The sequence below is a fragment of the Saimiri boliviensis genome, chromosome 1, assembly GCF_048565385.1.
Source record: "Saimiri boliviensis isolate mSaiBol1 chromosome 1, mSaiBol1.pri, whole genome shotgun sequence".
NCBI classification, from domain to species: Eukaryota; Metazoa; Chordata; class Mammalia; order Primates; family Cebidae; genus Saimiri; species Saimiri boliviensis.
This window is the reverse complement of record NC_133449.1, coordinates 150,529,544-150,590,491: the sequence shown is the minus strand read 5'-3', so window position 1 is coordinate 150,590,491 and position 60,948 is coordinate 150,529,544. Positions and strand designations below refer to the sequence as shown.

Here is a 60,948-nt window from a genome sequence, read left to right as displayed (position 1 = left end):
CGTTTGGGCCACTGGCTCCCAGGGAAGCCAGCCACCATGCTGTGAGGACAGTCGAGCAGCTGCAGGGTGAGAAAGCGACACCTTCTGATGACCACGTCCCGGCCCACAGGATCCCAGGGAAGCTGTTTCTGAATTCCTGACCTACAGACACCACGAAGTCACAAATGTGTTTTGTTTTGATTTTGAGACAGGGTCTTGCTCTGTGGCCCAGGCTGGAGTCCAATGGTACAATCACCGCTCACTGCAGCCTCAGCCTCCCGGGCCCAAGCACCCTTCACACCTCAGCCTCCCAAGTAGCTGAGACTATAGGCACGCACTACCACGCCTGGCTAACTTGTTGATTTTTTGTAGAATTGAGGTCTCTGTGTGTTGCCCAAGCCGGACTCAACCTCCTGGGCTTAAGTGATCTCCTGCCTCGTCCTCCCAAAGTGCTGGGATTACAGGCGTGAGCCACGGTGACCGCCATGAATCTTTTGGCACCATTTGGGTTGAGCCTCTCCGTTTGGAGGTAGCTTAATAGGCAGCAGTAGAGAACCATGGCGGCCAATGTTACCACTTCCAGGACACTGAGGACAAGGGTGGATGCACAGCTCATCCAGGAACAGGCTGGAAGGAGACTCCGCACCGGGGGCATCAGTGCTGAATGCCCCTCATCCGTGGGACCTCATGGCCTCTCTGGAATTCTGGGTCCTCGGTTGGAGGCTCTGGATGACACCCTGTGGTTCCTGGAGGCCCCTCCAGCCTGGTTTCACACAGAACCTCGCTGATGGGCCAGAAGGCCATGATGGCTTTGAAAAGCGGGAGAAGACAGCGCTGCCTCCTGGGAGCTCTCCAGGGACGGGGCGGGCCAGCTTGGGCTCAGGCCAGACCTAGTCCCTGAGGTTTGCTAATGGAAAGTGGGTCTGGGCTCTGTCCCCATCAGCTCTTCCAAGAGCCTGGGTGTTGGGGGCGACAGAATTATTTATAACCTGTGATCTGCCAGGGAAGTGTTCTGTCACTCGGGCGTGGTGGGGGGGGGGGCCAGACTCGGCAAGGGCGGTGCCTTCAGGAGCCAAGCCCTTTACCTCTCCTGCTGGGGGTGTGTGGGTGTGTGTGGGGGGCTTGGGGGGTGGGCTCCTTTTAGCATCTTAAGGTGGATTTCCCCATTCCCTGGGCTTTTTGGGTAAGCATGGAGCAGAGCCGTGGCCTGGCTGGCTTAAGTTTCAAAATTAAGGCTCACTCTAAGACTGTAGGGAGCAAGGGAGAAGGCTGACGAGAGGCCACAGACAGCTATCCCCAGAGAAGAGGTGGGACTGGACAGAGGCTCTACCTGGTCAGGTTTGGGAGAGGCTCAAAGGTTGAGTGAACAGGGCTTCCCCAGACCAGAGGCGCTGGGTGAGGGAGAGAGTGCAGGCTGGCTGCCCCTTGCTGGCTTGGGTGGCTGGGAGGTGGTATCGTTGCCTGGAGGACGAGGCTGGGGCTGGGGCTCTGGGGCTGGGGCTCTGTTCGGGTCACATTGAAGTCAGCTCACCCATGCAGAGGTGTTGAGCAGAGCTGGACCTGAGTCCAATTGTCAAGACAGAGGTGGCTTTACCCCTTCGAGAAGACAGCTAAGAGTGAGCCCTGGACTCTCCAGTGGGGAGAGGAGGAGCCGGGCCAGGCTCGGTGGCTCACGCCTGTCATCTCAGCACTTCGGGAGGCCTAGGCAGGAGGATCACTTGAGCCCAGGAATTCGAGACCAGCTTGGGGAACACAGTGAGACCCGAACTCTACAAAACATTCACAAATTAGCCAGGCGCGGTGGCGTGCACCTGTAGTCCCACTACTTGGGGGGCTGAGGTGGGAGCATCACCTAGCCTGGGCAACAGAGCAAGACCCTTTCTCACAAGATAAAAAGAGAAAAATAGAGAAAAGAGGAGGAGACCAGGAAGGGAAGGAGTGGCCGAGGTTGACTCCAGAAAACAGGGCCAGGGGTCCTCGAACAGGAGAAGAAGGCACATCAGGAGCAGGTGTGAAATGCAGTGACATCAAGTCAGATGAGGGAAGAGAACCGACAAGAGGGGTCAGCGCCGGGGAGGCTGTGGGGCTCTTCACCACGCGGGGTTGGTGGGTTGGATGGCAGTTCAGGAGTGGTCATCTCAGCCCCCTGGCCAAGGGCTGCATTCTGAGAAAGAGCTTTGTCTATCTTACCAGTAAGCAAAGGGAGCTGCTTCTCGCTTTCTTTTCTTTTCTTTTTTTTGTTTGAGATGAAGTCTTGCCCTGTCGCCCAGGCTGGAGTGCAATGGCGTGATCTCAGCTCACTACAGCTTCCGTCTCCTGGGTTCAAGTCATTCTCCTGCCTCAGTCTCCCGAGTAGCTAGGATTATAAGTGTGTGCCACCATGCCTGGCTAATTTTTGTATTTTTAGTAGAGACAGGGTTATACCATGTTGATCAGTCTGGTCTCGAATTCCTGACCTTGTGATCCATCCACCTTGGCCTCACAAAGTGCTGGGATTACAGGCATGAGCCACCGTGCCCGGCCTGGTTCTCACTCTTTCTTGCTGACATGAACCAGGGCTCTCCAGCTGCTCCTGGCAGCCATCTGGTCACCATGAGGGAACCCAAGAGGAGCACGGAGATGTGGAACTGGACCCTTGATCAGACCTCTCCTGAATCCCACATCTGGGCTTCTCAGTAAGATCCCCGTGTTTAGGCTGAGTTTCTATTTCCTGGAGCTGAAACGCATTGGCTGAGATAGGCAGATTATCCAACCGGCAGTTTAAGCTCCTGGTTCATGTGTTTGTCACCCATCACCACCTTCTAGATGGCCAGTCTCGTGAGGGTGGGACATGTCCCTGCTGTGTCCCCTGACTAGAAGAGGGTACACACATAGTATATGGTAGGTGCAAAATAAATACTGTGGACTGTAGCTGGGTGCAGTGGCTCACCCCTGTAATCCCAGCACTTTGGGAAGCTGAGGTGGGAGGATCGCTTGAGGTCAAAAATTCAAGACCAGTCTGGGCAACTTAGCAAGATCCTGTTGCTAAAAAACTTAAAAAGAAAATACTATCGAATGGAAGCATCTTAAGTCACATCAAAGCAAGGGGAGAGACAGAGCAGTCAGGCCATCGGCTTCCAACGCAGAGCTTCGGGAGCAAGGACGCCGGAGTTCCCCCATCTGGCCTCTTCCCTGAGCTCCCAGGCCAGGTTGCCAGGGGCACGGACATTGAGGGGTCTCCTCACCTGCTCCCTGCTGCAGACTGGAGTTTGACCTTGCACCCGCAGGGCTGACTGGGGAGTCCTGTATGGTTTAGAACCCCTGTGCACGTCAGGTCCTATTTGGGAGTTAGAGAGATGGTGTCTCCATGTCCCAGTGGTTGGCACTGTGCCATACGCAGTCCCATCTGCTGCAGTGACCTGAACGTGGTCCTGACGGGCACTGGGGAGGAGGACCGGCTCCCCGCTGCTCCCTGCATGGACTGAGGGAAAAGACCAGGCCGCCACGGAGCTGGCACAGGGATGGGGGCTCCCTCCCTGACTCACCCTGCCCCCCCATCTCTCTCACCTCCTCTGTCTCTCACCTCTTCCTCTCTCTCTCACCTCCTGTCTCTCTTACCTCTTTCTCTGTGTCTCTCACCTCCTTTCTCATCTCTCTCTCACCTCCTCTCTCTCTCACCTCCTCTCTGTCATTCTCACCTCTCCCCTACCTCTCTCATCTCCTCTTTCTCACCTCCTCTCTCTCTCACCTCTTTCGCTGTCTCTTACCTCCTCTCTTTCTCACCTCTCTCTCACCTCTCCCCTACCTTTCTCATCTCCTCTCCTCTCTCACTTCTTTCTGTCTCTCTTACCTCCTCTCTCTCTCACCTCCTCTTTCTCACCTCCTCTCTCTTACGTCTTTCTCTGTCTCTCTCACCTCCTCTTTCTCACCTCCTCTCTCTCTTACGTCTTTCTCTCTCTTACCTCCTCTTTCTCACCTCCTCTCTCTCACCTCCTCTCTCTCTCTCACCTCTCCCCTACCTCTCTCATCTCCTCTCTCACCTCTTTCTCTGTGTCTCTTACCTCCTCTCTCTCTCACCTCCTCTTTCTCACCTCCTCTCTCTCTCACCTCTTTCTCTGTGTCTCTTACCTCCTCTCTCTCTCACCTCCTCTCTCTCTCACCTCTCCCTTACCTCTCTCATCTCCTTTCTCTCTCACCTCTTTCTCTGTCTCTCTCACCTCTTCTTTCTCACCTCCTCTCTGTCTCACGTCTTTCTCTGTCTCTCTTACCTCTTCTTTCTCACCTCTTCTCTCTCTCTCTCTCACCTCTCCCCTACCTCTCTCATCTCCTCTCTCTCTCACCTCTTTCTCTGTCTCTCTCACCTCCTCTCTGTCTCTCTTTCACCCCATCTTCTCTCTCAGTTTCACCCCACCCCGGGCTCACTCCTCCCTCACCTCCTCTCTATTTTACCCCTTGCCTCGGGCTCACCTCCCCACTCACCTCCTTTTCCTTCTCTTTCCTTGTCTCCTTCATTTTGCTGTCTCCCTTCCACCTCTCCACTACTTTTTCCTCAGCATGGTTTGGTGCCCACCCCCCGGTGTTCGGAGTCTGTTTCACAAGAAAGCCATTTGCTCCCATACCTCACTTGGCCCCCAAGGAAGCAGTCTCTCTCAGCCCGGAAGAGGAGTCACCCAGACCCTCCGGCCTCCCCTAGAGGCTGGCCCACCTAGCTATGGCACCATCACAGGACAGCCACGCCCCGATCTACCGACGCCCCGAGCCCCGCCTGCCCCTGCAGGGCCCTGCTCCCAGAGCTGGGGGAACATGGACCAGGCTGGTGGCAAGTCTGCAGGGGCCTGGGATTCTTCAGCACCATTTATGATTTCCCCATCACAGCAGCACTGGAATGGAAGTCATCACATCCCAGACGGGGAAACTGAGGCTCAGGGCCGCAGCGTGAGTTGCTTGAGGGCACGCAGTCAGCACGAGGTGAACTCCGAAGCCCAGCTCTGCCGGCCCAGAAGTGGTGGTGGGGGCAGCGTTCAGAGGGCACCCAGAGTCCTGAGCTGGGCAGGACCTGCCGGGTAGGCAGCCCGCCAGAGCCACGGTTTCTCACACTCCAGCGCCTCTTATAAAGCAGAAGCAATGGTGTTTATTAGAGAAGTAACAGGAACACATCACGGAGCATCCGGACACTGGGTGCAGAGGAAACGTGAGAATCAGCCCTGTGCTCTGACGCCTCGGTGGGCAACATCGTGTCCTGCACAGAGGACAGGGGAGCGCCAGGCGAGGGAGTGGAGAACAGCACGTGGAAGCTATGAGCCCCGCGCTAGGAGGCTGTCTTTCTGTCCACCCATGAATGGAGCCCTGATTTCCAACAGTAGGAGAAGGGGTAAGAAAACAAGGGCCATTTGTGCTTGAGATCTTACTTTATTTTACGTATTTTTTGGCATCTTGATCTGGGAGCACCTGGGATCTTAGGTTGTTTCCAGTTGTTGCATTTTAAATCTTGCTGCTCTGAGCTCTTGGAGCAAATTCATCGTTTTCTTAGGCTGGGTGCCCGGATGTGGGATGACAGGGTCAGGGGCCGTGGCCACACTGATGGCTCCTGGTGCCAAATTGCCACCAGGCTGGCCTGCAACTGACAGAAGCTCAGAAAGCAGCGTGTGCTCCAGGCCTCCCCCAAGGGGAGCCCGTGGTTGGTGGTGAAGGCAAACGTCCTCCGGTGTTTCTTCCCAGCTGTGATTCTCTCGTGTATTGTCAGCGGTTTTCTGTGCATGAGCAGAGACCCCGATAGATAAATGTGCTTTAAAAATTTGGCAAATCTATCATTCTATATATACAGATGAGAACACAGGGACACTGGAAATTAAATGTAACACAAAACTGGAGGATTCCATTTGTTGAGGTTTGAAAATTGTTACTAGGTCTTTTGATTGTGTATACTGTGGGCTTTTCTTTTTAACTGAAAATATTAAACGTAACACTCCTTCTAGTCTTGTATTTGGGATTTGCTCTATGCCTTCTAAGTTCCAAAAGTTCTTTTCATTTTAGAAGTTTGATAAACTATGTGAAAACTAGGAAATAGGAATTAGTGCTTTTTTAAAAACCACTTTTTATTTTGAAAACGTCAATTTTACAGAAAAGTCATAGGAATAGTATAACGAACAGCTGTATACCCTTCACCTCATTCACCAGGTGTCCCCATTTTATCTCTCATTTCTATCCATGTCCATCTCTATATTCATCTACCTACATCTATCACTCTACCATCTATCCATCCACCCACCCATCTGTCAACTATCCATCCATCCACTCATCCATCCATCCATCCACCCATCTATCGTATATTCATCCATCCATCCATTCATCTATCCATCCATCCATCCATCCATCTTCTATCCATTCATCTATCCATATCTATCCATCCCTCCCTCACCCATCCATTCATCCATTCATCCATAATTCGATCCATCACCTATTGATCCCTCCATCCATCATGTATCCATCCATCCACCCATCTATCATCTGTCCATCCATCGATCCATCAATACACTCATTCATCCATCCATCTTCTATCCATTTACCCATCATCTGTCCATCCCTCGATCCATCATGTATCCATCCCTCCATCATCCATCCATCCATCCATCCATCATCTATCCCAGATGGGGAAACTGAGGCTCAGGGCTGCAGCATGAGTTGCTTGAGGGCATGCAGTCAGCAGTGGATTCATTAATCATCCATCCATCCATCAATCATCTATTCATACATCATCTATCCATCTATCAGCCATGCATCATCCATTATTATCTATCCATCCATCCCGCCAGCCACATACCCATCTATCATCTACTCATCTATACATCCACTCATCCATCCATCCATCCATCCACCCATCTATCAAATATTCATCCATTCATGCATCCATCTATCTTCTATCCATTCATCTACCTATTTATCCATCATCTATCCATCCCTCCATCCATCACCTATCCATCCCTCCATCATGCATCTATCCATTCATCCATCAGGCATCTGTTCATCCATCCATCACCTATCCATCCATCCATCATCTATCTATTCATTATCATTTGTCCGTCCATCCATCATGGGTGTATTCATCCATTATCATCTGTCCATCCATGCATCATTTATCCATCAATCCATCTTCTATCCATTCAGCTACCTATTTACCCATCATCTATCCATCCCTCCATCAGCCATCCATCCATTCATCCATCACGCATCTGTCCATCCATCCATCACCTATCCATTCATCATCTATTCATCCATTATCATCTGTCCATCCATCCATCATCTATCCATCCCTCCATCATCTATCCATTCATTCTTCTGTCATGTATCTGTCCATCCATCCATTGTCCATCCATCCATTCATTCATCATCTATCAATCCCTCCATCTGTCATGTATTCATCCATCACCCATCCATCTGTCTATGCATTCATCCATCCATCATCTATTAATCCCTCCATCCATCATGTATCCATCTATCCTCCCATCTATCATCTATCCATCCATCCATCCATTCATCCATCATCTACCTATTTATCCATTATCATCTGTCCATCCATCATCCATCATCTATATCAGGCGTCCCCAGACTACGGCCCGCGGGCTGCATGCGGCCTCCTGAGGCCATTTATCCGGCCCCCCGCCGCACTTCAGGACGGGGCACCTCTTTCACTCGTGGTCAGTGAGAGGAGCACAGTATGTGGCGGCCCTCCAACGGTCTGAGGGACAGTGAACTGGCCCCCTGTGTAAAAAGTTTGGGGACGCCTAATCTATACATTCATCCATCCATCCATTCATCATCTACCCATTTATCCATCATTTATTCCTTCATCACTTATCCATCTATCCATCCATAATCTATCCCTCCATACATTCATTATCTATGCATCCATTCATCTTCTATCTAGCCATTTATCATCCATCATCTATCTATCCATTATCCATCCATCCATTTATCATCTTTCTATCCATCCATCATCTGTTGATTCCTCCATCCATCATCCATCCATCTATCCTTCATCCATCCACCCATCATCTATCTATACATCCATCATCTATCCATCCTCCATCATCTTTAGGTCCCTCCATTCATCATCCATCCATCCATCATCATTTTTAAAAAATTATTAAATGGAGTCTCACTACATCATTCAGGCTGGAGTGCAGTGGTGCAATCTTGGCTCACTGCAACCTCTGCTTCCAGGTTCAAGCAATTGTCCTGCCTCAGCCTCTCAAGTAGGCTGATTACAGGCATGTGCCACCACACCCACCTAATTTTCGTATTTTTAGTAGAGTTGGGGTTTTGCCATGTTGACCAGGCTGGTCTCGAACTTCTGGCCTCAAGTGATCCACCCCCCTTGGCCTCCCAAAGTGGTGGGGTTTCAGGCATGAGTCACCATGCCCGGCCCATCCATCATCTGTTCATCCATTCATTAATCATCCATCCATCCATCAATCATCTATTAATCCATCATCTATCCATATATCATCCATGTCTCATCTATCCATTCATCATCCATCCATCCATCATCATCCATCCATTCACCTTTCTATGCATTCATCAGCTATACTTCCATCATATTTTCATTCAGCATCTATCCATCCCTCCACCCATCATCCATCTATTCATCGTTTATCTATCCATCATCTGTGCTCCCCTTCCAACCATGTGAAAATAAGCTGCAAGCATCATGACACTTTACCCAACTGCCACGGCATCACCCAGGAACAAAGAGGTCCCCCTGCACCACCATGACACCATCAGCACGCCCAAAGGACTCAACAACGATACGATAAAGTATCTGGTATTTCCCCAGTGGTCCCAGTCAGACTTTGAGCTGTCTGCTGGTTTGAATGTGGGAGTCTATCAAGAATGGAACGTGGCATTGAGTTGTCAGATCTTTTAAGTCCCCGTTGCCCTAGAACAGTCGCCCTCTGGTGTTTTTCTCAAGGCAATGATGCTTTTGCCATTCAGGCCAGGTGTTAAGTGGAAGGTCTCTCAGTCTGGGTTGTCTGCCTGTTTCCTTGAGGTCAGATCAGGGCTAAACATCCTTGGCAGGATCGCAGCAGGGGATGTGTGCCTATCCTTGCTTCACGTGGTCCAAGTTTATGGACCACGTGAAGTTTATGGTCCAAGTTTATTATTTTTTGTAACAACTTAATTTTTTAATTCATCTGAACTGTATTTACTGTGGGGTAAAGTAAGGATTTCACCAGATTGTTCTTGTTTTTCTTTTTTTTAGAACAGTTTCAGCTGCATTTAATATACAATCCTTTCAGTATCTTTTAAAATTCTTCATCTACAACAGAGCCTTTTCTGGGGTCTCTGGTCACATCGATGCCACACTATTCTGATTATTGTGGCTCTAAAATACGGTCCGTCTCGTGATAGCTCACGTCTGTAATCCCAGCACTTTAGGAGGTGGAGACAGGCAGATCACTTGAGGCCAGTAGTTCAAGACCAGCCCGGCCAACATGGCAAAACCCTGTTTCTACTAAAAATATAAAAATTAGCTGTGCGTGGTGGCATATGCCTGTAATCCCAGCTACTCAGAAGGCTGAAGTGGGAGAATTGCTTGAACCTGGGAGGTTCGATTGCAGCGAGCTGAGATCGTGTCCCTGTACTCCAGCCTGGGTGACAGAGAGATACCCTGTCTCAAATAAGTAAACAAAAATACCATTTGCTTAACCTTCCTCCTCCTCCTCCCCCATACTTTTTTTGTTCTAGAAGTTTCTGTGCTTTCTATGCACGCATGCATGTATATGGCTTTCTGGTTTCCTCTCTGGCCTTCACAGGCTACTTTTTTTTTTTTTTGCTCCGTGAGCTGGGGTCCCCTCTGCCTCGCCCCGCTGGTGAAGGTCAGATTTGTTCTTCTGCTCAAAGGAGGTGCTGGTCGCCCTGGTGTGGAGACTTTTCCATGGGTCGGCCACTCATCCTCTTCCCTCAGTCGAGGCCGAGGAAGGTCATGGGCACAGGGGCTTGTCCTGGCTCCTTCGCCTCTCCTCACGTCTCACCTGCACCTTTTGACGGGGGTGAGGCCCTCAAAACCGGATGGAATGAGGGACCACAGGCCGCTCCCAACCCGTCCATGGTCACAAGAGGGACAGAGGCTGTGGGCAGAGCCCAGGGGAAGAACTCTGGGGTTGGCTTGAGCTTTAACCGGGTGACCCCAGTGACCACGGTGAACTGCTGGATGATTCAGGCCCATGCCTGCCCCACCTTGGAACCTGGAATTCACATCCAATATGCAGGAACTTAGGCCTGGAGTCTGAAGCCCTTGGGGGTGGGAGGGGTTTGTGGCTTTGGCCTGGGAGGGGCTGTGGTCACTAAGTTTCAGGCTCTCTAACCCCCTCACTTTCTAGCCCCAGTCTGCCACAGCTGCTTCTCAAAGATCAGTCTGCCCAGCCAAAAACGTCTACCGGAGAAAACATCGCTTTCCACCCAGGCCTCAAATCAAAGCTTCCAGAAGCAGGATCGGCAAAGGGACGGCAGGGGTTAGAGAGAGGAAGGGAGAGGATGGGGTGGGGGGAGGGGTGGGGAGAGTGGAGGTCCCTGAAGACCGGTCCTCACCCACTCCCTTCCAGCTGCCCTGGGGGAGGGGGGTGGGTAACTGTTTCCGAGGGAGCCATCTGGGTCTGTATTTCTGTGTCTCCCTGCAGAGCCCCACAGCTCTCAGGCAAGCGGCAGTTCCCAGAGAACAGGGATCCGGGTTCAAATCTCACCACCACTGATACTTGCAATGTCAGCCTCCACACCTGTAAAATGCAGGTGTCAGATGTGATGACCTCAATTTCTAGGTGAGATCAAGGTGTGCTTCCTTGGTTTTCTCTCACTGCACAGGACTGGGGACGCCCCCTGTGAACCCCAGGTGGCTGCTGACGGGAACTCTGGAACAGGAAAGGACCCATGGAGACGACCGGGAGACGGGGCTGACTCAGCTTCCGAGTTGCTTTCTTGCTGTTTTTAAGGGCCAGACCCAGTGGAGGCAAGGAGCATAGCTTAAAATAGCGACGGTGGGAGTGTTTACACCCCAGCAATTGGCAAGTGCTAAGAATCCAGTGTCTGCAGCTGCCAGGAACCTGCTGGGCCTTTTAGAAGCCTTACCTCGTGCACTCCCCTTACAGTCTCCACTGCAGCCTGCTGGAAGCCCGCCACCCTCATTTCTCATCCACACGACTGCACACCTCCCTGTCCTCCTCCAGCTGCTTCTCCATGAGGGATCGCTGTGTAACCATGAAGCAGTGTTAGAACCTGCCTGTGCACACCCTGGCACTCCCTCTGTCCAGGATGGAGTTTCTGTGTCCCCTCCTCCAGTGTCCAGGAAGGCTGGGGACAGCTTAGAATGAGAACATACAGAGGCGTGGCGCTGCAGACTTATACTGCTGGATCGGGAGAGTGTATTGCACGCACATGAAGCCCTCTGCTGTCCCAGAGGCAGCCTGTCCTTGGAGCCAGACTCCCATGCTGTGTGGAAGCTCAAGCTGGCCCCAGATAGGCCATGGGACAGAGCCCTGAGCCCACCTGAACATGGGGGATTCTGGCCAGCCCCAACCCCACCGCTTCCCATGATAGCTCCAGCCACCAACCCTGACTGCAGGACAGATCCTGAGCCGGAACCTACTGGCTGAGCCCATCTTGAATTCCGGATGTGAGAAATAGAGAATAACATGATCGTCGTTCCTTTATTTATTTAGTTTTTAGAGACAGGGTCCCTCTGTCATCCAGGCTGGCGTGCAGTGGTGCCATAGTTCACTGCAGCCTCAAACTCTGGCTTTAAGCAATCCCTCCTGCCTTAGTCTCCTCAGACCTGAGACCTTACGCTCATGCCACCATGGCTGATTTGTATTGTTTTAGTAGAGACGGGGTCTTGCTATGTTGCCCAAGCACGTCTTAAACTCCTTGGCTGAAGTGATTCTCCTGCCTTGGCCTCCTTCCCAAAGTGCTGGGATTACAGGGTGGGCCACCGTGCCTGGTCCCTTCTTCCTTTATGCCACGACACCTCGTGTTCCTGCCTGAGGCCCTCCAGTGGCTTCCATTGCTCCTAGAATAAAACCCAGGGCCCTTCTTTCGTCCCAAGGCCAAGCGATCTGCTTCCTTGATCTGTGAACAAGCCAAGCTGTTTACATCCTGGGGCCTTGGCACCTGCCTTGTCACATCTGCCTGGAATGCCTGACTTAGATGTTCTAGATGTTCTCAGTGGCTTCTTCTCAGACACCTCAGATGAGGTCTCCCTGACCTCGGCCTGAAGTCCCTTACCTGTACTGGATGTCTGTCTCTCACTTATGGTTTCCCCGTAGAGACTGAGCGCTCCCTGAGGGCCTGGTCTCAGCACTGTGTCCTCAGCACTTGGCACAGTGCCTGGCACATACATGTGTGCTGAAAGAACATGTGGGTATTTCCTAGAGCAAGCCTCTGTGGTCCACAGGAGCAAGAGGAGCCTCTGGGAGGCTAACAGCGAAATTAATTGTAATCATGTTTGTTTAACTCCTTATATCCAAAATGCTATTTCAACTTGCAATTCATACAGTAATTCCCAATGAGAAATTGTGCATGCTTTACTCAGCCTTCTAAAGCTGGCGAGTGTCCGTGCAGTTTGTACAGCCACTGTGCAGCTGGACCTGCCACGTCTCACACGTGGCCGTCCCTCCTGGACAGGATGGCCCTGGTTTAGCTAGACTCTGCACTTTCATTTCTTAAAGCCACCAAGTGTCCTTTCATACATGCCTTCATTCACAGAATGTTCACAAAATGATCGTGGGCTCGTGTGCTATTTTCAATGTCAGTTCTGTTTGTGTATTTAAAAGGAAATAAAATGATTTAATAGGGAGTTAAAACGACACGGAGAGAGAGTCTTCTCACCCTGCTGGTGGGAGGGTGGGGTGGGTTATCTCCCTTTCTGGGGAGTGTGAACTGGAAAGGCCTGATCCCTAGTCGCTGGGGGGCTTGAGATAATGACTTAATTAACGCCTGCACTGGACAGTTTTGATCTTCAAGGAGTCCAGCCCACGGCTGGGGTTGCTTTTGGATTAATTGCCTAGAAGGAAGAAAGCCTTGCCCAGAGATAAAGGGGAACATGGGGTTTCATCATTACAAATTGTTCTGAAATCTGCTCTGGCACGGGGGACAGAGGCCGGGATTCGGGCGCCCAGCTGGCCCTCCCACCCCCACCCCAGGGGCAGGCAGGTGGCCAGGAGTGTCCTTACCCAGGGCACCTCAGTGCAGCTTTTCCTGGGTGGGTGGGTGGGACGGAGGAAGGCTTCCTGACGGAGGACATAGCTGTGCGTGGTGATGGCTGTTGGCCTCCCATGTTTCAGAGGAGGGAACGGACACCCAGGGCAGTCTAGGGACAGATCTCGTGAAGGCCAAGGTCAAGTGGCAGAGAGCAGAGGGAACTGGGATGGGGGGCAGTGTTGGCTGCTACGTGGTTCCCGAGTGTCCACAGCGTCATTCCTGTTCCTGCCTGTCCACTTCAGGTACAAATGCCCCTGAGAATTGAGGATCCTATCTATTCATCGAGGTTGCAGAGGTGCCCTGGGGTGCTGAGCCCCGCTGCTCGGGACTCGGTAACATGAGAGGCAGCAAGTCTGCCCTTATCGTTGATATGTGAGTGTCCATGAAATTATACAAGGAAAGAGCTTAGCACCTGGTGCAATCGAAGTCGCAGTAAATGTCAGCCATTACTACTACTACTAAATTACAACGACGGCAATAGCTGCGCACCCACTGGTGCCAAGCCTGGGACGGCCTCTGACGCGCAGCCTCAGTGGGTACAAGGGAGAAGGGTTGGGCTGGGCTACAATCTCTTACCTCTGCAACCTCCTACCCTGTGAAATGGCCAAGGCTCTTTCCGCCCTCCCTGGGTGCCGGGGTCGGTCCCGGGGAGTCACGGGCAGACGTCCGGCCACCTGCCTCGGCTGCGCGACAGGCCCCCTCGCTCGGCCTATTTGGGTCACCTGACTCACGGTAATTATGGACCCGCGGGCACGTCGGGGCGCGCCGGGAGAGGCAGGAAGCACCGGCTCCGGGGGCGGCCGGACATCTCAGGCCGCCAGGTGCACCGCGCCTCCCACCGGTAGCTCCCCGCACCCCTTCCGGGAGCTCCCCGCAGCGCCGCCACTTCCATCAGGGGCCCTGGGCACACCTTGGGGCGCCCACGGCCTCCCAGACGCGCGCCGCAGCCCGGGATGGGAGTGTTTCGGGGGAGGCGCTCGGGGCGCGTCTATATCCCGCACAAAGCCAGCTACCCCGGGTCCGCGCCTCTGTCTCCCGGGCTTGGGCGGGGACGCTCCGCGGAGCCCTCAGCGCAGTGCCCACGCGCTCGGGCCACGGCCGCCCACGCCTCCTCCGACGCGGGAGTATATTTAGCCTCATTATCAAATGTTTGCAGTGAACTGTGTGAACCGACTAATAGCGGCTGGAAGTGAAACTCGATTCCCAGCCACAAAGAAGCATGTGACCGCCCCCATCTGCAAGGATCGCGCAGGGCGGGCGGGGCAGGTGCTGCAACCTCGGCGCGCAAAACTGGTCGGCGGGGCTCGGATCGCACCGTGCCCTCCCGGGCCGGGCGCCCGAAACCCACCTCCTCCCTCCGCCCCCCTCTCCCGGGGCTGAAATGAGGACGCTGGGAGTGTGAATGGAAACGAAGGCCGGGGAGGGGGTTCCACGTGGGCGCGGGTTTCATCCAAGCCAGTGACCTCTTGGTTAAGTCAGTCCTGCGATTTCAACGCCCAGCCCCGGAAAAAAACCTGTGGGGATCCATGTCTCCTTGTTTTTTTCTGGGGACCTGGCGGAGAACGGGGCGGGACTGATAGGGGGTCCCTGTCCCAGGCTGTGTGGGCTGCGGGGCTCTGGGGCGCGCGGTGCCCCAAGTCTCCCCCGAAGGCGGCTGTCGCGCGGCTGCACAAGTTTTCGCCTCCCTCGCACGGCCGCTGTTGTTGTGGTCACCATGGCGACGGGTCGCGGTTTTATTTTTAATAGCGGCCGGCGATTAGAGAGATGCCTGCACCGCTTTCGCCTAAGCTCTGCGTCCCGCGGGTGATGCACCCACGCCCCACCCCAGCCCCCGCCTCGCTCCAGCGCCCCTTCCACGTCCTCAGGTGGCCCTAAACTCAAGCTGTGCACACCCGTAGCTCCAGGCCGGGCAGGGGAGCCGAGGGAAGCACCCATCTAGGCCCCCAAGAGGCGGCGAGAACCACCAGGACCCCGCCAGCAGGGACGGGTCCTCCATCCCCAATACAACGCGACCTTCCTCCTTGCTTTCCACACCGTCACCCGAGTCTTCTAACCCCAAAAAGGTGTTCTCGATCCCCCTCTGTCTGCGAGAGGTCCGAGACCTAGCAGGACGGGGTGCGTGCGACTCCGGAATAACTGACGGAGGAATGAGGCCGGGTCTGGCTCCTCCCAGAAGCCATCCAGTGGGTGTCCCTTCTCGAGCCGCACAAGTTCCCCCTGGAGGGACGAGACCTGGCTTTCAGGTGCTTCTCAACGTGTCCAAGGTTCCCTTTTTTCTGTCCGGGGCCCGCTTGGTCCTGACCACTCAGAGGGGGTCGCGGGCTGGGGCTGCGGCCAGAGGGAGGGAGAAACCTGGGGAGGGAGCCTGCAGGTGTGTGGAAGGGGCAAGTAGACGCGACTCACTGGGAGCAGTGGGAGAAGCCCCGCCTGCCACATATTTGGGGGAAGGCGAGCGCCCCCGAAGCGCCCTCCGGACTCGGCCTTTGAAATGCTAGAACCGGCGGAGCTGGGGATGAAAGACCGCCCGCGGGGCTGCGCCTTAACCGCCTTTGTCTGCAGGAAGGGCCGCGGCGGGGGCGGGGGCTTAATCCACGGGATTGGGGGTGACGGCTGGGGCGGGCGTAGTTCTCCTCGGCTGCCCACCCACGGGAGCTTCTCCTAGTCTCCAGAGGCCTAGGCCGTCTAGCTTGAGGGTCTGCACTACGCGCTTCCCACCCCCACCCTCCCCCGCCTCCGCGCTGAACCCGGTACCAGGGCGCGTAGACTCCCCCGGCAGGGCACTGACGGGCATCTAGACCCGGAGTTCGGGTCCAATCCCACCTGGTCTAGGGAGGTGAAATCAACCCGCCCGGGCGCACCCGCCCTTTTTTGGCGTGGGAGCCGTCTAGCCACGCTCAGACCTCGGCCTCGGCGCGCGTTCCTCCCCCGCATAGCGCTCGGAGCTGCGCCTCGGCCGGAGGTGGCGCTCTGCGCGTCCCGCGGATCCCGACGCGGGAGGCTCAGAACCCGGGGACCCTCACCGGTGGCTCCTTTTTATTCCACCCCCTCGACTTCCCAGCTCAGAGCGTGGCCCTGCCTTCGGCGCGGGAGTAGGGGTCTGTGGGGCGCGGGGTCCCACGGTGGGGACGAGACGGGCTGCAGCCCCTTCCCCCGACCTGGGCTCGTTCCCAAGTGGAAATGTGGGTGGAGGGTCCTCATTCAGATGCCCCGGGCTTCGGATCCTGGGCGGGGGCGCGTGGCGGCCGCCAGGTGAGTGCCCCAAACCCGTCCCCCGCCTTCCCCAACGACTGACTCCCCCTCCTTTTATGGAGAGGGGAAGGCTGGGGCCCTGGATCCCAACCGTGGAGAGCGGCCGGAGCGCCGGGGCGGGGGCGGGGGCCGGCTCTCTCGCCCTTTTTGGCGCAGCAGCTCTGGGCGCTGCCCGCTGCCGCCGCTGGGGCCCGAGAGAGGCGAGCCGGCGACGGCGGCGCTTCTGCGGCGGCCTCCTCCCTCCCCACCCGGTGCCGCAGGATTGCAGCTGGCACTGGAGGGTGGGCAAGCTCGAGGGAGGGGCACGGAGCCCCGGCGCGGAGCCGGGCGCGGGGCTTTGATGGATTTAGCTGCCTGCGCGAGCGCGTGTGTGCTCCCTGCCGCGGCGGCGGCACCCGGGCCCTGCCGGGTCCGCACGAACCCCGCGTGCTTCCGAGGTGCGGGTCCGGGGCCCGGAATCTGGGGGAGGCGGAGGGGGGGGCGGGGGCGGGGGAGGGGCGCGGCGGCGGCGCTATAACCCTCTCCTCGCCGCCGGCCGGCTCCACACGCGCGCCTTGCGGAGCCCGCCCAACTCCGGCGAGCCGGGCCTGCCTGCGCCTCCTCCTCCTCCTCCTCTCCCGGCGGCTGCAGCGGCGGAGGCGCCGACTGGGCCCTGCGCCCGCCCTCAGGCCCGCGCGGGCGGCGCAGCGAGGCCCCGGACGAGTGGCGGCTGCCAGGCAGCTCGGCCGCGGGCGCTGCCCGGCCCCGGCGGGCGGAGGGCGGAGCGCGGCGCCGGAGCCGAGGGCGCGCCGCGGAGGGGCGTACGCAGGCCGCCGGGCCGCGCCGTGCTGGGCCGCGCTGTGCCCGGTCGGGCGGCGGTTGCGAGAAGAGGCCGGAGGCGAGCGCGGGGCCGGCGGTGGGCGCGCAGGGCCGCTGGCAGCCCGCGGGGAGAGCGCGAGCCCGCAGCCGGGGCCGGGCCGGGCGTCCAGACAGGTGATAGGTGGCGCGGCGGCGGCCCCAGCCTCCCTCCGGAGTTCTTCTCGGGGGCCGATGCCCGCAAATATGCAGAATTACCGGCCGGGTCGCTCCTGAAGCCAGCGCCGGAGAGCGAGCGCGGCGGCGGCCAGCACCGGGAACGCACCAAGGAAGAAGCCCAGCCCCCGCCCTCCGCCCCTTCCGTCCCCACCCCCTACCCGGCGGCCCAGGAGGCTCCCCGCGCGGCGGGCGCGCACTCCGTTCCTCCTCCTCCTCCTGGCTGGCGCTGCCTGCCTCTCGGCACTCGCTGCTCGCGCCGGGCGCGCTCTGCCAGCTCCGTGCTCCCCGCGCCACCCTCCTCTGGGCCGCGCTCCCTAAGGGATGGTACTGAATTTCGCCGCCACAGGAGCCCGGCTGGAGCGCCCGCCCCGCGGCCTCGCCTCTCCGCCGAGCCGCCAGCGCCTCGGGACGCGATGAGGACCTGGGCTTGCCTGCTGCTCCTCGGCTGCGGATACCTCGCCCATGCTCTGGCCGAGGTGGGTGCCGCCCCCGCGCCCAGTCTCTGCGCCGGCTCTCCGGCGCACACCCCCCGCGCCCGCCCGCTCGCCGGCTGGGACGCCACGGGCTCTGCAGAGAGCATTTTGGTTTCTGCTAGGGTGGTCGGTGTTTAAATTTTCCCAACTGGGTTCTATTTTCTGCCATGCCTAAGTGTGTGTGTGGGGAGTTTCCAGCGTGTTGCGTCGCTCTGCCTCGGGGGGAACCGGGGATCAGCGAGGTGGACGAGTGGGGAGAAACTTCGGGGGGCGCCGGGGCCTCTCCGGCGAAGGGGAGCTGGGGCTCTGCGGGCGCTGCAGCAGCGGGGTGCGGGGAGCGGGGAAGGGGGTGTGTGTGTGTCTGTGTGTGAGCCGGCGGAGCCTGGGGAGGAGGGAAGGGCGCCCGATAAACAGGTAGGGGCGGCTGCTGCGGAAGCCCCTGGCCAGGAAAGGTGGACAGCGCCGAGCCGCAGCCCCCAGTTCCTGGTGCCCAAGCCCAGCGGGGCGCAGGGCCGGCGCAGTCCCGCCCGCCCGGGCCTGCTTACAGGTGGCTGAGCGAGGAGAGCTGGGGCCGGGCCAGGCGCCCGCACCCTCCCACCGCGGCGTCCCCGCCCCCCCATCTCCATCGCCATCCCCCGGAGCTTTGCTGTGATGAATGACTTTCCACAGCCCCCGGCGTGGGAACTTAGTGCTTCAGGCTCCCCAGCGACCCCCGACTCTCCTTAAAAATCAGGAAGGGGACTGAGGGAGGCCAGAGGTGAGGGTGGTCTCAGCGGGGCCCGGAGAGCTGCGCGAGGTGGAAGTTTAACCCTCGCTCTCCCTGAAGTGTTCTCCCAGCTGCCCGCAGGCTGGATTTGGGCGTCTCGGTCGGCGCTAGGGCCGCGGCTGGGCCGGAGCCCGGGGTGGGGCGAGTGTGTGAGTGAATGTGTGTGCGCGCGTGTGTGTGCGTGTGTGTGTCTGCGCGCGCGCGTGTGTTTGTGAGACGGAGAGACCTCTCCGCGGCTTCGGCCCGGGATTCCGGGCGTGAAATTTAAGCCCTGCCTGGATTAAAGTGTGAGGGCTGCCGTGACTCTCGCCGATCCGTGACGCATTTTAACTTGATCTTTCTAGATGTTGATCTCACTCTTAAATCAGAAACTCCCGGCCCCCTAGCTGCCCCTAGATCTTCTGTAACTGACACCCGGTCGGAGGGGCCGGAGTGCGGGGGCTTTTGTCTGAAAATGTAAAGGGGGGGGGGTCTTTGATTTTACCAAGGGCAGACCATGGATGGGGGTGGAGAATTCGTGGTCTTCTTCCAGCCCCACCCCCGGCTTCTGGTTCCAGGGCTGGGGCGAGGGCTCCGTGGGGTCTGGGGCCGGGGCTGCGGCCGGCGCTCGCGGGGTCTCCTCGGGCCCTGGGCCGCGGGCGCTGACCTTGTGCTTTCTGCTTGCAGGAAGCCGAGATCCCCCGCGAGGTGATCGAGAGGCTGGCGCACAGTCAGATCCACAGCATCCGGGACCTCCAGCGACTCCTGGAGATAGACTCCGTAGGTAAATCGCGCCCCTTCCCTCGGCTCGCGGGGAGGTGCGGGGCGGGCGGCCTGTGCGCCCCGTGCGCCCCGAGCTGGGGCCGGGCGGGGCGCCGCGCAGCGCACCGAAAGGTCAGAATCCAATCCCCGGCCCTAAGCGCCCAGGCGGATGAGTCAGGAGTTTCTCTTTCAGTCGCCACTTTCTCTCCCAGTCGCGGCCGAGGGCTGCTCGCTCGCCCGGGGATTGTTTTCGCCTTGAAGGAAAACGCCGCGTGTGTCACACAAAGTTCAGTTGCGGCGCCCTCGCCAGGTGTGCCGGCCCTGCGCCTGCCCTGGGGCCGGAGGAGCGTCGGGAGCCCGCCCAGGCCCTGGGCGCAGAGCCCTGGCTAGTGCGCCGGGCGGGCAGCCCGCGGAGCGAGGCCCCAAGGGCAGGCGCGGCTCCCGGACCCACGGGCTGGCGGAGTCGGCCCCCGGATCAGGGCCCGGCCCCTTTGTAATCCCTGGGAGCTGGTGCTGCGTTCTTGCCGCAGGGCTAGGCCTTTGTGGCTGCGGGAGGCCGGTGTCTTTCTATGTTCACTGCCTAATAAAAAGCCGGGTCTTGGACGCATCTGTTGCCTGGGGGCAATTTTTGCGTCTCACTCTCAGGCCCTGAGGCCGAGCCTCTAAAGAAAACAGTTTATTTGCAAGCACAGAGTTTTGGAGCGAATGTCAGCTGCAGAGCTGGACTAGACACGGGTTGGCAAGGGTTAAAGGGGCTTCTCACACCAGGGGGACCCCGGTGGACCACGTTGGGTGGGAGGGGCGAGGGTGTAGGGTGGCCGCCCGCCCCCTCAGGGCTAGATAGCCCCTTCTCAGAAGGCGAGGTCTTTCTTCCAGGTCCTTGTGGCGCCCTTTTCAAAATGTGCACTTGGCCGGGGAACTCCAATCTGAGCTTTAACCAGGGAAATCCTCGTGTGGCAGAACTCGTTAGCGGGTTTCAAAAGGGGGCCTGCGATAAACTTGTTAAAAAGAGCAGCTGAAGGCAGCAGAACTGGAAGAAGTTACGTGAAATGAAGACTTTTCTCTCCCTGCAGAGGACTCTGGAAAAGGGGGGGTTGTGGGGGGATTAAGTGAAATCACATGGTCTAGTCATTTGGAAATTTGTACCTAATTATGGTGGTGGAGAGGCCTGAACTATTTTCGTTTCATGCCAAAACCATTTTCTAACAAGGCCGATGGTTTCTGTAGTTTCTTGACCCAGGAAATCCCTGGGCTGATCCTTATCGGGGGCGGTAGTGTTTCACTCCAGAGCACAGTTGGGCGGGGGGATTTTGATCGGGTCCCTCCATGGATAACTCTGGGGAGAAGGATTTGGCTCTGGTTTGTGTGTGTGTTGGGGGCCACTTGTCTGAATCTCGATGGTCTTGGATGGGTTTGGAAAAGTGGGGAGACTGCTTCCCGGAGAAGGTTTCAGGCCTATTTTGGGGGGGGGGGTGCTCGCAGATGAGCCTCCTCCTGGGACTGTCTTTGGAAGCCGCAGGGAAATGGGCCATTCACTTTCTGTTGGGACTATTCTTATTCTGGTCTTGGCAGCCCCGCCTCCTCCACCCCCACCCATTATCGCCTTCAGCTTTGCGGCTCCGTGGGGTTATGCTGATGGCATTCCTGACCGGGGGCTTCTAGGTCGTGGGGTCCAAACTGAAAACAACTAGGATGCCCTAAGCTAGTCCTCCTGGCAGGTTTCAAATTCCCCTGCAGCCACGTCCCGGGAGCTCTTTCCTCCTGCCCCTGGGAATGAAGGGAGCAGATCTCATCAGCCTTCCGGTCTCCGTGAGATGTTTTGGGGTCTGAATGGGATTCTCCTTGTGTCTGGGAGGCTGAACATGGGGGTGGCATCTGCCTCCTCTCTCGCCCCCAGCCTTGCTGTGGGAGATCTTTTGTGACTCAGGGGGGTCGCCTTCCTCCTTGTCCAGTCCCCTCCCCAGGTCTGGGGGGAAACGGAACCAGAGGAACCCACAATCTCTGGCCTGAGGAATGGAGAGGCCCGGCTGCTTCTCCAGCTTGTAGGGGGTGTCTTTTCCTCACCTCCTGCTCTCTCATAGGGAGGGTTGTCAACTGCTTGTGGTCAGTTCTCGTGGGGTAAGCGTCCCTCCGGTTCCTGGACTCCCTTTTTGATCTAGAGGTGCTTCTGGTCTGTCACTGGCAGGGGACAGTGCAGGGCTCATGAGGAAGGGGCTGGGTGCTGGGAGAAACCCAATGTGACAGCTTTCCCTTGGAATTCCCATAGAACCCTTCCAGGCTGACATTCTTGGCTTTGGGTGCCCCTGAGGCCTATGCTGTAGGAAACAGAAAAGAGGCTTTTAGGAACCCCAGGTGTGTGCCGCAGCTATGCTGACTCCTCCCCCAAGTGGGTGGGGCTTTGTGACTGGCATTCGGCTCCTGCCAGCTTGCAGGCTGTGTCCCATTATACAGTTGGGGACACTGAGCAAGGCACTGGCTGGGGTCTGGGCCACTCCTTGGCTGTGGCTGGAGGAGCAGGGACCCTGGGATTCCTCACCATCCTGCCAGAGCCGGAGCATTTTATTCAGAGTGTGTGCCGGAGTGAAGAGTGAAGGTTTTTCACCTGTGGCTTGTAGATCAGAAGCGAGCATGTCGTCTTTCAATGATAGGCAGCCGGCATTTAGGGCTTGTTTGTCCTGTGTGCAGGGGCAGCTGGGGAGCTTTGTTCCCCTAAGCCAGGCATGCCCAAACTACGGCCCGTGCGGCCCCCTGAGGCCATTTATCCGGCCCCCCGCCACACTTCAGGAAGGGGCACCTCTTTCATTGGTGGTCAGTGAGAGGAGCACAGTATGTGGTGGCCCTCCAATGGTCTGAGGGACAGTGAACTGGCCCCCTGTGTAAAAAGTTTGGGGACGCCTGCCCTAAGCAGTCTGGCCTGGTGCCCGTGGGTCATTGAGGGACAGATAACATAAATATCCCCCTCTTGGGCCAGTGGTGTCAGACCAGGACTGATGATTGGAAGAGTCTCCCCGTCCTGGAGTTGACATTGGGACATCCGTGCCTAACACACAAAAGGCAAAGCCTCCTCCTGATTAACTGTTCCGGGAGCAGTTTTAGGAGTGATTCTTGCTGGCCAGGGCCATGTTTGGTGAGCTGTGAGTGGCTGCTACAATCAGTGAGTGATGTCTCAGCCAGCGTAGCTCGGAAGGGCGGCTTTGGAAAGCATGGCCCACTCTTGGCATCTTGAGCCAGGGGCAAAGGGGCGGGAGCTATTCCTCCTCTGTCTCTCATCTCAAGAAATTTGCCAACTCAGGCTTTCAAGGGGTCAGTGAACTAGTAGGGGTCCTGTCTTCTCTGTTTATTAAGCCAGGGCTAGAGGCCGGTGGGCCACAGGGCCTGTGCACTGTGAACGCAGACCACGAAGGCTCCTGCGAGACTCTCCTCCTTGTCCCGTTATATTTCTCTGGGCCTCAGTTTCCTCAGATGGAAAGAAGTGATAACAGCCACCGCACAGACAGACACTAACTCATCGGTAAAGTCGCTAATGCAGAGGTGTTACTACTGAATTTTCTGCTTCGACTGGAGAGCGGACCAGTCGCTCTTTGGTTTGGCCATGGCAAGATGGCCACCACCAGGATGTGACTCATAAGTGTCACTTTTTTATGAAAAACAAAACAAAACAAAAAAACGCTGCTGGTAACGGTTGATGAGAAATTCTTATTGCGTGAGTAGTTCTGATCTTATTTTGGGTCTCAAAAAAAAATTAGTGGCATTGGAACATTGAGTCATTTTCAGTAAAAAGGCTCTGGGCAGGCTTTTCTTTGCCATTCACACCTTATATGAGGTTTGCAGGTCTCGGGCGTCTTGGGGGCGTGGAGGAAGCTGAGATTTCTCCGGTTGATTTTTGGACAGTCATGGGTGCCTCGGTGGGCTGGGGAGAGAGGCCTTGGGCTGCTCGTCCCAGACCCAGGACGTGCAGAGCCCATTAGCCGTCTGTGCTAGTGACTGGGACGTCCGGAGCTTTCTAGAAGGGGTGGGGGAGATCTCTGTACCTCTGGAACATCCTGGCTGTGAGGCTCACCGTCTCAGTGCCTGTTTGCCCTTGGTTATATACCGGGGAGGCAGGATGGAGGGAGATGGGAAGAAACCCCTGAGCTGGTGTCAGGGGCCCAAGGCAAGGGGGCCCCGAGCCACCCGCGGTGCCCAGGTTTGCGCAGTGTCCATGGACAGGACTGTGGGTCCTCTTCCTGCTCCTGGAATCAGAGAGAGCTGAGACTCCCCCAGCCTGTCTGTCGGAGCCCTCAGTGCCTGTGACGGGGCCGGGGGGCGTGTGCACTGGTAGGGGTGGGGAATAGGGTTCTTGGTGCTGCTCCAGGGTCAGTGCTGCTCTTGGCTCTGGGCCTGTGCCCCACCCACACCTGTCTGCCTCGCTGTAAACACGCCTGGCAGATTCGGCCTTCTCTGCCCCCTTTCGCAGGCTGCCTCCTTCTGTCAGGCCCGGGGCACTCCTCGGTGTAGGCTCCACGAGAGGCCACATGCCCTTCTGCCTTTCCTTATGGCCACTGGCCCAGGAGTAGACTCATTTCAGAGAGGAGTGGGGTCTGGCCCACAGCCCAGTCTGGCTGCTTCCAGTGCCCCTTAAAGGTTAAGCCACTTTGAGGAGCGCTTCAGTGACGGGGAGGCGGGGAGACGTTCAGGCACCTGCAGAAACCTAAACTGCCTCTGCTACTCCCTTGGTCCAGACCCCAGATGGGTGGGGCCTGGCTTAGCCCTGCGCCCCTCAGGGAGGTGGGGTGAGCCAGGCAGCCTCTCCTGACAGGGTGCAGCCCTCACCTGCGCTACCCGGGAGGGGGCGCCGTAGAGGAGACCACCTGCAGTCCCTTCCCTGAAGGGCCCTCAGCTTTGTCACAGGTCCCTGCATTTGGGGACCTCTGTGCTAATGGGGTGTTTTCTGTAGCTTCATATCCTGCATATCTGAAGAGCCCTGGTGGGAATACAGGTTCTCCCAGGGGATCCCCTGCCCCTCATAGTGGGGAAGTGGGTCTGTACTGCCCCATCCCTGTTCCCCAGTGGCTCCGAAAGCTGGTCTGTGTGACATACGGCTGGACAGGCCCCGGGCTCAGCACACAGGCCTGGAGCAGTCACGGCGCTCTCCTTCTGCCTGCAGGGAGCGAGGATGCTTTGGACACCAGCTTGAGAGCTCACGGGGTCCACGCCACCAAGCACGCACCTGAGAAGCGGCCCCTGCCTATTCGAAGGAAGAGAAGTATCGGTGAGTCCAGGAGGCCGATGTGGGCAGGGCAGGGCTGGGTGGGGAGGGGCTGCCCACTGTCCGAACTCCACGGCCTTAGGCGAGCCACCCGTTTCCTCCTCCTTAAAATAGGCCTGGCCCTGGTGCCTCTGGCTGTGGCCTCTCTGGAGGCCTCCCTCCTTCGGGAGTGTCTCCTGCTCCAGCCTGCCTGCTCCTCCTGGAGTCCTAGTGTGGGCCAAGAGAGCTTCCAGGGGAGACGAGCCATCATAAATTCCTTAAGTGCCCCATCTTGTTGGGGCCTGTCCCCAGGAGCCTTGCTGGAAATGTGGCTGTGCTTAATTTCGTTTGCGGTGTAGGCACTGTGCTCCTGTGTGCCCAGGGGCTGCCCCCTCCACCCAGCCCCAGAGCCCTCACTGCACCCCGAGTGCCCTGCCCCATTCATGGCTGGCTCCGGGGCTCCTCCCAGGCATCCATTTGGGGGATATTTTCTCCCTTCTTACAGAGCAGCCCCATGTCCCTCCAGCCCCCTGAGAAGGAACTAGCAGGTTTGGGAGGCTCCGGGCCAGTCCCTGATTACTTGTCTGGGACAAGGTGAGGTCTGACACCCCAGTCCTGTGTCCTCTGGGCTCCCGCCTGTTGGGGTTGAGCCCTGGTGCTGTTCATGGCTGTGTGGTCCCGAGCAAGTGAACCCCCTTCTGTGAGCTGTGGTTTCCTCCAGGAAGATGGATTTTGTATCCTCCACCTTAAAGTGTGATGTGTGGGTGACTGGTCCCAGCTGATACCAAGCAGGCCCTCCCAGGTGACGTTTGCTGTGGGGGTTTTGCATTTTGCCCCCTTTAGACAAGTCTTGAAGGCCAGAGCGCCCCAGAAACTGCTGTAAGATGTGCTGCTAAGTTCCCCTGTGCCCCCTCAGCCACTGGCCCCACCTGGCCTCAGTCCCCCTCTCCACCTCTCCCCGCTAGGCACTGGCGCCACCTGGCCAGGTTCCTCCAGCCTGCAGGTACAGGGCCGGGCTCCTCTGGATGCATGGTGCTCCTGCCCACCCAGCCCCTGGGCCTCTGCACCTCTGCTCCCAACTCGGCCTCTGCTGCCTGGGGAGAATCCTGGCCTGTGGCTCACCCTGGTTGCCCCCCAGGCCCAGCTGGAGCTGCCGCAGCCATGGGGTAGGGCAGGGGTCGCAGAGGCCGGTGCCCATGCTGGGCCACACTGTGCTGGGTCACTGCTCACTGCGCCCCCGCCTTTGCAGAGGAAGCCGTCCCCGCTGTCTGCAAGACCAGGACGGTCATTTATGAGATTCCTCGGAGCCAGGTTGACCCCACGTCCGCCAACTTCCTGATCTGGCCCCCGTGTGTGGAGGTGAAGCGTTGCACCGGCTGCTGCAACACCAGCAGCGTCAAGTGTCAGCCCTCCCGCGTCCACCACCGCAGCGTTAAGGTGAGCCCTGCTCCCCAGGCCCGAGGGCCGCCCCTACCAGGCAGCCGTGGTCCCTCCTGGGAGGCCACAAGGTGCTCTTGGCATGGTTGGTGGGGGTGCACAGCTGTGCTCCCATCTCTCTGGCAGGTACACTGAGGCCCAGGGAGGAGAGGAGTGCCTGGGGGTGCAGGGAAAGGCTGGAGCTTCCATGCTGCTCTCTGGTGATGAGTCAGGCTTGCTTTCCATGCTCCAGACCACAGTCCAGGGGCTGTTTTCGGCCTTGCAGGGTGTCTAGCTGCTTAGCCAGAAGGTGTCTGGCATCTCTGGGCCCTGGGAGTCCTCTGCAGGCTCTTCAGTGGGGGACCGTGGTGCATGGCAGGAGGGGTGGGGGGCATGCAGAGGCTGCATTGCCTCTGGAAGTGCCTGACCTGTGGGTGGGGTCCCCCCAGTTGCCCTGCTAAAGCAACCCAGTAGAAGGAGAGAGAGTGCTTGGAGTGGGCCTGAGTCCAGACTTCCCTCCGAAGAATCCCAGGATGAGCCCGTCTTTCTTTAAGTAGCGGTGGTACCAGGGTCTGTTCAAGCTGCTGGAGCAGAATTCCATCCACTAGGAGCTGATTACCAACCAATGGATTTCTCAGCGTTCTGGAGGCTAAAAGTCCAAGATCAAGGCGCTGGCAGACTCTGTCTCTGCTCCGGCCCTGTTTTCTGGGTTCATAGATGATGCCTTCGTGCTCTGCCCTCAGAGTGAGGGATGGGGTGAACACGCTCCCTAGGTTGCTTTCTAAGGGCACTAATTCCATTCATGAAGGCTCCACTTCTGGGACCTGATCAGGCCAGGCGAGATGGCTCACATCTGCAGCCCCAGCCACCATGGAAGGCTGAGGCTGGAGGATCGCTGAGTTCAAGACCAGCCTGGGTAACATGGCAAGACCCCATCTCTACAAAAAAATACAAAAATTAGCTGGGCATGGTGGCGCATGCCTGTAGTCCCAGCTACTCTGGAGGCTGAAGTGGGAGGATCACTTGAGTCTGGGAGGCTGAGGCTGCAGTGATCTGTGATTCCAGCCTGAACAATAGAGCAAGTCTCTTCCTTAAAAAGACAAAAGAAAAAAAAAAAAAAAAAAAGGCCGGGGGTGGGGCGCTTAATGGCTTCCCTGAGACACCCCACCTCCTAATGCTATCCCCTAAAGCTGGGATTTCAGCGGAAGAATCCTGGGGGCACTGGCGTTCCGCCACAGCCTGACCTTCCTCCCCAGGTTGTGCTGGGGGAGGAACGGCAGCCGGGTGAGCTTGCTGTAGGGTCCTGAGTTGTTGAGGTCCTGGGCCAGGGCTGTCTGGCTGGGCCCCTTCTCCCTGCATTCAGGGAAGTGTGCCCAGAGACCCAGGGGTGCAGCATCTTGGCGGGGCTGGCTCTGACCTGTGTTCGCTCCTCTCTGGCCTCATTTTCCTCACCTGTGCAGTGGGTCTGAGGCAGGGACTCGCCCTTCTGAGAGAGCTGAGGCTGCTGCCATCCTGTTCGCAAGGAAGGTTCCCTGCATCTGGGGTCAGTCCCTATGGGGACATCAGTCTCTTGTTTTTAGGATGGGGTCTTGCTCTGTTGCCCAGGCTGGAGTGTGGTGGTGCGATCATGGCTCACTGCAGCTTCGGACTCCCAAGCTGAGACGATCCTCCCCACTAAGCCTCCCAAGTAGCTGGGACTACAGGTGCATGCCACCATGCCTGGCTAATTTTTAAATTCTTTGTAGAGTCTGGGATCTCACAGTGTTGCCCAGCCTGGTCTGCCTGGTCTGGACCCCCTGGGCTCAAGTCAACTGAGGGTTTGGTGACGACTGAGCCTGCTCTTCCTGGAATATGCGGTCACTGAAATGATGTTTGAGGATTTCAGTTTGGGGGCTACATTAGTAACCATTCTTTGACTTTAGAAAAAGAGTTATTTCATGTCCTCCCTGCCTCACTGTTGTGACTCCAGGCTCCGGAGGGAGATGGGGGGAGAGGGTTCTTTGTGAAGGACTTTGCAGCCAACTCTGGGCCGATTTCTTGTCACATGACCAGGCACTTTAGACCCATAACTGGGACTTATCTTGGCCTCTGGGGACTTGGTCCTGCATGGTGCCCTGGGTATTGAGTAAGCAGATTCCACATCTTACTGCCCGGGATCTCCAAGGCCAAACACTCCCCTTACAAAGCCCTGCGTGTTTGTCTGGGGAACCCTTCTCTCCTCAGAGGATATTTACCGCTGGGGGTCAGGGAAGGGAGGGGAGGGCAAGGGAGGGTCTAACTCGGGCCCCCAGGTCTAGGTGGCCCAGGCCCCCTGGACAGGAGCCTAGCACTGTACCCCCATCCTGTGTGCCTCTCTGGGGTGCAGACTCTGCCTTTCTGTGGGTCTCGGCGGCGTCCCTGGTTGTATGTTGGAGGCCCTTCTGAACTCTGAGTCTGGAATACTTGTGGTCTTATTCTCATGAGGGATTCTCATGTTAGTTCTGGGTGTGGGGGAAGCCTTGGATGTGTGGGGAGAGGGTCTCAGCCCATGGGCTCAGCCTTGGGCAGCCCCCGCCTTTCCCACCTTGCCTGTTGTGGGGTGAGGATAGGTGGGCCTGGCCCCACTGGGCAGTGCTGCCTCCCTCCCCCGGCCCCCTGAGCAGGCTGGGTGGGGTGGAGAGCCCTCCAGCACCCTCCAGCCAGTGCGGCATCAGGAGTGAGAGCCAAATTCCACCCCCTGCCCCTGGCCCAGCAGTGGCTCCTGCTTTGCTCTGTGTGGTGCTGGAGCTGCCACCAGGGCTCTGCCTCTGGGTCTCATCTGCCGGAACAGGGTCCTGGTCAGCCCAAGAGGGGACAGGGTGTCCTAAGGCCTCGGGGCTGTGTCCTGCAGCAGAGCTGGGTGGCCTGGTTTCCACCTCCTCAGACCCAGCCCCCCCAACATTCCGGCTTCTGGGAGGCGTCTTCTCCCTGCCCACCCATCCGAGGGTAGGAGGAAAACATCCAGCTTCAGACACGGGAGGCTCTGGCAGAGGGGACAAAGGTCAGAGGGAACAGGAGGCCCATTGTGGAGGCCGAGCCAGGAGGCTGGTCCTGCCGCATTGGGGATGGGGGTGGCTGTCAACCTGGCGAGAAGGAGATGGGCCCCAGGGCCTGGGACTTGGCGCCCGTGTGTGGGCATGGGGTCAGCTGAGGTCATCAGAGTTGGGGCTGGCCGGGAGGGGCTCTGGCAGTCTGTGTACCCAGGCTGGGTATGGCACCTCCTGCTTTCAGTTTTATGCCCTTCCGGTCAACATTCAGAGGTCTCTTGTTAGAAGATAGTAGTGAAGCCGAGAGTGGTCACTGCCCAGCGCAGGCCCTGCTGGGATCCCCAGATGAAACTGACCGATAGCCTGGGGGAGACATGGCCAGGGTTCCCAGCTGGGTGGGTGTCTCTTCACACTCTGCCTGGTGTGGTCAGCGCTTGGTCCCTGGACACCTGACTCTTCTCCAGACCCAAGCCTTGGGGGTAGGACAGGAGTGTGGGCCTGGACATGGACCATGGGGATGAGATACCGGCTGAGGACGGTGGGGGTCTGGCCTGGATGGAGCTGAGGCTGTGTGCCGTATGCGGAGCGAAGGCTGTGACTCCAGGGGTGTCCACTGTGACTCATGACCTACCTGCCCTGGAGCTGCTGTGGTGTTGGGGATGGAGCTGGCTCTGAGCCCACCTTGCTGGGCCGGCAGCTTCCAGAAGATGTGTGCTCACCTGGGGTGTGGGATGGGCCTCGGCACCCTGGAACAGAGCGGTTGGGGTGTTCTGGGTGAGACGCTCCCAGCCACGTCTCTGTTCACTCTCTGGGTCTGGTGCAGTAGTCTCTAGGTGGGCAGAGTGGGGGTACTCTGGAGCCAGGCTGGACAGGGGCCTCTTAACTGAGCTTGAGGCCTGGGCATTGCTTCCATTCTTAGCAGATGTCGGGGTGGTGCTGAAGGAGGTAGGATCTTCTTTTTTTTTTGAGACAGAATCTCTCACTGTCACTCAGGCTGGAGTGCACTGGCCCACTCTGGGCTCCCTGCAACCTCTGCCTCCCGGGTTCAAGTGATTCTTCTGCCTCAGCCTCCTGAGTAGCTGGGATTATAGGCGCATGCCACCACACCTGGCTATTTTTTGTATTTTTTAGTAGGGACCAGGTTTCATTGTGTTGGCCAGGCTGGTCTCGAACTCCTGACCTCAGGTGGTCTGCCCGCCTTGGCCTCCCCAAGTGCTGGGATTACAGGCACGAGCCACCACACCCGGCCGGGATTTTCTTAACCCAAGTCAGCATCCAGATTGAGTGACATTCTGATTCTCTGTCCAGAGACCCCCCGCTGGGGCCGTGGGGCCAGGGCTCTTATGGAGTCTAGGCTTCCTTTCCATGAAAAAGGTGAGAGGCAGCCCAGGCTAGGGATAGAGATTCAACACTGTGCGACCCTTGGCAAGGGGCTTACCATGTCTCTGCTGTGTGTTCTCATCTCTAAAATGGACCATGATGGTGTCCTCACGGGGTAGCTGTGAGGGTTACAGTGACGGGCACGTGCGGTCAGTCAGATTTCTTTCACGGCTAATACTTTGTCTTGGAGCTTTGAAAGGGTCCGGCTGTAACCTGGAGTTGGGGGGTTCCCCCACAGGGAGTGGCCATGCCAACCCCTCCTCAGGGGGTCTCTGCAGGCTTGGGGCCTGCTTTGTAGTAGCAGGGATCACCTGCCAGGTCTAGAGGGATGACGGCATCTCTGGGTTATCGTCCCAGGAGTGTTGAGGTGGGGTGGCTTATGTCCCAGATGAACTCAGCGTCGGGGATCGGAATGTCTGGTGTGATAAGGTACAGCACACATCTCTGGGATGGAAAAAGGGGGAGGGCCATGGGGACCCCCCACGACTTGGGCTCCAGCTTAGGGTCTGGGGGTCAGGGCAACCCCCCCGGGGGTCCTGAGGACATAATCGTCTCTGTTGTTTGGACTTGACCTTCTTTTACGGAGAAGGTTTTTGTGAGATTCCAATATTCATTATGTGTTCTTGGGAGAAAAATGCAGCTATTTCCTGGCCAGACAGAGGTGGCGGAACGGCCTGGAATCCTGGCATACTCAGAAACAGGTGCAATCATAAATCGCTGTTTGTTTTTGTTTGATAAAAACAGGCTGGTCTGAAGAGACAGTAGGTTCCCGGACGAGCGGCTGTGCCGTGTGCGTTTCACACAGCGCCCGGAGGGGCAGTGTTTCTGCTGTGTCCTGGGAGCCCACGCACCGTCGCCAGCCGGCCGTCTCGAGTGGACGAGAGCAAGCCTGCCCCTCGCTTGGGCATCTGGTGTCTGGCCAGACGGGCCGTCCCTGCCGAGCCGGGCCCCGGTATCTGCCCTGCCGAGGGAACTAGGTGAGGCCGCTTGTTGACCAAAGAGGCTGTGCCACCCGGAGGGTCAGGGCTGGGAGCAGAACACGGTGCCCTGCCCAAGCCCATCCCCACGAGCCCAGATTTCAGAGCCCACCTACCCCATGCCTCACCTGGCAGCCCCTGCAGAGACCGGGGTGGGCGAGAGCAGCAGGGTGTGGGTGCTTTGAGCTGGAGAGATGGCAGAATGTGAGGCTGGTGCTGTTCCACCTGCTGGGACCTGTGTCCAGGGCCTCCAGGGGAGGGGAGGAAGGCGCTCGGCCCTTGCAGAGGCAGGGGAGGCTGGGCCTGGTTTTGTGCTCTGGAATCCCTAGTTCCTTCCTACCTAGGCAGTTCTTGACTCAGAGAGGGCCGAGGACGTGCTTAGAGGGCTGGGGGTGGTTGAGGTCCAGGGTGGCCCTGCTGTTCCTCCTGGGACTTTGCTGAAGTTCATCCTCAGGCCCTTAGTGGGAGGGTGACTGGACCCACCCCCTGCCTGTGGTGGTCAGCACTTGGTCCCTGGACAGCCGAGTCTTCTCCAGACCCAAGCCTGGGCAGTAAGACAGGAGCGTGGGCATGGACGTGGACCATGGGGATGAGATGCCGGCCGAGGACGGCGGGAGTCTGGCCTGGACGGAGCTGAGGCTTGAGGCCGTGTGCGGAGCGAAGGTGGAGCTTCATGGCCGTGACTCCAGGTGGGGGGTGGTACTGTGCTGAGCTGGGGGACAGGGGCCCTGGGCCTGCAGCCTCTGGCTGGTTCTGGAGCCAAGGAGTGACCTTGGATTCGGGGCTCTGTGTTAGAATAGATGCTGGTGGCAGCCCACTCCTGAAAGCTGGCTCTGTGCTAGGTTCTGGGGGCTTCTGTGTGTGTAGCTTCATCTGTTCCTCGCCGCAGTCCCTGGGTGGGTGTGATCAGTTTCCCTTTTACGGATGGGAGGTGGAGGTGTCTGCACGGCCTGCAGAGTTCTCTCTCTGGAGGATTCTGTCCCGGGGAAAGGGGCACATTGCTGAGGGAGTTGGTGGACTGGTCCGAGGCCTCCCGATTGGAACAGCCCCATCCAGGAAGCAGCGGTGCCCTGGCCGCTTTCTCTCACGCTTCGTGACGCAGTGAAACCTCCCAGGCCAGGTTGTGTTTCTGAGCTGGCTCTTGACCCCAGGCGCCCCACGCCCTGCACCTGTTGAGCTCATACTTGGCTGTCTGCTCACGCCCCAGGCAGTCCAGACCACTTCACACGCCTGCAGGCACCCTTTGCCCTGTGGGTTAACCATTAACTCAGTAACTCAGCCTCGGACAGGCCTGGTCCCCAGTGCCTTAGGGGCTGGCTTACTTTCGGAGCCTGCCTGGTCCCAGGGTGCGGAGCTGACCTTCTCATGGGGGGTCCTGCTGATGACGCCCAGTCTCCAGAGCCCCCTCCCTCTGAAGAAGGGTGGGAAACATTCCCCTCCTCCTGACAGCCTAGGAAGTAGCGCCACTAGGCTGGGGGTGTCTGGCCTCTGGCTGGGATCTCCTCATTCACTTGGCGGCGTGCATTCCCCCACCTCTCTGTGCTCAGGGGTGACCCAGCATCTGTGTCCTCTGTTTCCCCATGAACAGTGAGGGGTGAAGTGGGTGATCTATAGGGGCTGATCTTGGACTTAGACCCTGCGTGGGCACAGATGGAGCTGGGTGCCTGGTTCTCCAGGGCCTGGGAGGGCAGGAAGGTGGTGGCTGTTCCCTGGCATGTGCACCAGGGGGCAGGCGGGACAACCTAGCGGTTAGGTAGAGGCTTAGGGCTTGCCTGTGCCTCAGTTTCTTTTTCTGTAAATGGAGATGCCAGTCCTGCCTCCTTATCGGGTGGCTGGGGGGATTGAATGAGTGCTGGGGTTTGGGCTGGGAGAGCCGATACTCTACCCGCCGTGGTTCCTGGCCATGCATTAGGGGTCTGCTGATGTCAGGAGTGTGTGTGCGTGCACACTGTGTGTGTGGAGTAGAAGTCCCATGACGGGGCCTGTGTGTGCATTATACATGTGTATATGTGTGTGTGGGGTGGAGTTGCATTCCCGTGAGGGGGCCTGTGTGTGCATTATACGTGTGTGTACGTGTGTGTGGGGTGGAGTTGCATTCCCGTGAGGGGGCCTGTGTGTGCATTATACGTGTGTGTACGCGTGTGGGGGGTGGAGTTGCATTCCCATGCACGGCCTGTGTGTGCATTATACATGTGTATACGTGTGTGTGGGGTGGAGTTGCATTCCCATGGGGGGCCTGTGTGTGCATTATACATGTGTATACGTGTGTGTCGGGTGGAGCTGCATTCCTGTGAGGGGGCCTGTGTGTGCATTATACGTGTGTGTTTGTGTGTGTCGGGTGGAGTTGCATATTCGTGAAGGGGCCTGCGTGTGCATTATACATGTGTATACATGTGTGGGGGGTGGAGTTGCATTCCCATGCAGGGCCTGGGTGTGCATTATACGTGTGTGTACGTGTGTGTGAGTGATTTCTCACCACCCTTCTTGAACGCCTGAAGTTCCCCTCTCTGGAAACTGGACTGGGCCGTTGTCTGCCTGCAGCTCCGCAGGAGGGGGCTGTGGAATCAGGACCCCCACGTTGTTGTTCTGTTCCTGGAGAATTGAGGGCCGGTGTGGCTCGCAGACAGGCAGAGTCCAGTTGGAAGAGGAGCGCCCAGCTGAGGGTTGGTTTGCGTTTGAGCTCTCTACTATGCCTGGCAGCCATGGCCAGCCAGCCTGTGCTGCTCCTGGGTGGCCTTGTGCAGCCTTGGTGACAGCCCAGAGTCCCTGGCCCAGGTTTCCCAGGTCAGGCCTCTCTGAGCCCAAGGAGAGCCTCAGACCTGGGGGAACCATGAGGGGACCCTGGGTGTGGGTCTGCTGGCCCTGCTGCCTGGGGGCTGGTGGGGTGGTGGGGCCCTCATCAGGCCGGCAGATGGGATTATCAATTGGACTCTCAAGTCCACAGCATCCTCGAGCTAGGATACAGCTGCAAGCCCCATTGCTGGGCCATGGCTTCAACATTTTTTCTTTCTTTCTTTTTTTTTTTTTTTCCCCCATTAATAGAGACAGGTTCTTGCTGTGTCGCCCAGGCTGGAGTGCAGTGGTGTCATCATAGCTCACTGCAGCCTCAAACTCCTGGGCTCAAGCAATCCTCCCACCTCAGCCTCCCGAGTAGGCCGGGACTACGGGTGCCGCCATGGCTCACTAATTTTTAAATCATTTTTAGAGACAGGGTCTTACTGTATTGCACGGGCTGGTCTCGAACTCCTGGAGTTAAGTGATCCTCCCACTCTGGCCTTTTAAAGTGCTGGGATTACAGGCATGAGCCACCGTGCCCGGCCTGGCTTTTAAAATTTGTTTAATAATAAAGTGAGCATTTGAAAACATTTCCCAACTGCACATCCACATACAAGCAAACACTTTCCCTGGCCACTTGTGTCCCAGAACTCCCAAACTCCCATACCTTGACTGTGTGTGTCTCCTTTAGACCCCCAGGCATATGTGAACCTTTGGGTTTATTTTAAACAAAAATAGGACAAAGGTACAAAATGTCATGCTCCAACGCCAGGCATGGTGGCTCTCGCTTGAAATTCCGGCGCTTTGAAAGGCTGAGGCAGGAGGATCACTTGAGTCCAGAAGTTCAAGACCAACCTGGGCAACATAAATGAGATCCCATCTCTACCAAAAAAATATTTACAATTAGCTGGACATGGTGGCTCGTGATATAGGTTGGAGGCTGAGGTGGAAGGTTATCACTTGAGCCCAAGAATTCTGGGCTGCAGAGAGCTATGATTGGCCTGGGTGACAGAGTGAGAGCCTACTCAAACACACCCCCCCCCCCCAACACACACACACACTTGCATTGCAGCTTGTAATTTTCTCACCTGCTGCTCCCGCATGCCCCACGATAAGGCAGCGTTCCTGGGAGGAGGTCAGAAGTCAGGGGTCAGGCTGCTCTCTCCTCCCTGCTGGCCTGTCCCTGGCTCCTAGCGTGTCATGTCATCTGAAGCTCCACGCAGGCGTTCATGGCCGGGTTCTGTTCTCTCGGGCAGGTGGCCAAGGTGGAATACGTCAGGAAGAAGCCAAAATTAAAAGAAGTCCAGGTGAGGTTAGAGGAGCATTTGGAGTGCGCCTGTGCGACCACCAGCCTGAATCCGGATTATCGGGAAGAGGACACGGGTGAGTGGCTGCCTTCATCGGCATCTAGGTTGGAGAACGGGTCCTTGGAACCTTGCTTTTGGGGTGTTAGGTGGCCCCTGGAGCATGATGCTCGCTGCCGTGAGCATCTGGGCTGCTGTTGAGGGATCGTTGGCCGGCTCCCAGGCCAGATGCCTGCTGGGGAGGCAGATTCCCTGCCTGCAGGTGTCCGGTGGGGAGGGTGGTTCAAGCCGCAGCATTGGCGGGAGAGGAGGTTCAGGCCTCACTGAGTGGGGCTGCGAGTGCATGAGACGCCCGACTCGTCGGTGGGCTGCAGGACTGAGCCGAGAAGAGTCTGCAGAAGGGCCCCTGCCTGGGTGGGCAGGAGGAACAGCTTTGAGGACTGCAGCCACGCTGGCTGGCCGGGGGGTCTCTTTCACCCCGACGGGCGGACTCCACCTAGGAGCAGAGTGGCCTCTGTGCCCTGCTGTGTTGGAGCCCTGGAAGCACGAGGGGACTTGGAAGGTTCTCCATGCCTGGGTGCTGGTGTTCTCTTGTGGAAAGATAAAGAAAAGCCTTAGATTATTTGATGGCCGTCCCTCAGTCCACTCACCGCCCTGCCCTTTCGTTAACAGGAAGGCCTAGGGAGTCAGGTAAAAAACGGAAAAGAAAAAGGTTAAAACCCACCTAAAGCAGCCAACCAGGTAGGAGCTGTCCGCCAGACATGCTGAGTCCTGCAGGGCGGGGAGGTGCGACCAACTGATCACACCAGCGAATCACGCTTCCTGTCTCGCCGCGCGCGGCGGGCACATGGCCCTGATTGGCCTTGATGGTGTCTGCTGGGCTTGGGTCTCCTCACTCCCCGTCCGTTCCTGCCTCGCAGAACGCCCTGGCCCACGGCTCAGTCCTGCTCGGGAGCCTGCCTCTAGCTCTGTCTTCTCTTTGTTGTTGATTGGGGGTGCAGGAGCATTGTACACGCGAATGGAACAGGTTGGGCAATCTGAGCAGCGGTGGGACAGCTCTGACCACCTGGTCCCTCTGGGATGACCCACCCCATTTGACAGATGAAAAAACTGAGGCTTAACAGAGATTACAGACAAGGACTGCTGGAGGCTGAATAGATCTGGAAATCCTTTATAAAAGCTGCAGGGCTATTGTCTACTGTGTCGGAAATTGCATTTGGCTGCTAATAACACCAGATTGCACAGGTCGAGCTTCGTGACACTCATCTAAAGGTGGGATTGCAGAGCAGGGAGGGTAGTCCTGAGGTACCATCGGGGTCCCTCTTCTGTCTGGCTGATGGCATCCATCCTTAGTTGCCTCGTGGCCCAAGGTGGCTACTAAAGCTCCAGAAATCACATCTGTGCTCCAGGATGGAAGAAGGAGTGGGGGTGGGGGTGGGGAAAAGGGCAAAATAACACCTTAGAGAGCTATCCTGGAAATCCCTCCCAGGGATTTGTGTTTTTCTGGGCTGCCATCCCTCCACTGCAAGGGAGCTTGGGAAACAGTCTCCTATGGAGACACGCTGCTTCCCAGGTGGAAATGGAGCCTCCCAGTGACTTTTGTGTTTTTCTGGGCTGCCATTCCTCCACTGCAAGGGAGCTTGGGAAACAGTCTCCTATGGAGACACACTGCTTCCCAGGTGGAAATGGAGCCTGGGCAGCTCCCGTCATCATGGAGGAGGTGGTTTCAAGCATTTCTGGTCCTTGACATTGGCCCGCCCGGCTTGGGAAAGTTGGAGCCCCGTCTGGCCTGGTTCCTCCTCCCGGCACGTGGGACTCCATGGCGGCCAAAACAAATAGTTTCTTGAGAAGAGAGGAGGTTCTCAGGGAGAGGGTGTCTGAGAACCCTGGCTCCTGTTTGCAGTGTGGGACCTGGGCCTGTGGGTGAAGTCCATTCATGAGGAGCCTCTTGGGAGGAGACTGTCCACTTGGGTGGGTCTTTGAAGCAGTCCCGGACGGCTGGTCAGCCTTGATTTTGTCTGCTCAAAGTGTGTCGTGGCGGGTGGTTTTGTGCCTGCCTGCGGGTCCTGTTTCTCCAGAGCATTAGGCTCTGGCCTCCGTGGGCCTGCCTGACAGACCCCACGGTGAGAGGCTGGTACTCCTGTTTCATCATGCCTGGCTGGCATTTATGCTCAGCCTGTAGGCGGCCCACGTGTTGGAGTGTGCAATGGATGGGCCACAGAGGATGGGGAAGAGTTCTTAAAGAATCAGCATAGGTCTGCCTAGTTTGCAGACTCCTGTCTGGCTGGTGGCCTCCATCTCAGGGTTGTCTGGTGCCCCAAGGTGGCTGCTGGAGCTCCAGAAATCACATCTAGGCCCTAGGCTGTAAGAAAGAAAGTCAGGGAGAAGGGCAAATGAACCATTCTTGGCCTCAGTTTTCCCCATCTGTACAATGGGAGAATGGGGCTTGGTCTCTAGACATGTTCTTCTGTGAGATGCTGTGAGCCTAATCCCAAAGCTGGTCAGGGTACTGCCACATGGCTAATGTTGGCAAATGTGATTCTGGAAATTTCATGAAAACTTCAAATCCCTGTGTGCCCCTGATTGGGTTAAATGCTTGCACCCTGTTTGCCTCCTACACTGCCATGTGTGTGCTGGGTGGTTCACTTGGTCGGTGGTCTCAGTGTCTGTCTCTCCTGTCTTCCTGCAGATGTGAGGTGAGGATGAGCTGCAGCCCTTTCCTGGGACATGGATGTACATGGCGTGTTACATTCCTGAACCTACTATGTACGGTGCTTTATTGCCAGTGTGTGGTCTTTGTTCTCCTCCGTGAAAAACTGTGTCCGGGAACACTCTGGAGAACAAAGAGACAGCGCACATTTGTTTAATGTGACATCAAAGCAAGTATTGTAGCACTCGGTGAAGCAGGAAGAAGCTTCCTTTTCAAAAAGAGAGAGAGAGAGAGAGAGAGAGAGAGAAAACAAAACCACAAACCATGACAAAAACAAAACGGACTCACAAAAATATCTAAACTCGACGGGATAGAGGGTCGCTCCCTCAGGATTCAAGTGCAGAGGTCTCAGCAGACTGGATTTCTGTCCGGGCGGCCACAGGTGCTTTTCTGCCGAGGATGCCGAGCCTGCTTTGGGAGTGACTCCAGAGGGATGCTGGCGGGCTCTGCAGGGGCACACAGAAAGCAGGAATGTCTCGGAAACCGCCACGCGAACTTTAGAAACCACACCTCCTCGCTGTAGTATTTAAGCCCATACAGAAACCTTCCTGAGAGCCTTAAGTGGATTTTTTTTTTTTTTACACCATAAAGTGATTATTAAGCTTTTCTTTTTACTCTTTGCCTAGCTTTTTTTTTTTTTTTTTTTTTTTTTTTTTTTTTTTTTTTAATTATCTCTTGGATGACATTTACACCGATAACACACAGGCTGCTGTAACTGTCAGGACAGTGCGACGGTATTTTTCCTAGCAAGATGCAAACTAATGAGATGTATTAAAATAAACATGGTATACCTACCTATGCATCATTTCCTAAATGTTTCTGGCTTTGTGTTTCTCCCTTACCCTGCTTTATTTTTAATTTAAGCCATTTGGAAAGAACTATGCGTCAACCAATCGTATGTGGTCCCTGCGGCACCCGCCCTGAAGCCCCTGTTTGTGACTGAGTGACGCCTTGTTTCCTGCAGCGCTCACCTAGAATGCTGTGTTCCCATGCGGCACGTGCGGTGCATTGCCACTTCTGTGTTGTTGATGTGCCCTGGGGCCGTGGTGGGAGTCACTTCCTGTGCTGCCAGTGTTTGGACAGAACCCAAATTCTTTATTTTTGGTAATATATTGTGCTTTATGTGTATTAACAGAAATGTGTGTGTGTGGTTTGTTTTTTTTGTAAAGGTGAAGTTTGTGTGTTTACCTAATATTACCTGTTTTATATACCTGAGAACCTGCTCTGTTCTTTTTTTGTTGATCCAAAATTAAAAAATACCACCAACAAAACCCATGCCCATGAGAAGCGTTTTGTGGTATTGTTTTCTAGCACCGAGTATAGACCCCGGCTGCCAGGTCACACGGTTCTGTGTTGGGTGGAAATGGAGGTCGGCGCTTCCTGGGTGGGGTCCCTGGACTTGCCTCCATGGTAGGCACCTGTGGGATGCCCGCCTGCCTCGGACTTAAGCACCCAGAGGGTTTAGGCCCAGGGTATCCTGCAGGCTCCACTACCCGGAGCAGATGAGCCAGTCCACAGCATCAGGGCAGCCAGAAGACCATGAAGAATTTCATCCAAGAAGGGAACCCACCTGACCTTGTGTGTCCATGTGCAGTGCCCACCATACCCTGCCTGGGCTGCCCCCTCCACCGCCTCCAGGCCCACATGACAGACCATCGAGGTCGCTTTCAATCTTGACCCCACATTCTCTGAGGACCATCTGTGGACTGGCGGCCGGTGTCTGTTGTCCATGAGCTGATTGTTGGACAGTTCTTACGAAGGATTGTCTTCAACAGCTCAACTTCATGGTGCTGTTTCATCGTCATCAGGGCAGCCTGGGGGTTGGAGGGGAAGCTCAGGGCCAGGCAGTTGCACCCTGGTTTCCGTTCCTTGGACGCCTGCTGGGGCCCTGCCTAGGCCTCTGGGCTGCTGTCCAGCCCCACACTGGTCACAGCGCCTTGCCCAGGAATGTGCTTTGGACGTGACCTCTGACAATATAACATGTATTTGTTTCTGTGAGATGCTGGTAACAATGCTCCGTTTTTCCTTTTTTGTGTAAAGTCGTCTGGTGTAATGCTGTGTCCATTAAAGCGGTGGGGCAGAAAAGCCAGGTGTGCTGTTGGGGAAGCGAGAATTCTGTTAAGAATTCCAAAGGTCTCGAGTCCAGGGGTGCAAAGGTAGCCATGGAGGTGGGAACTCGGGCCTCCTTCCTTTGTTCCCTCCGTTCTTCTCTCCCTCTCTGCTTCCCTCCTCTCCTCCCTCTTTGGTTCATTCATGCAGGTGAGGGCCCTGGTGCCAGCCCCTCCTGCCCCTGCATGGGGAGAGCCCTGGGGAGGGGCAGTAGGATGGAGGCCACTCCAGCCGGGAAGCGCTGCAGCTCGGTGGAGGCTGTGGTCTGAGGCTGGATCCTTTCCGAGCCAGGATCCACCCACGTGGGCCTGCAGCCTTTGTGTCGGCTCTGCCCTGCATTCCCAGCATTTCTGCTCCTGCCTGGGCCCCCTCCGAGCCCCAGCCCTGGGCTTCACCTGGATCGAGGCCCAGGAAGACGGCTTTCTGCCCAGGGTGAGCTCTTCATGTCTTGTGAACTCTGTGACCTTGACCGAGGGGCCTCTGTCCGCATCTTGGCGTGCACATCTGTGAAATGGAGCTGCAGCTCAGGCAGGGTGAGGAGATCATGCTGTGGACATGCCTGGTATGGGATTTGTCTGCTGCCTTCTCCTGCTGGGACTTCACTCTAGCCTGTAGTATTTCTAGGCCCCAGCATTGCAAAGTACACAGCCCTCGGCTGCAGGGATTGTTGAGCGTTCATGGTGCCGCCTGTTGAAATGAGGTTCCTGCACCTGCCTGGACAGCTGAGTGCACCTGGTCACCCTGTGCCCTTGCCAGGTGTCATGAGAGCTGGGGGCCAGCCTTTGCTGGGCTCCTCCTTTAGCTTGGGAGCGTTTCCTTTTCTTCATGCAGGCCTCCGCGTCCTTGCTGTGGAGGGGGTTGGACCTGGCTGGGAGGGTCGTGGCTGCCAGTGGTCTCCAGCCGTGGGCCCCTACAGCTGTCTTGGGATTCCCAGTGGCAGGGGAGTCCGAGGCCCAAGGCCAGGCAGGTGTGGGTCTCTGCCTTGATCTTGAACACAGAGCAGTCGCTGGGCTGGGCCAGGCTCGGAGACCCTGCTCTGGAGAGAGGCTCTCCTGGTTTGTGCCCTCTGGCTGGGCACAAGAAGCCATGATCCTCCCAGGGGCTCCTTGGGTTTTTTGAGCTTTGTGCTCAACCATGGGTTTCTTCAAGGGTTCAGTGGGTGAGAACTTGAGGGTGTGGCTCCTATTTTAAAGGTGAGGGAGCTGTGCCCCTAGCATGCCCTGAATGCCTGGGGGGCCCCAAGCAGAAGGGTTGCAGGACACGGAGTGGCAGGACCTGTGCTGGGGCTGGGTATCCAGGGGCCCTCCTGTCTCCTGGACCTTGACTCTGCTCTGCCCCAGGTGTGAGCTGCGCCGGTGCTCAGCCTGCACCTATCAACAAAGGGTGGAGAAATAGGAACACTTTTACACTGTTGGTGGGAATGTAAATTAATTCAACCATTGTGGAAGACAGTATGGCGATTCCTCAAGGACCTAAAAATAGAAATCCCATTTGACCCAGCAATCCCATTACTGGGTATATATCCAAAGGATTATAAATCATTCTACTACAAGGACACGTGCACACGAATGTTCATTGCAGCACTGTTTACAATAGCAAAGACCTGGAACCAACCCAAATGCCCAACGATGATAGACTGGATAGGGAAAATGTGGTACATATACACCATGGAATATTACGCAGCCATCAAAAACGATGAGTTCACGTCCTTTGTAGGGACATGGATGAACCTGGAAACCATCATTCTCAGCAAACTGACACAAGAGCAGAAAATTAAACACCGTATATTCTCACTCATAGGCGGGTGTTGAACAATGAGAACACATGGACACAGGGAGGGGAGCACTACACACTGGGGTCCGTTGGGGGGAAATGGGGGAGGGGCAGGGGGGTGGGGAGGTGGGAAGAGATAGCATGGGGAGAAATGACAGATACAGGTGAGGGGACGGAAGGCAGCAAAGCACACTGCTATGTGTGTACCTATGCAACAATCTTGCATGTCCATTACATGTACCCCAAAACCTAAAATGCAATAAACAAACAAACAAACAAACAAACAAACAAAGGGCCAAGATTCACCGAGAGCTTTGCCTCTGCACGCTCCCTGTTAACGAGCTCAGGAAGGGCCAAGATGCAGACCCCAGGAAAGGCACTGCCTCCAGGTCCAGAAGGAAGAGCAGGGATTTGAACAGACGTGTCAGGGCTCACAGAACTGCCCCAGCCACACACACAGTCCTATACCCTCACAGATCCCAATCCCCTCACAGATCCCCCATCCCCTCACAGATCCCCCATCCCCTCACAGATCCCCCATCCCCTCACAGATTCCCCATCCCCTCACAGATCTCCCATCCCCTCACAGATTCCCCACTTCCCCTCTGTACAGCTGTTTCCAGCTGTCCTGGTCCTGGGGTGTCGGGCTTCCTGGGATGGGCAGGAGAAGGGGACCCAAGCGCCCAATCCTGAGAACGGGAACCCTAGGCTCCTGACAGCCTCCTGATAATCTGACAGGCCGAGGCACGACCAGAAGTTGCAAGGTTCCCCGCCGCCCGTGGGTTCTGCAGGTTCTGGGGGCGCCCAGTGAGGTGACAGGCCCCGGGAGCGCTGCGACGGCCCTCAGTGCCCAGGATGGAGCTGAAGGTAGCCTCCTCCGTCTGCAGGGAGGGCTTTGGCTCCAGGCTCCCGCTCCCTGGAACCCGCGGGCTAGGAGGGGCGGTGTGGACGAAGGAGGCCGGGCCGTGATGGGGACCCTGGAGGTGGGCGCGCCTCGGCCCCCACCCACACCCCCACGGCCCCATTAGCGCCTCACAGCCGGGTGGCCCTGACCCTGCCGCCACGCTGGCTGGCTCCTGACGCCTCAGAGCCTCAGTTTCTCCTCTGGCCGTCGTGAGGCGATTGCGCCGTGGGGTAAACCCGTGAGTGGCACTCAGTGGGGTTGGCCACGGCTGTGGCAGCCTCAGCCCCTCCTTCCGCTCTGGCAGCCGGGGAAGGATGGGGGTCCCTAGAGCCCCGAGGTGAGGGAGGAGAGTCGTGAGGGCCCGCAGGGGGAAGTGGTGGGGCCACCATCCGGGGCAGTGCCTGGGCTCCCCCGGGGTCCCGCTTCCCGGTGCCCCCCTAGCCCAGCACCTCACCAAGCTGACAGCCCCAGGTGCAGGCTAGGGGTGGCCTCGTGCCTCCCACTCCTGGATCCAGGGGAGTCATGAATCTGCCAGCCCTGCCTCGGGATGACCCTCCGCTGTCCAGGGCTCCGCATGCCCCGCCTCATCTTTTTTTAATTTTTGCCTTCCCCCTCCCCTCCCTCTCTTCCTTCCTTTCTGATGGAATTTCACTCTTATTGCCCAGGATGGAGTGCAGTGGCCAATATCAGCTCACTGGAACCCCACCTCTGGGTTCAAGCAATTCTCCTGCCTCAGCCTCCCGAGTAGCTGGGATTGCAGGCGTGGGCCGCCACGCGTGGGCCACCAAGCCTGGGCCACCACACCCAGCTAATTCTTTGTATTTTTAGTAGAGATGGGGTTTCACCACGTTGGCCAGGCTGGTCTCGAACTCCTGGCCTCACGTGATCCTCCTGCCTCGGCCTCCCAAGGTGCTAGGATGATAGATGTGACTTTCCACATTGGCTCTATTGCCGAGTCCTGGGATCAGCTGGTCCGTGTCCCGTGTACTGTTTCTGTTGTTGGATAGATTTCCATCAGAGGCACAGGACAGAAAATGGGGGAGGACAGGGCTTCCCAAGGAAATCAGTGTGCCGTTCACAGATGGGGCTGCTAAGTGGGATGCTGGAGGTGCCTTGGCCTGGGTGTCTAAGCAGAGCCTGAGGGACAGACTTGTGGGCATATGGTTTATGGGAGGGTGGATCCCAGGAACACAGTGAGGGGCCAGGGTGTGAACTGGTCAAGTGGGAGGCCTCATTTAGTCGGCCCAGGGCTCCAATTCCTGGGACTCAGAGCCTGTACACGCATGAATGCCGGGAGGGTCCAGGATCCCCCCAGCGACATTAGAGAAGGCTTGGGCAGAAGCTGGGTGGCAGCAGGGGCTGAGCAGAGGTGAGCAGGAGGATGCATTTGCCCGAGTACAGACCACACATATGCATGGCCCCCACTGCACAGGGCCCTGTGCCAGCCTCCCATAGCTGGCTGCTTCTCACCCAGACAACCTTTTCGCCCACCCATCTGCATGCCATCTTCAGCCACCTGCTCTCCCAAGAGAGCCAGGGTGGTCATCCCCAAACCCAAGGCCACCCTGCCCTCCCCACCCCTCCTAGAACCCCTGCTGTTCTGGAGGCTCAGAATGAAGTTGAGAAGCTTCCAGGGCTCCGGACCCTGCCTGACCCTGACTGTCCCAGCCGCACCCTGTCCCTTGTCTGCCACCTCATGACCTCAGCCGAGCTGGCTTGGTTGTGGCATGGGGAAACCGGAGCAGGTGGGGCTGCCCAGGTGGAAGGAACGGGGTCATAGGGCAGGACTTTTCTGATGGGGCAGCAGCTGGGAAAACGGAGTGAGTGGCCGGAGAGGGCTGTTTATGGGATGGCCATCTGCAGCGCCTTGGCAGCCACAGCCGGCGCCCAGGCCTCCAAGCTTGCCTGGCGACAGGGCCCGGGTCTGAGTTGGACTGCAGGTCCCTGCTGGGCCTGTTCTGGGTTTGGGGTCAGTGAGGCAGACTGCTTGGGAGACGGGGGTCCCCTCCCGGGTGTGGCCAAGAGTGGGGTGAGAGGACTGGGCTCTGCCGGGCTCTACCTGGCTGTGTGACATTGGATGACCTCACTGTGATCTTGGGCTGCACCACTGCCCTGGTCAGAAGAGAGGGAGGCTCGGTGGGGTGGGCCGGGACCAGGTGGCCTCTAGACGCCCGGCTCTGGAAGTGTCCCTGCCTGGTCTCCCCAGCCTGGGGACTGTGGTGGCAGGGCTGGAGGCGGAGTTCTTTCTGGGTACCACAGGTCACCTAGCAGAGGCCCTGGCCCCGAGTGGGCACTGAGGGAGGCCATTGCACATCTGGGGGCCCTGGGTCCTCTCTGTCAGCATTCGAGGCTGCTCCGTTTCTCCCTGGGGTGGGAGCCAGGATCTGGTGTGGCCTCAAAGGTGACTGCAGCAAGTGAGAGCTGGCCTGTCCCCTGGACCCCTGCCTTGGCCTGGCACAGCTGGTGTCCACCCCCACTCCCCAAGGGTACTCAGACGAAAAGTGTGTGGTTTCTACAGAATAAAACAGCCACTGTTTCTACCCTGGCCTTTGAGCTGCCAAAAAAATGTGCAGTATTTATGATCCAGCCCCCGGCTACCCGGCCACGCACCAGCATCTGGCAGCTGAGGCTCCTGTTCTTCCTCCCTGGGTCTGGAAGCCATCCCCGGCCCTTCTGGCTTCTGAGCTGAAGCCTGGTGGCCCGAGTCTTCTGGTGTTCAGGACGGACAGACAGAAACACGGCCACCCTCCCCTCTGACTTCTAGGCAGCCCCAGTAAGGCAGGGGAGTCCATTGCAGGTCCTAGATCCAGGCTGTGGGGACTACTGCCAGCAGATGCCCCCTGGCCATGAGCACCGGCTGTGACCCCATCTGTCTTCCTCAGGGGACTCTGTGCCCTCCAGGCTGCACGGCATCTTGAGTAGCAGGAGGAAAAAAACCCAGAGCACACACAGGGCAGGGCCAGCCTCACAGCCCCTGTCCGCCCGCTAGATCCATTGGTGCGAGGACCTGTGGCACCCCTTCTGGAGAGGGCTAGAAGACCCAGCTGGGGGGCAGAGGCTGGGTTGGGAGCCCCATTTTGGTGCTTCCTGCTGTCCTTCCATACCTCCTCACCAGGGAGGCCTGGCTGGGAACCTTTCCATCTAGGTGCTCCCAATACTGAGGCTTCCTTGTCCCAGCTCAGCCCCGGCAGGTCCCCAGAGGCACCTGGGGAATGGCGCAGGTATCTTCACATGTAATCCCCGGCACACCTGCCCCAGGGGTTTCGAGGTCTTTCTGGATCCCCCAGGGAGGGGTCAGCGGTCGCAGCTTTGGGCCTTTCCCTACAGCTGCATTTCAGCAGGGAACACAGCCGTTCTGGCGTGCCGGGGCTTGTGGTCCAGAGAAGGCAGCTGCCACCTGGCGTGGGAGGCTTCTCAAGCTTGTCAGGCAGAGCCTCATAACTCAGTGGTGAACCCCACTTGACCTCAGGACCACCTGCCTGTCTCTAGTCCAGGCTCTGCCCTGTCCTGGGTTCCCCTGGACTCCCTGGCACAGCCTTGTGCTACTCAGCATCCACAGCAGGGTCGGCTCCCAACATGCCCTCCCCCAGGAACCAAGAGCTAGGACTCGTCCACATAGCAGTGCCTGCCAGACCTCCTCCAGCACTGATGGATGGAACAGCCAGACCCTACACTCTGAACAGCAGGGAGGCCTTGTGGCTGATGGGTCTCAAGAAGTTCATTTGTTTATTCTTATATGTATTTATTTATTTGAGACAGGATTTCTCTCTGTTGCCCAGACTGGAGTGCAGCGGCGCGATCATGGCTCACAGTAGCTTCGACCTCCTGGGCTCAATCCATCCTTCAGCCTCAGCCTTCTGAGTAGGTGCGACTGTTATGGCTTCAGGGTTTCTCTTTGTTGCCCAGGGGGGTCTCAAACTCCTGGGCTCAAAGGATCCTCCCACCTCAGCCTCCTAAAGTGCTGGGATTATAGGCGTGAGCCACTGTACCCTGCCAAGAAGTTAATTTGTTTGTTCATTCTTGGCTCAGCAGACTTGCAAACCAAAATGGCTCAGTGAGTTGGCCTGGTGTGGGAAAGGGAGGGGTGTTCTGAAGATCAGTTCTGCTCTTGGTGGGTCAGTGAGCTTCAGCAGAGAGCTTCACCCCTCTCTGAGCCAGTTTCCTCATCTGAAGGTGGTTGAACTGTTGGATTAAACCAGATTAGTCCAGAGTTACCCAGACTTTTGTACACAAGATGCATTCATGAAGGACTATGACTTTTTTCTAAGAGTTTATAGTTTAGTTCTCACATGTAGGTCTTGGATCTACTTTCAGTTAATTTTTGTATGTGGCGTGAGGCAGGGGTCCACCTGCATTCTTTTGCATGGTGGAAATCCAATTGTCTCAGCATCATTTGTAGAAGAGACTCATGATACCTTTGACAGGACAATCAACCACAAATGTATGGCTTTTTAAAAACAAACTCTCAATTCTAGTTCATTGATATTTATGTCTCTCCCTGTGCCTTGGGTCTTCATCGCTGCCATTGTGGTAAGTTTGAAATCCAAAAGTGTGAGTCCTCCAGCTTTGTTCTTTGTGAAGACTCTTTTCTTTTACAATTGCCTTGACTGGAAAGTACCTTTAGGTGAATGTTGACTAGAAGTGACTGAAGCAGACATCTTTGTCTTGCTCCTGATCTTAGAGGAAGAGTTCTAAGTGTTTCGCCTTAGCTAGCTGTGGGTTTTATGTAGCTGTCCTTTATTAGGGTGAGAAAGTTCCCTTCTATTCCTAGTTGTTGAGTGTTTGTTTATTTTTTATTATGGAAAAATGTTGGATTGCCTTTTTTTGCATCAATTGAGATGATCTTACGATTTTTATTTTTATTCTGTTAATACGGTGTGTCACACTGATTTTTTTTGGTAGGTTGAATCACCTTTGCATTCCTGGAATAAATCCCACTGGGTCATGAAGCACAATCATTATTTTTTATGTTGCTAGATTTGGCTTTCTAATATTTTATTGAAATTTTTGTGTCCATACATGAGGGATAGTAGTCTGTAGTTTTCTTTTCTGCTGATGTCTTTGGGTGGTTTCGGTGTCAGGATATGACTGGCTTCACAGAATGCGTTCTTCCCTCTTCTATTTTCTGGAAGAGTTTGGGAACCATTTGTGTTAATTCCTTTTTAAATATTTGGTACCATTCACTGGTGAAGCGGTCTGGTCCTGGGCTTTTCTTTGTAGGAAGTTTTCTGATTACTAATTCAATCTCCTTGCTTACTGTAAGTCTTCATATTTTTTCGGGCCTCTTTTTCTTGAGTCAGTTTGTGTTTCTAGGAATTTGTACATTTCTTCTAGGTTATCAAATTTCTTGGCACACAATGTTCACAGCATTCCTTTATTATTTTTATTTCTGTAAGGCTGGTACTAATGTTCCCTCCTTTCATTCCTGATTTTAGTAATTTGATTCTTCTGTCTTTATTTCTTGGTCAGTGTAGCTAAAGGTTTGTCAATTTTATGTTTTCTCAAGAACCAACTTTTGGGTTTAACATTCTTTATTGTTTTTCTATACTCTATTTAAAAAAGTTTTTTCCCCCTGTAATTGTTTTTTTTTTTTTTTTTTTTTTTTTTTCCCCTAAGACTGAGTCCTGCTATGTTGCCCAGGCTGGTCTTGAACTGGGCTCACATGATCCTCCTGCCTCAGCCGCTCAAGCAGCTCTCTAATCTTTATTATTTCCTTTTCCCGCTTGTTTTGGGCTTAGTTTGCTCTTTTTTACATCTTTTAAAAGATGGAAGATTAAGTTATTGATTTGACATCTTTTCTTTTTATTTAAAAAAAATAGGAGTTTCTGGCTATAAATGTCCCTAGAAGCACTGTTTTAGCTGCATGCCATAAGTTTGGTAAGTTGAGTTTTCTTTTATCTCAAAGTATTTTCTAGTTTTCATTGGGATGCCTTTGACTCATTGGTTATATAGGGGTGTGTTGTTTAATTTCCGTATATTTGTGAATTTCATAAATTTTCATCTATTAAGGATTTCTAATTTTATTTCATTACGGGTAGAAAACAAAGTTGGTATGATTTTAATTATTTTTAATTTATGGAGACTTATTTTATGGCCAAACATATGGTCTATCCTGGAGAATGTTTTATGTGCACTTGAAAAGAATGCGTATTTCTGGCTGGGTGCAGTGGCTCACATCTGTAATCCCAGCACTTTGGGAGGCCAAGACAGGTGGATCACTTGAGGTCAGGAGTTTGAAACCAGCCTGGCCAACGTGGTGAAACTCCATCTCTACTAAAAATTATCCAGGGATGGTGGTGCATGCCTGTAGTCTCAGCTATTGGAGAGGCTAAGGCATGAGAATTGCTTGAACTCGGGAGGTGGAGGCTGCAGTGAGCTGGGATCGGATCACTGCATTCTAGCTGGGTGACAGAGTGAGACTCCATCTCAAAAAAAAGAATGTGTATACCTTTATAGTTGAATGGAGTGTTCTACAGATGTACATAAGGTTGAGTTGGTGGATAATGTTGTTCAGGTCTTCTACTTCCTTGTTGATTTTTTTGTCTAGTTGTTACAATTTCAATTTGTTTTTGTATAGTGACCTTAGATACTGCAACCTTGCTAAATTCACCTATTAGTTGTAGTAAAATGTTTTTGAAATTCCTTTGCATTTTCTACATACCGATCATGTTATGTAGAAATAAAAGCAGTTTTATTTCTCCTTTTGCATTCTGTATGCCTTTTATTTTTTTTTTCTTGCCTTATTGTACTGGCTAGGACCTCCAGAACAAATAGAAGCAACAACAGAATGGACAGTCTTGCTTTATTCCTGTTCTTAGCTAGAAAGCATTGAGGCTTTCAACATTGAGTAAGATGTTAGCTGTAGGTGTTTTGTAGATGCCTTTAATGAAGTTGAGGAAGTTTACTTCTACTATTAGTTTTCTGAGAGTTTTTTTTTTTAATCATGAAAAGGTGTTGAATTTCATCTAATTTTTTTGCATTTATTTAATTTCATTGTATGGTTCTTGCATCTATTAAAATTACCATGTGATTTTTTCTACATTATTCTGTTATTATTGTGAATTATATTGATTAGCTTTTCAAATGCTGCATTAACCTTGCATTCCTGAGATTAACCCCCCTTGGTCATTAAATATTATTCTTTTTATATTGATTCTCCTTGTTAATTATTTGTCGAGGACTTTTGTGTCCATGCTTAAGAGGGAGATTGTTCTGTAGTTCTTTTTTCCTATGATGTCTTTGGTTTTGAATCAGGATATTTGGAGAGTCACAGACAGTTCACACATTCACATGCAGGCATCCACGTTCACATGTATCCACACGCAGGCACACACATTCACACGCAGGGACACACATTCACACACAGGCACAGCAATTGACACATATTCACATGCAGGTCCACACATTCACGTGCAGCCTCATACATTCACATGCAGACACACAATTCACATCCAGGCACACACATTCACACACAGGCTCACACATTCACACAGACACAGACATGCACATGCATTCACACACAGGCTCACGTATTTCCCTGTATTCACACCCAGGCACACACAGGCTCGCACATTCACACACAGACACAGGCATGCACACGCATTCACACACAGGCTCACGTATTTTCATGCATTCACACCCAGGCACACACATTCACATGCAGGCTCATACATTCACACACAGACACAGGCATACACATGCATTCACACACAGGCTCACGTATTTACACGCATTCACACACAGGCACACACATTCACAGGGAGGCTCACATCAGCTCACACAGGCACACACGGAGGCACACACATTCACACACAGTCATGAACACATTCACCCACAGGCACACATGTTCACATTACAGGCACATACATTCACACACAGATTCACGTGTTCACATGCCTTCATACACAGGAACATACATTTGCATACATTTACACACAGGCACATTCACATACAGGCAGACACATTCACATACAGGCTTACATAGGATCACACAGGCACACACACATTTACATACAGGCACACACACATTCACAGGCCTTCAGACACAGGCTCACACACACTCACACGCAGGCATGCATATTCACATGCAGTCTCGCATAGACACCCTCGAGGCTGTTTCAGTCCCATGTGGAGTCCGGTGCTCGGATTCACTGGGGACCCTGCTGTGGTCTGCACCCGTGCTCACTTCTCAGCTGGGACAGTGTGGGGTGCTCCTTGGAAGCCATCTGGTTTTCCTCCTCTGAGAAGAGCCCTACCCCGGTTACGAATCCTTCACGACCATGATTTCTGCCGCTTCCCAGGAGTCATCGGGGTGCAGGAAGCCCGCCTTCTGACAGTGCCCTTCTGTGGCCCTGTCCTTGTTCTGTGGACGAGGACATGGCCTTCCGGGGGGAGTTGTGCATTCCAGGGCCCTTATCCTGTCCAACCACCCCTCCCTCCCACAGCATTCCCACCTGGCCCCATGTGGCATTGGCTCCAACCCCCAGCGCCCTTCTTGGTGGCACGCGTGAGCTGCACAAGCTTGTGGTGATGGAACGCTGAGCTGGGGCCAGCCTTTGTGAGAGGCCATGAGAGCTGGCACCAAGGGGCCCTCACCATGGGATGCCCTGCAGGCTCCTGGGGCCGTGTCCCTCCTGCAGCTGTTCCAGCCCCACAGAGTGTGTGTGATCCAGCGTATACATCCTGCAGTTCCTCGAGGCCTGGCGAGTCACAGCCTGCCCTGTGTTGATTTTGCTGCTCAGTGAGGGGTGTGGGCTGATAGTGTCAAAGTTATCGGGAGGCAGAGAACCCCAGGCAGAAGCGGGTCTTGGGGAGGCTAGATGGAGCCCCCAACCTGGAAGCTGTGGCTTGCTGGCCTGAGGTCCTGGACCTCAGCCCCTGGCAGCAGTGGGAGCCTGTTTCTCCAACATCAAACGACCAAGTTTCGCGAGTGTTTGCAAGGGTTAGGGTTAGGGATCTTCAGGAATGACTCTCTATGGGCTTTCTCCAGGGACGGGGACCCTTCCAGGTGGGAAGGGGAGAGTGGTGCTGTCTGGGGAGGCAGGTGAGGGACCACAGTCTGAGGTCCAAATTCCAAAGGGATCACCTCTCAGACCCCTTCTTTCTTCACTCCCTCCTTTCTTCTTTTTCTCACTCTTTACCTCCCCATACATTTTTTTTTGGAGCCACTGGGCCTGGGGGCTGGAGCTGCCTTCTGGGATTGGGGTGGCCTTGGAAGATGGGGCCTCCAGTGAGAGCCTGGAGGGGGCGCTGGGAGGAGGGGCCCAGGGTGCTGTAGTCCCAGTCCCGGGGTCATGGGGGGCCCTTGCGCACCGGGGACCCCGGCGCCTCTGTGCAAGGGATGGCTCTGGGGCCCTGTGCTGATGGAGGACTCTGTGTTTACCTAACGCGGGGGCGCATGGGGTTGGCAAACAGCCCTTGACTGCTGGCGGAGGCTGTCGGCTTGGGTGGCGTCCAGAGGCCCCTCAGCCCTGCATACCTTCCTCCCAGGCTCCAGTCCCGCCACCCCCACCTTCTTGAACACTGACCTGCAGCGACCCTGAACAAAAGGAAATCCCTAAAGCTAACGTCCATGGGGGCTGGTGGGAAGTGAGCAACAGTGGGGGTGGGGTCAGAGCCCTCGGAAGCAGGGAGTCATGCTGGGGTGGGAGCGTCCCCTTGCCCGCCCCAAGCCCAAGGGGAAATACCGGAGTGAGCCCTAGCCCGTAGGAGGCGTGTGAGGAATGTTCTGAAAATCCTAGGCTGAGTGAGTGGGGCCCTCATCCCAGGCAGGGTCTAGGGCCAGAGACAGAAAGACTTGTCTGAGGACCCACTGGGAGCCAGCCTGTCTTTGCACACCCCCAGACCTCACCCCAACCTGGATTTCCAAGCCAGGCCCCCCCTAGACTCTGGTCCTGAGCAGGTGGGAGAGGGAGGGGCAGGCAGACACGGTGTCAGCTGGCGGGAGTTGGGGGGGGGGTCGGTCCCACATCCAGAGGACAGATTCCTGACAGCCTGAAAAACACCCTCCGGAAAAAGCAGCCCAAATCATCTCATGTGCTTCAGAAATTCTGGCATTTTCCCCCTCAAAATCTGTCCTAGTTATGCTTGAGATCTCCTGACCCCAGAATACTTTTATTTATGACAGAAAATTCATCTCCATGGCAACGCCTTAGGAAGCTGCAGCCTTGAGATGATAACTTCCCAAGCAATGAAGACCAATAAATGGATTTTTCACAAAACAGCTAAGAGCGACTCTGGCAAGAACCGGCCCCTCTGTAGTCTGGGGATGGGGGTTTGGAGTTGGGAAGGGTGAGGGGACAGAAGGAGGGCCTAGGGTTGAAGTCAAGCCCACCCATGTGGTGGGTCCGAGGGAGGAAGCCTCACATTGTGTTCCAGCTTTTAAAGAGAAGTGCACTTAACCCCTTCATCAAATCAAACATGACCCTGGGCTGCCCCAGAGGCCCTGAGTGAGCATCCCCACATCAGGCCTGGCAGGCGCCTGCAGACTGCAATGTCTAAGCCTCCCAGCCACCTCTAAAGCACATCTTTGTGCCTCATCCTCCCTGTCTGAGAAACTGGCATGAAGCATGGAAGAGGTGGCCTTGTTCTCGGGGAACCACAGGAGCCTCTCTTTGGCAACCTTTAGGGGTCCAAGGCTGGAAACCCCTCTGCAAATGGCTTGGAGGAGCTTTCCAGACTCAGCCCAAATCCCACAGTGAGGACGCAAGTACCGGCCAGTTCCAGCGGAGATACTTCCTCAAATCAGATGGTGCCTATTGCAGGGGCCTCAGTTGGACAAGATGGAGCCATCCCTAGATCCTCTCATCCACCCATCCACTCATCCATCATCTTCCATCCATCCATCCAACTATCAACCTATCTTATTATCCACTCACCCATCCATCCATCCATCCATCCATCCATCCATCCATCCATCCATCCATCCAGTCATGTGTCCAACCATCATTCATCTGTCATCTATCCATCCATCCATCCAACCATCCACCCATTCATCCATTTACCCATCCATCCATTCACACATCCATCCACCCATCCATGAATCCATCCATCCATCTATCATTCATCCAACTATCCACCCACCTACCCACCCACCTATCAGTCCAACCTTCTATCACTCATCCAACTATCCACTCAGTCACCTATGCATCCATCCATCCAACTATCCACTCACTCACCTACCCATTCATCCACCCATCATCTACCCACCCTTTCATCCATCCATCCAATCATCCATTCATTCATCTATCCAACAATCTATCACCCATCCTACTATCCACCCACTTACCTACCCATCCACTCATCCATTTATCCAACCATCCATCTGTCCAGCCATCTATCACTCATCCAACTATCCGCCAGTCCATCCATCTATCCATCCATCCATCCATCCATCCATCCAAACTATCCTTCATCTAACCATCCATCCATCTGTCCCTTCATCCTTCCAACTTAAGTTCCTGAACGTCTAACAGGGACCTGTCACTCTGCCAGACACCATGAAATTCTTGCCTTCCTGGAGCTAACCATTCAGAGGGAAAGTCAGGCATTAATCATACATGCAAATGAACATAATTGTAGACTGAAGTAAGCGCATGAAGGAAAATGACAGCAATGACTAGTACTTGGGGGCAGATGGTATGTTAAATGCTTTATGTTTTAATTCTCACAACCACCCATGGGCGGGGCCTGCCAAAGACCTAAGCTTCATAGATGGAGAAGTTGAGGCATAGGTTCAGGAAGGATCTTACACCAAATCTTGTAAGTGAAGGAGTCAGAATGTGAACTTGGCCCTTCTGAGTGTTTAATCTCTGGGGTATTCTGCCTCTCAGGTGGGTGGGGAGGGTCCATAAGGGCCTGTGATCTGGTCTAGTGGGATCTCGGGAGACTCTTGGGTTGTTGAACCCAAGAACCAGCAAGGGATGCCGGTGAAGCACAGAGGTGAGCCGGCATCCCTTGCGTGTGGGCAGTGCTTGTTGAAGGTGGGCGGGCTCTAAGAAGCGGGACTGGCCCTAGCGGTGGGGAGGGAGGGGAGGGGAGGAGGGCTGCCCTCTCTCCTGCCTCCACAGAGGCACCAAGTCCTACAGACGAGCTGCACACGAGAAGGAGGAGAGATTATTACTAAGAGCGGTTCACTGTCACTGTCCAAACCTTTAAAAGTTAAACAGTCGGTCTTCAGAGGAGAGCTGTTGTCTGGAGGGGGCGTTCCTGGGCCTGGCTGCTCTTCAGAGCCTGTTGGAGGCAATTAATTAGCGGGACTGAGTGCCTGTGTCCTGCCAGGCTGGCCCCGCCTCGGCCTTCCTCCTCACTCGTTTCTGGAGCTCCTGCAGCTCCAGGGAACCTGTCCACAGTTGGTGGCTCTGAGATCCACAGTGCTCACACATAAACTGTGGTGCCCTCTGACCTGGCCTTTCTGTGAGAGCCCACGGCCTGAGGGGAGGGGAAGGAAGGTGCCTGGCTTCGGAGAGGGGCTGTTTTCTTTTCAGGCTCCCCAGAGCCCTGGCCGGCTGCCTCCTCTCCCAGGTTCTACCTGGACTCCTCCCTGTCCTCCTAGGGGCCCTGCCTGGCCCTCCTTTCCTGTCAATCAGACTACAGTGACCTGGCCTGTACCTGACACTTCCTCTACCTCCCCCGGGCCTGGGCTCGGGCTCCGCAGCAGCCCTGGATTTGGCCTGAAGCCAGGGGTCTGGGCAGAGAGTACTTGCTTGGGATGAGGTGTTCAGGGCCTGGAGGGGCCAGGGTGGGCTCAGCCTGGGGTCTCTCGAGGAGGCTGGCAGCTAGAGAGCCCTGAGGGGCAGACGTGCACATAGGGAGGTAACAGCTTTCGGTCAGTAGGCACTTGGGCACCGGGTGCACCTCCTGTCCTCGCTGGGGTTGGGGCGGGGGCACCGGAGGTCCCGTCCCCCATGCTGCCCCACCCTGCTCCTCAGCCTGCGCTCCTGGCACTGCCTGCCTGAGTGGTTCACCACAAGCCCTTCCTTTGGAGAAGCATCTGTCAGTGCGGGTCTAGGACTGGGACCTCCCGGGACTCCTCTTTGGGTTACCTGGGTGATTGTGCCCCGGACACTGCATCCTAGGTCTGAGGGAGAGAGTTTCTCCATCTTGCTGCTCAGACGGCCCTGGCTGGATAATCTCCCTCCCAAGCTGGGTGCGTGGGGACAGAGGTGCGGTCCAGGAGCCTCTTCCTCCCAGTCTGCTGCCTCCAGGAACAGAGAACAGTCCCCCACCCCTACCCAGGGCACCTGCCCTTGGCCGTTTCACCAGAGCCCCATGCTCTGATTTCAAGGCTTCCCTTAGATGGGGCCCGCTGCTTTCTAGGAAGGAAGGTTGGGGGGCTTTCCCTGCCCCCTGGCAGGGGGAGGGTGGATATGAGTGGCCAGCCCAGTGCCCCCAGTGCCTGTCTCGCCTGGAGCTGCCTTGACCCCAGAACTGGCTTTCTGGAAAACAAAGCTAACTTGAAATCCTTGGAAATGGTGCCTGGTGCAGACGAACCTGTGTCACTGCCTGGGAACCTGACTGGGGAGGGACACCCTCTCTGGGGGTCCTCAGAGCTGGCAGAGGGTGATTTGTGGCTGACGCTCGGCTCTGGCTTCGGCTCCTCCAGCTGATCGTGGTGGAGGCAATGGTAGCAAATGTTCACGAAGCTAGTCCTGGCCCCTGGTGCCTCTAACTGGGCCACCTGACGCAGTTGGTGCTGGTACCACCCTCAGTTCACAGACCAGGAGTCAGAGCTTCCCTGGGTCTCATGCCCAGGGGGCAAAAAAGGAGGGATCAGCCCACTCGGCCCTTGCCAAAGCTCTGTCACTCTATTTCCAAACCTTCGAGGCACCATATTTATTTACGTGTTTGCCTCTCCCAAGAGGTAGTAAACGCCATGAGGAGAGCAAGGGTGTCTCGTTTGTCTCTGTCATAGGTTTTCAGAGCCTAGCACAGAGCCTGGCAGAGTAGCTGTCCACACATCACCAACGTTTCCTCAGAGAAGATCCGCGGACGGCAGAGGAGCACACGGAAAGATGTTTCACATCAGTTGCCGTTAGGAGGACATAAAGTAAAGCTACGATCAGGCAGCATGAAATGCTATCAGACGCCAAATAAAAACTACTGACCGTCCCAATCCCTCCTCCCCCTTCCCTCCTCCCTCCTCCCTCCTTCACTCCTTCCTCTTTTCCTCCTCTGGCTATCAGACGCCAAATAAAAACTACTGACCATATCAATCCCTCCTGCCCCTTCCCTCCTTCTCCTCTTCCCTCCTCCTTCCTCCTCCCTCCTCCTTCCCTTTTCTTCCCTTGCTCCCTCCCTCCTTCCCCCTTTCCCTCCTTCCCTCCTTCCCTCCTTCCCTCCTTCCCTCCTTCCCTCCTTCCCTCTCTGTCCTTCCTCCCTTTCTTCCTTTCCTCCTCCCCCCATCCCTTGCAAAATCAGGTTTCTTGGGAAACCCTGGTCCTTCCCATAGCCCTGAAGGGTGCTGTTCCTCTGGGAGGGCCTTTGTGACTCAGAAAGGCAGCAAAGACTTCCCGCGCTGGGTGAGATTCATGCACGAGGGACCCAGACCTTCACCTCAGATGAACACAAGGACAGCCATTGGGCAAGTTCCGATGTGGGGTCACAGACTTCATGCTGAGTCCCAGAGCCGTGCGTCATCCGGCTCAGCAAGCTCACGCTACAGAAGGAGGTGGATGAGGACACCCTCCGGCTGTCCTGCATAGGGACCTGGCACCCAGGCCTCACTCCAGCCTCGCTGTGAGTGTCTACCCTCCCCCGGGTCACTCTCTCCCCTGTGTCCAAGATGATGGCAGCATTTCCTGGTCCCCGGGGCTGCCTTTCCCTCCCAGTGTGGACCATGGAGGGGCAGCTGTGGTGTCGGCCTGCACAGCCTCACTCCACAGACTTGCAGCCCCCCAGGTCACAGACTTGCAGTCCCCCAGGCGAAACAGCCCCTTTGTAGGAGGAAAACCCAGTTTATTTACGCATGTGTTTGCAGTATGGATTCCAAAGATACGAATAATTCATCTAGTTGCTGTACTCCTCAGACATTTTGGGGTCAGGAGAAATGGCTGAAGTAATTGTATGTTTTAATGTGATAAACGGAGCAGTGAGGCCAGATGCGGTGGCTCACGCCTGTAATCCCAGCACTTTGGGAGGCTGAGGTGGTCGGATCACCTGAAGTCAGGAGTTCAAAACCAGCCTGGGCAACACAGTGAAACCCCGTCTCTACTAAAAATACAAAAATTAGCTGGGTATGGTGGCAGGTGCCTGTAATCCCAGCTACTCAGGAGGTTGAGGCAGGAGAAAAGCTTGAACCCGGGAGGTGGAGGTTGCAGTGAGCCAAGATCGCGCCACCGCGCTCCAGCCTGGGTGCAGAGCGAGACTGCATCTCAAAGACAAAACAATCACACACAAAAAACAAAACCGAAACAAAACAGTAGCGGAACAGTGCTGTGGGCCCCCACCCGGTTGCACATGCAGGCTCCACCACAGTGGCCATGGCGGAGGGTCTCACGCAGCCCCTGAGTCCCCTAAAACACGTGCCCAGGGTGGGAGGCAGCCGGAACACGCACTTCTCCCAGGGACACGAGGGTCCAGCCCCGTCGGTCCCATTTTCCCTGAAGCCTACAGTGGCCGCCGGCGCTGTTCTCCTGAAAGAGACCCAGGGAGGCTTCCGATGCTTCCTGCCACTGCAGGCGCGAAGCCCTGAAAGCTCCCGCCTCTGCCATTAGGACTGATGGAAACAGCGTGCTCAGCCGGGTGAAGTCCCTGTTCGTCAGGAAGGCTGGGCGGCCGTGAAGCAGGCGTGTGGCCCATGGGGATGGAAGGTAGAGAAGGAAGGCGGATTTCTGGGACCTCTGAGGGATTGATTCTCTCACACCCTGAGGGCCAGAGGTCCAGGGCCCTGGTGTTTCGGGGCAGGCTCCTCCTGGGGGTGGAGGGAGACCCCATCCTGGCCCCTCTCCCTTGCTTCTGGACGGCGTCGTCTTCCTGTGTCTGTTCTCATCTTCTTCCCTCTGCTTGATCCTCTTTGGGTACAGATTCCCCCTTTCCATGAGAACGGCAGTCCTACCGGATCGGGGCCCCCAGAGGCCTCCTCTTCCCTCAGTCACATCTGCAAGGGCCCTGTCTCCAAATCAGTTCACATTCGGGGGACCGGGGGTTAGAATGTGGACGTATGGATATTTTGGGGACACAGTCTAGCCCATAGGAGACATGAAGTGGGAGACAGCAGATTCAGGCTGGGCCCCGAGAGGACCTGGCGTGTTCCCATCTCTCTCTCTTGTTGCCTCCCGTCTTAGCCAGGCCCCTGCAGGACAGCCGGGGCCTTGGCTGTGACACACACATGCATCCAGCCCAGCAGGCAGAAGGGCTGCAGGGTGACGCCTGCAGGGGCCGGTGGCGCTGGCTGCTGTCCTGCACCACCCGGAAGGCCAGCAGACCCGCCCCGAGAGGCCCATACCTGCCCCGGACACCACACTAGCACCTCCTCCCAAGTCCAGGCCAGCCCTGACCTGGAACCACAGTGGGAAGGGGCTTTGGGAAACATTCCAACATCCAGTGGGAAACACACATGCCACTCACTGAGAATGTGCAAACTCTGTGCAACGTTCTCAATTTTCATTTATTTATTTTTGAGTCAGGGTCTCACTCTATCGCCCACGCTGGAGTACAGTGGCGCGATCTCAGCTCACTGCAACCTCAACCTCCTGGGCTCAAGCGATCTTCCCTTCTGAGCCTCCGAGTAGCTGGGACTACAGGTGTGGGCCACCACACCTGGCTAATTTTTTAGTCTTTTGTAGAGATGGGGTCTCACTATGTTGCTCAGGCTGGTCTCAAACGCTTGGGCTCAAGTGTTCCTCTCACCCCAGCCTGCCCTGATGTTGGTGGTGTAGCCTCCGCCCTGGCCTCCTGCAGTCCTGGGTTGTGTAGCCTCCCACCTTGGCCTCCCGCAGTGCTGGATGGTGGAGCCTCCCACCTTGGCCTCCCACGGTGATGGTGGTGTAGCTGCTGCACCCAGCCCCTTGTACATCTTGTATCCTTTCCTGGGTCTCATGTGACCCAGCTGTGCTGTTCCCTCCCCTGCTTCGCTGAGCGGCCTCCAGAGAGCCCGGGCCAGAGCATGCGATCCTGAAGCTCCCGGAAGAGTTCTGGGTCAGTGGTACATCACTATCCACCCGGACTTCAGGTTGCAAACCACAAGCATAGACAGAGCTTGTGGCATGGATAATGGGATGGCTGACGGCAGGGCTGGGGACTCAGCAGAGCCACAGGACGTCTGGGGTCCCAGCCAGGATAGGGCTACCCCTGGGATATCTTTAGGATGACATTGGTATTGCTGTCAATAATTTCTAAAGTATCCCAGAACCTTCATCTGTCCCTCAATATTCAAATCCCTGGACAGAAGCACACGAGTGCCCGTTCCAGAGAGAGAGTCACCCAGCTCCTCCAGCCCCGATGCATGCTCCATGTGCATGGCTAGGGGGCTTGGGTGTGTTGGGAGCCCCCTGACGGTCCAACCGGCAAAATCCTACTCTTGTGTGGCCAACCTTGATCCTCCCCCTCCTAATACACATCCTGCATGCCTGAGTATGCTTCCTAGCTGCCCGGGCTTTGGTCTCCAGCACAGCCATGTCCCTGGGCTCCAGCGTGTGGGATTCGGGGGATTTCCAGGCCTGGTCTTACTCCTGCTCCTACCGTAATCCTCGCCCTCTCTTTCTCTGTTTGAATGGAGAATTTGGAGGGGCCAGAGGCAGCACAGCAGAGCTGAGTCAGATGGAGCCGGGATCCCTGCGTGACCACGTGGACTCCTCCTCACCACCTGGGAACAATGGAGGTTGGACTTGCCCTGAGTGAGAATAAACTCTGTGGCAAGCTGGGGAGTTATGGGGCTCTGTTAGAGCAGCTAGGGTTAACTCACCTCAACAAACACAACTT

General features: G+C 56.1%; 1 protein-coding gene across 5 annotated transcripts; it reads left to right on the top strand.

Moving 5' to 3' along the window:
• The first annotated feature begins 16,132 nt into the window (after positions 1-16,132).
• PDGFA (platelet derived growth factor subunit A) lies at positions 16,133-38,482 on the top strand. Of its 5 annotated transcripts, none has more exons than XM_010331642.3 (8): positions 16,133-16,455; positions 17,816-17,945; positions 19,375-19,467; positions 24,596-24,700; positions 25,926-26,113; positions 35,486-35,612; positions 36,206-36,274; positions 38,223-38,482. In XM_010331642.3, exons 1-7 carry the CDS (start codon positions 16,384-16,386, stop codon positions 36,259-36,261), a joined length of 771 nt encoding a protein of 256 aa, XP_010329944.1. In that variant the 5' UTR covers positions 16,133-16,383; the 3' UTR covers positions 36,262-36,274; positions 38,223-38,482. The 5 variants fall into 5 exon arrangements, with proteins under 5 accessions (XP_010329944.1, XP_010329945.1, XP_074262655.1 ...); XM_010331643.3 differs by having other exon boundaries at positions 16,140-16,455; positions 19,375-19,471; XM_074406554.1 differs by lacking the exon at positions 16,133-16,455 and adding an exon at positions 16,833-16,892 and having other exon boundaries at positions 19,375-19,471.
• Positions 38,483-60,948: the final 22,466 nt, after the last annotated feature.

Excerpts from the sequence above, each read along its gene's own strand:
- PDGFA (XM_010331642.3), top strand. The coding sequence starts at position 16,384 with ATGTGGGTGGAGGGTCCTCATTCAGATGCCCCGGGCTTCGGATCCTGG. Across the intron at positions 19,468-24,595 it reads GACTCCTGGAGATAGACTCC|GGAGCGAGGATGCTTTGGAC; the intron begins GTAGGTAAATCG and ends TTCTGCCTGCAG. Across the intron at positions 35,613-36,205 it reads TTATCGGGAAGAGGACACGG|GAAGGCCTAGGGAGTCAGGT; the intron begins GTGAGTGGCTGC and ends TTTCGTTAACAG.